Raw genomic sequence first — 60948 nt, forward strand, 5'->3', positions numbered from 1 at the left:
AGGAATGTAGTGCCCTCTACCCTTTTCCAATAGGAAAGTTAGAGAGAAAGAGGCAGGGGTGATGACAGATTCAGTTTTGGACATTTAGAGTTTAAGATACTTATGGGGCATCCAATTCAAGATATCCAATAGGCAGTTGGAGATGTGAGACTGGAGGGGGAGAGAGGTTTGGGCTAAATACATAGATTTGAGAATCATCAGCATTTTTGTTATTGTTGAGTCACTTTCTATTTATTTATTTATTTTTTTTAGGCAACTGGGGTTAAGTGACTTGCCCACTGTCACATAGCTACTAAGTGTCAAATGTTTGGTCCAAGGCCAGATTTGAACTCAGGTCCTCCTGATTTCAAGGCTGGTGCTCTATTCACTGCACCACCTAACTGCCCCTGTTGAGTCATTTTCAGTTGTGTCCGACTCTCCACAACCCCTTTTGGGGGTTCCTTGGCAAAGATACTGGAGTGGTTTACCATTTCAATGCTAATTGAGTCCACGGGAGTTGATGAGAAAGCCAAGTCAGGTGATATAAAGGGAGAAAAGAAGAGTACAGAGCCTTGTGAGGCCCTCAAGTTTGGCCGCCATGACCCGGATAAAAATCCAGCAAAGGAGACTGAGAAGGCATGATCAGATAGCTAGCTAGGAAAACCAAGAGAGAGCAGGCAGAGAGAGCCTGGAGAGAAGACAGTATCAGGCAGAAGAGGGGGATTGTCAAAGGCTGCAGACAGATCAACAGGGATGAAGATGAGACAAGGCTCCCCTTCACCCATACTATTTTAGTGGATAAGCAAAGTTAAATGACTAGGGCTGGGGGTGGGGGTGGGGTTCCAAAGTGTTTCCCAGAACGGCTGGTCTACTTCACAGCTCTACCAGCACAGTGCCTCTCTTCCTGCCCCTCTCATAATTGACATTTTCTATTTTTATCATCTTGGTTAATCTAATGTAGAACCCTGGAGATGGTTTAACTTGAGTTTCTTGATATTAGCGTATCGGGGGTTGAACCCTCTGCATATACGTGGAGATGGGCCCATAAGAATCATTTCATGGAACACGACCCTTTCTAGGGAAACAAATTCACCTCGAAAGGACTTGCTGCTTTTCAATGATGAAGAAAACTTTGAGTGATTCTTAAGTTTCTCCAAGACAGCAGAAGAGGGAGATAGGTTTGACTTCTAAGACAGAAAGAGTAGTTCACTTAAAGCCTTAAAAAGACCACTTAAGACCTTAAAAAATGAGCGACTCTGATTTTTGCCATCTTCCTGAGTTCAAATCTGGCCTCAGACACTTACTAGCTGCATGATCCTGGGCAAGTCACTCTACTCTGCTTGCCTCAGTTTCCTCAAATGAGCTGGAGAACAAAATGGCAAGTCACTCTAATATGTTTGCTGAGAAAACCCCAAACGAGGTCATGGAGAGTGGGACATGACTGGAAAAAAGAAAAAGACTCAAGAATGACAACAATCACAACAGTCCAAGTAACATTCCAATTACGTAACTCTGGGACTTCCTTTGAGGGGAGGGAAGTCTGATAGGCCCTCCCCAAACTGGGAACATGGCAACTGCTCCCAAGGCCATTTCTAACCTTGGAGGATCTCTTCTGAGTTGGAGAGTCCATCCATCCCAGATTCTCAGTAGGTGCAGAATGTACCCTCTCTGGTTGTGTCCGAATGGAGGTGTTCCTGTATTCACCCTCCTCAGCCTGTCTGGTTTTTAGATCTTTTCAAAGAGAATGGTTTTATCCCATTCCATCTCTCATGCCATCCTCCTAGGGCTTCTGCCTTCCAATCTGCCTGCTTTGCTCCCATGGCCCACAACTGAGAAGGTGTTCCCGGTCCTTCTATTTTTTTTGGGGGGGGGGAAATTGGGGTTAAGTGACTTGCCTAGGGTCACACAGCTAGTACGTCTTAAGTGTCTGGTCTGAGGTCAAATTTGAACTCGGGTCTTTCTGACTGCAGGGCCGGTGCTCTATCCACTGTGCCACCTAGCCGCTGCTCCTGGTCCTTCTTTACAGAGTTCCTATGGTCCTCCATCACTGCTGCACCTTGGCTAAGACCACTGATGATACTGAAGAAGAATGGAAAGTCAAGAATGTGTGCAGGTTGAGAGGTTTTGAACAAAGGAGTTTGCCTGGACTAGGGAGCTGTGCCAGGGGCTCCAGATGCTATGGACTGAGATGCCATGGGGGGATGGTAGTGCCCTCGGTGCTTTTCCCACAGGAAAGGCAGGCAGGCAGTGGTGCTAGCCTTGGATTGGTGGAGATGATCAGATTCCAATGGCAAGACAAAGAAAGTTCGTAAGCTCCTCCGGATTTTAGGAATTTTCTCAAGGAAACCTATCACTTTGCAAAAGCTGATGGAGGAAGGAGTCAGAGAGGTGAACTGCCTAGAAGTGCAGGTTCTGACCATCTCTCTACTACACTCCTTCTCTCCTCTGACCCTGCCTCACCCGGGTGCAGACCCCCCTCACCTCGCACCTGGCCTGTGCCAATAGCTGCTGGGGGGGGGTCTACCTGCCTCGAGTCTCTCCCCACTCCAGTCCTCCTCCACTCAGCTGTCAAGGTGACTTTCCTAAAGAACACATCATTCTCTTCTTCAGTAAACTCCAGGGGCTCCCAGTGACCCGTGGGATCAAATATAAACTCCTGTTTGTCTTTGAAAACCTTTCATAACGTGGCCCCTTCCTTCCTTTTCAGGTTCCTCACAACTGCCCCAGCCTCCTCCCTGCCTCTAACTCTGTGGTCCAGTGACGCCGGCCACCTGGCTATTCCTCAAATAAGACTCATCCCTCGACTGCGGGCCGGAACGCTCACCCTCCTCGTCTTGGTCTTCCCGGCTCTCTTCAAGATTGGGCCTTCCATGAGAGGCTCTCCTCTGGCCCCCTTAACGCTAGCGCTTTCCCTCTGAGACAACCCCAACTTTTCCTTTCTAAATCTTCTTAGTACATAGCTGCTTATACGTTACCTCCCCTATTGCGAGCTTCTCGAGAGTGGGGACTGTCTTTTACCTTTTTTTGTATCCCTAGGACTTAGCAGAATGCCTGGCACACAGTAGGCACTTAATAAATGCATATTGACTGAGAGCAAGGACTGTCTTTACCTTTCTTTGTATCCCCAGCACTTAGCAAAGTATCTGACATGTAGCAGGTGGCTAATCAATGCCTCTTGAGTGACTGACTGATGACATCATTGACACTGTTTTAGACAAAAGACATTGGAAGATCGTGGGTACAGAATGCTGAAAATGTTGTGTCACTTAGGAGAGACTGGCCCCAAGCTTTCAACCTAACAAGTCACCCAGTTTTTCAGTCTCTTTCAAGTTGGTGGGGCAGTCAGCCTCCTAGCAGGGTGTAAGCACTGACCCAGAGACTTGGCCGTATCTCCAGAACCTTCTATGACTGGGTGCTGATAATCCCAAATTTGTCAAGATCATCCTCCTCGGAATGTCTATGTGATGGAGGAGATTAGGAGGGAAACGTCCAAAATCGACCGGTGAAGGCCTTCAGAGCCTCAGTCACTGGCTTGCCCCCAGGCAGAAGCAAGCCAGCCCTCCATCTTGTACTTCTGGGATGAGTGCCTCATGGATCTGTTGCTGCGAAGGCCCTGGAGTCCAACCCTCGTCAATCCGGTCTTATTTTTAGAGGAAGAAATGGAGACCTCAGGAGGTGACCCGTTTTGCCCTGGGTAATTGGAGTCAGGATTAAACTTTAGGTCTTCGGACTCTATGGCTAATTTTTTTTGTTGTTTGTTTTATGGCACTAAACGTCCTAGATTGCCTCTCAGGCTCTAAAGGCTTTTTTGTTTTTTTCTTAACAGTTGGGTAGGGCTGGACTGGGTGTGGGGGGTTTGGCCCAAAGGCCTTTGAGGTCCTCCCCTCCTGCCCTAGGAGGCTGTGCTTCTCCGAGGCCCCTTCCCCTCCCCTTCTAGGAACCCCACACAGGCATCGAGGCTCCTGCCGAGGGCCCCACCCAGGCCTCTCTGTAACTGCTGGGAGGAAATGTAATCTTGCCAAATCTAGCCTCCTAGGGCGAAGGGTGAAGGCGGTTTTGTCAGGATGGGACTACCCCATCTTCCTGCCCGGGTAGCTGCTGACATCCAAACCGGATGCTTTCTACACACTGTGAAGGGCACCGGGGAGCCAGCACCCCCAAACTCCCCATACAGGCAGACCTCATTCTGTGTGACAACTAAGCCAGGCTCATGGTCTCAGCGCCCAAGGGTGGACAACAGCCCTGGGGGGCAGGCAGATGGAGTGCTGGGTGTAGAGACCCTCATTCACATCCTGCTTCTGACAGTTAGGAGCTGCATGACTCTGGGCACATTCAACCTCTATGAGGGTCAGGATCCTCACCTGTGAAATGGGTATAACACCACTTCACAGGGCTGTTGTAAGGCTAAAATGAGAGCACGTGTGTAAAGCATTTCACAAACCTTAAAGTGATATGGAAATATCAGTTATTATTATGGAAAACCAGGGTAGTTAAAGAAACACTTGGTTGGCAGATAAGATCAGCTTCTGACACTAGCTACATAGAAGTCAGCCATCCTTGTTATTATTGTTGTTGTTTTAGATAAAGTAGAAATCTCCTTCCATTACTGTCCCCATTTCACAGATGAGGATAAATGTCCTGAAACCTGTCATTCCATTCCATTCTATTCAATGAATTTCATTCAAGGCCCTGTGAGTGCTGGGTTCAAATCAATTCTGTTCATATTTATTAACTTCTAATAGATTTACCAGGTCTAAGAATTTCCAACATACTCAAGCAGATGCCAGGCACATAGCAGGAGCTTAATAAATGTTTACTGATCAATTGATTGGGGAAAGAAGTCTGATTTGTGGCTTGTGAGAGCTCTCTGAAGGCTCCATGATAACGTCATCAATTCAAATTGAGTAAGCATTTTAGAGATCATCAATTCTATACCATTCAGAATCTTTCTCTTCTAGGCAGCTAGGGGGTGCCACAGTGCACAGAGTCAGGAAGTCGAGTTCAAATCCAGCTCAGACACTTTCTAGCTGTATGACCCTGGGCGAGTCACTTAACCGCTGCGTGCCTCAGTTTCCTCAACTGTAAAATGGGGATAATAATAGCATTTACCTCCGAGGGTTGCTGTGAGAATCAAACGTGTTAACATATGTAAAGTGCTTTGTCAACCTTAAAGTGCTGTCTAAATGTTAGTTATTATAAGTATTTGTGCACATCTGATTCCATGACCATGTCATGTAAAAAAACAAACAAACCAAAAACCAGCCAACTTAGCAACTTTGAGTCCTTAGAAGCGCGCATAGTAGATGCTGAAGAAACGTTGGTCGAGTGGAATTGTGCCTAGCCCATTGCTAGGTTTAGTGGGGGGAGACAAAAGGTGAGGACCTTCTAGTACCTGACCTCAAGGTTGGGTTGGCTGGGTAAAGGCAATTACACACACATCAAGTAAGGAACAAGTCAGGAAAGAAGGTAATAAATTCCTTAAGTGTTTAAACAAATTAATTTGTATAAATCAAATCCTATTTGAAACATCCCCAGGGAGTTGCCTACACAAAGGGAAATTATCAGAACTCCTTTTGTCAAAGGAAGAATTTTTAATATCTGGTTTGTAAAGCATCTGCTCTGCTACCAAAATGTCTCTTACCTGCGTGACCTTGGACAAATCACTTAACTTCTCTGGGCCTCAGTTTCTTCATCTGTAAGAATGTGGAGGTTATGGAAAGACTTACACGAACTGATGCAAAGTGAGGTGGACAGAACCGGAAGAACGTTGTACACAGTAACAGCAATATTGTTAGGTGAAGAATTGTAAATCACTTAGCTCTTCTCAGCGATACAATGATCCAAGACAATCCCAAAGGACTAGATGAAGCATATTATCCACCTTCAGAGAAAGAACTGATATTGTTTGAATACAGACTGAAACATGCTATTTTTCACTTTCTTTCATTTTTTCTTTTGAGTCTTCTTATACAAAACAACTAACATGGCAATGTTTTACATAATTGCACATGTATAACCCATTACCTGATCGCTAACTGTCTCAGGGAGAGGGATAGAATTTGGAACTCAAAACTTAAAATAAAAATGTTAAAATAAAATTTTTAAAAAGATCGTGGAGGTTAGACTAGGCGGCCTTTACAGACCCTCCCAGATCTAGATCGGTGGTCCTAGAGGCCAAATTGCTTTGTCCATTCATAACCTCACTTTTGCATCAGTTTCCCCATCTATATAATGAGGACCATCCTGCCTTCCCTAACTCACCCCTAAGCAGCTGCTGGGAGCATTAAGTCTCAGGCTTGCAGGAAAGTGGATGAGAGAGAGCATCCTTAGAAGAGACAGTGCTGGGACCAAGTGTCCAGGGGCTCCCTTGGCTCCTGGCAGGTAAGCTTGAGGCATTAGGCCTCAAGATGTCAGAAAATGTGAAAACTTTGTCCAAAGACCTCATTGTCTACCTCAAAAGATCTGTGACCTCGCTGATGTGAGCATTCACTCCATTGGTGCACACAGCAACCCATCCTCACCCATGTTTGAGACTTGACGGTGTGCTATGAACCTTCCTCTAGCTCTTCTAACATTACACGGTACTGTTGTTATTCTAAGTTCTTTTATTCTGAACTTAACAAAGACTAAATACAATGGGTTTTCCATATATATTATGGAACAGAAAAAGAGGATTGTACATAAAACTTTGAACCTCTTTTCTTTTAAAAGATACAATGAATTCAAAATAAATTTTAAAAAAAATTCAAAATTGCCCTGTTTGTCTATGATTCCTCCTCACCTTTCTTTTTTTTTCTTTTTGGTGAGGCAATCAGGGTTAAGTGACTTGTCCAGGGTCACACAGCTAGTAAGTGCTATGTGTCTGAGGTCAGATTTGAACTCAGGTCCTCCTGACTCCAAGGCCAGAGCTCTATCTACTGCACCACCTAGCTGCCCTCCCTCACCTTTCTTCCATTCTCTTTTTTTTGCATTTAAAATGCTTTTCTTCTCTTTTACCTCCTTTTTTCTTTCTTTCCTTCTACCTCATCCCTTTCTTCCCTTTTTCCACCATGTGCCTTCCCCAGATTGAGAAAAACAATAACAACAAGTCCTTGTATCAAATATATAGATAGCCAAGAAAAACAAATCCCCACTGTATCACCTCTGTAAACATGTGTCTCCTTTTTCATCTCGAGTCCATCCCCTCTTGGTGGGGAGGTAGGTAGCACGCTTCATTGACAATCCATGCTCAGCACAGTGTCTGGTTTGTGGTCGGCATTTAATAAATGTTTGCTGAATTGATTTGAATCATGCTTGGTTTTTGCATTAATTAGGGTCTTTGACTCTTTCACAGTTGCTATTTTTTACAATGTTGTTCCTACATAAATTGTTCTGGTTCTACTCACTTAAATGTACATCAGTTCACACAGTTCCCCCAGGTTTCTCTGAAACTGTTCCTTTTACCATTTTGTATTTGCTGTTGTTCAGTTGTTTCAGTCATGTCTGGTTCTTCGTGCCCTCATTCTGGGTTTTCTTGGCGAGGACACTGGAGTGGTTTACCATTTCCTTCTCCAACTTATTTTACAGATGAGGAAACTGAGGCAAACAGGGTGAAGTGACTTGCCCAGGGTCACACAGCCTGAGGCCATATTTGAACTCAGGTCGTCCTGACCTCAGACCTGGTACTCCATCCACTTCGCCCCCGAGTTGCCCATCATCCTGTATAACACAGTACTATTCCATGACATCCATATCCAATCATTTGTTTATCCATTGCACAGAGAGTTGTGGGGCCCCTCCTTAGCTTCCAGTTCTTTGCTACAGATGTTTGTGTACCCACAAGCCCTTTTCCTCTTTCTGTGATCTTTCTGAGATCAAGCCCAGCAGTAGTATTGCTGGATCAAAGCGTATTCAGTTTAGTAACTTTTGGGGCATCATTCCAAATGGCTCTCCAGAATGGCTGGACCGAACAATGACTCCATCAAAAGTGTATTAATGGGTCTGTTTTGTTTCAGCTCTTCCAACAATTGTTATTTTCCTATTTTGTCATCCTTGCCAATCTAGTGGGTGGGAATGGAGCCTCAGAGTTGCTTTATTTTGCATTTTTTCTAATTATTAGTGATTTCAAATACTTTTTCACATGGCTGTTAGTAATTTGTGTTTCTTCCTTCAAAAATTCCCTGTTCATATCTTTTGACCATTAATCAATGGAGGCTGGTTCTTTGTTTTCACCACCTTTGAATCTGTCTCATATATCTTGGAAATAAGACTTTTTTTTTTTTTGGTGAGGCAATTGGGGCTAAGTGACTTGCCCAGAGTCACACAGCTAGTAAGTGTTAAGTGTCTGAGGTTTGTTTGAACTCAGGTCCTCCTGACCTTGAGGCCGGAGTTCTATCCACTGCACCACCTAGCTGCCCCAGGAAATGAGACTTTTATCAGAGAAACTTGGTACAAACATTTTTATGGATTTCTGTTTTTCATGACTACACTTATTTGTTACAAAGGAAGGTTTTTTTTGTTTTGCTTTTTGGTGAGGCAATCGGGGTTAAGTGACTTGCCCGAGGTCACACAGCTAGTAAGTGTCATGTGGCTGAGGCTGGATTTGAACTCAGGTCCTCCTGACTCCAAGACTGGAGCTCTATCCACTGCGCCACCTAGCTGCCCCAAGAACTTAGATTCTTTACAGATTGGGGTGATCCATGATTTGCAAGCATTCAATATCACTGTGAGAAAACTGGTGTTAAAAATAACAACAATAACAACTGGTTTTGTAGGTATGAGCCTGAAGGGGGGGACGCAATTTACCCAAGCTAGTGGCAGAGCTGATACTGAGTCTCAGAATTACAGAATGTCCCAGCTGGAAGGGGCCTCAGAAACAAACGACCTTGTTGAGATTGGAACAAGAATCTCCCATTGTCATCATCCCTGACAGGAGTTAGTCATCCATCCTTTGTTCAAATACCTCCAGTGAATGAGCCTACCATCTCTCAAGGCAGCCAGTCCTACTTTTGGAAAGTTTTTCCTTTTTTCTTTTCTTTTGCTTTTTTTGCTTTGGCAATCGGGGTTAAGTGACTTGCCCAGGGTCACACAGCTAGTGAGTGTCAAGTGTCTGACTCCACTGCATCACCTAGCTGCCCCAAAAGTTTTTCTTGCCATTCAAATGGACTCCTGTTTTTCACAGTTCTGTTCTCTTGGGTTAATCAGAACAAGCCCAATCTCTCTTTCCTAATGCAGCCCTTCAAATAGGTAGACAGTGCTACCCAAGGCTTCTCTTTTCCAGGCTCCTCTGCAACTGACCCTAGCAGAATGTTGACCAGCTTTGCTGTCCTGGTGGCCATCCCCTTTGCTCTTTTCAGCCTTTCAGTGTCCTTCCTAAAATATGCTGCTGAGAACACACCATGACACTCCCAAGGCCCTTTGACTGGGGCAGAGGATCCTGGACTATGTCCTCTCAGGTTCTGGACACGACACCTCTCTGATTGTAGTCTGAGATCCCAGGAGTTTTCTGAGTAGCCGTATCACACTATTGAGTCTGATGAAGCTTGCAGGCTAAACCTTTTTCAGACCTTTTAGTGTATGACCTCCAAGGAGAATGCCTTAACTCTGTCCAGTGCTCACTCCCCTTGGGCAGAATCAGGCCCAGGATGAGAGTTGTTTCTGTGTGTGAGGAAGGGGCAGGGGCAGGTGGGATGCTGATGACTGCAGTCTTTTCCATGGGAATCATTTTTTGTTTTTTTGAAGGTTTTGCATGGCTTTGAGTCATGGCATGCCATGATCTTTGAAGAATGAAAGTTGAGGACCACCCAAATAATCATCACAGGATCCTAGTTCTAAAGCAGGGAAGGGACCCCAGAGGCCATCAGCCCAACCCTTTCATTTTACAGATGAGGAAACTGAGACCCAGAAAAGTTGTGTTAGGAGGCCCAAGATCATACAACAATGCTGGGAAGTGAATTCTAGGATCTTCCTTTTTTATAGATGAGGAAACAGAGATTTAGAAAGCTTGGGTGACTTGCTCAGGGTTACCCATCCAGTAAGTGTCAGAGGCGGAATATGAACCCAGGTTCTCCTGACTCCAAGCCGAATGTTCTATCTTGGCTCTCTGTGCCTCAGTTTCTTCATCTGCAAAATGAGAGGCTTGGCCTAGATGGACTCCATGATCTCACGACCTACTTCTCTCTTTGCTCTTGCCCTTTCGGAGAGAGGGTCATGGTGGGCGTGAGCAGCCTGTGGCATTAAAAATGAAGAATGACACTAGAAGGCTGGTGATAAGGATGTCATCAGATAAATGTTCAGCCAGCAGAAAAGAGGTCACGAAGGTGGTGCGGCCCATGGCCAGCCTCCCTGCTCCATTGGCGTCTATGCAAGGTCAGGGAAAACAGAGGAAGGCCCTCAATATGTTGGATGCACCCCCTGGGGCAAACTGAGGGGCGCACCTCAACACGATTCTCTCCTGCACAGCCAGGCACAAGGGTGGGGGTGGGGAGTTTGCAATCTGCATCAGTGGAAGGAGGTCCCAGCTCCATCAGGCAGGGAAGTACAAATTGGGAGCTATCCCTAGAGCTGGAATGGACCTTAGAGGTCACTGAATGTCACTGTGCTATCTCTGCCTATGGCCAGGGCTTCCTGGGGAGGACCAAGGCCAGCCAGCAGCTCTAACTCCCCGTCTCTCCAGGCTCCAAACACTAATTCCTGAGCTCAGGGAGAACATTTAAATATTAATGTGTTTATTCATTTATTCATGAGCTGGCTGCTTCTTGTCCCATTCTCGCTGGCTGTGCCTTGCTTGCATGGCTCTGCTCCCTCCATCTCTACGCTCCTGAACACATTCCCTGTTCTAGGTTAACTCCCCAAGCTCCTGGAATTGGGGCCATGATTGGGGTGGGGGGGGTGGGCGGGGGTTTCAAGTACTGTATGTCGTTGATAATGATGACTGATAATACGCTGCGAAGGTCCCTAGTGGTGGGTCTGGGTTAATCAAGGTAAGCAGACTGGAGCATCCTAGGACCTCAGCAGCACTGATAGGAAGGGACCCCATTTTACAGATGAAGAAACTGAAGCCCAAACAGGTTAACTGTTAGGAGGCCCAAGGCACACAACTAAGAGACCGAGACTTGTTTCAAACCCACACCCTTTTAGCTACTCTCTCCTGTCCTCAGGAATCTTGCTGTTGAATATGGAGTAGAGTCTTGGAAAGATTTGGCTTCAGAATATTAGCCAATGACTAGCTGAATGACCCTAGGCAAGTCACTTATTTTCAGTTTCCTCATTTCTAAAATGGGAATAAGCCCATTAGAACTATCTAAGTCCCGGGTTGCTGTGACTTTGAAAAGTGCCACAGAGATGTGAGTTATTCTGCAAAGGAGCCGGCTGCTAGGGAAGAGTCCCGGGTTCTGGAGTCAGAAGACAAAATGAGGGGGGAGGGGTGGATTCTGAGGTCTCTAGCAGCGCTAAGCCTAACTGGGTGAGGTGCTAGGTCATCCCCTTCCCCTGCCTCAGTTTCTCACCTGTAAATGAGGGCAATCCTCCTCGCACAAAGATGATTGTAGGGATCAAATGAAGAGTGTATAAAGCAGTATTGAAATGCTTGTTAGCCCGCTTGAGTATTCCAAAGACAAAGGTTTGGGCAGCCTGAGAATGCCTTCCAGCCAGGCAGATCTGGACTCTCGTTGGCTGCAAAGCTCATCACCCTTTGTCCAAATTGCTGGGGAGCCCCTCGCCAGGCCAGTGGTCAGTCCAAATGAGAAGCTTTCCCACTTTGGTAGTGTGCCCCTCCCCCCCAACCTGCACAGCCTTCAAGGACCTCAGAATCCTAATCAAGGAGGGAAGAGAACTTCGAGGAGACCCAAGCCATTTTACACATGAGAAAACAGAGGTGAAGCAGCTTCCCAGCCCGTAGAATTAGAGGCGTTGGAAGGGGCTGGCTTGGCACTTAATAGGTGCTCCATTTTGTTTCTCCTTGGTTTTTAAACAGAATCAATGACATCGTGGGGGTGGTGTCTTGTCTTAATCGATGCTTGTTGATTGACCTTAGCAGCTGTTTACGGATGAGGAAACCGAGTCATGACCCCTGCATGAACAATGTCCAGCTCTGGCAGGACACGAACCCAGGTCGTACAGACTCCAAGGCACCCACTGTAGGCTCTTCACAAATGACTGCTGATTGATTGCTTAAGGTCACATGGGTTGCCAGAGACAGTGTCAGAATTTGAACCCCGCTCAGCTGACTCCAAAGTCAGCCTGTTTCCATGGCACCAAACTGCTCTTCCCCCTCTTTGTGGTCTGGACCTGTTTCAGTGCTTTCCTCCAGAGCTGGTCTCCCAGGCCCCGAGTCCAGGGACTCAAGGGCGGGCCCCTTCACAACCCCGCTGGGGTCAGGGCAGAGAGCGCTGGAGAGAGGAAGAGAAGAGATGGAGAGGAGGGGAGGGAAGGGGAGGTGGGAGAGGAGCAGGGGAGGGGTACAGTAGGGGAGAATGGGTTGAGGGAGGGGAGGAGTAAGGAGGGGAGGGGAGGAGTAAGGAGGGGAGATCTGGAAAGAGGAAGGTGGGTAATGGAGAGGGGGGAGGGACGATGGAGGAGAAGGTAGGGGAGGGGAGAGTAGAGGAGGGGAGGGTGAGAGGACTGGAGGGGAGGGGAAGGACAGGACAAGGCCAAGGAGGGTGGGAGAAGAGGAGGGGAGGGAGAAGGGAGGAGCAGGGGAGGGGGACAGTAGGGTGCGAGAGGATAGATTAGGGGAGGGGAGGGGAAGGTTGGTAAAGGGGAAGGTAGGGGAGGAGAGAAGAGGGGGAGGGGAGAGGGCAAGGGAGGGGAAGACAAGGCAGAGGAGGGTGGAAGAGGAGGAGCAAGAGGAGAGGGAGGGAGGGGCAGGGCCGGCTCTGTGCCCCCCTCCTCTCTCTCCGCAGAGGGGGACCCTCTCCCATGTCCACAGAGCGGGGAGGGGGGGGCGGGGCAGCCTCGGCTCGACTCGGGCTCCGTTCTGCCCCTCCCCCCCGCCCCGAGAACGTTACGGAGGCGCTTTTCCCCAGCCCCGCCCCCTCTGCTCTGCACTGCAGCTCACCGCATCGCCGGCCCCGCCCCCTTCAGGCCCCGCCCCTGGGCTAACCTGCCCCGCCCACCGGTTCGCCGGCTCCGCCCCCGCCCGGGCCCGCCGGGCCCTGCCGGCGGCAGGGTGAGAGGCGGGCGCGTGTCCGGGGGCGGGGCCGCGTCCGGGGGGCGGGCCCGGGAGGGGGCGTGTCCGGCGGTGACGTCAGTCCGCGCCCAGCACGAGCCGAGCGGAGGGAGCGGAGGGAGCGGAGGGCGTCTCGACCCCTGGCGCTGCTGCTCGGCGGCCGCCGCCGCCGCCGCCGCTGCAGGGGCCGCTCCTCCTGAGGCCCTGTCCCGGCCCCCGCTCGCGGGGCGCGCTCCTCGGCTCGCGGGGCGCGGGTCCGCGGGCGCGGCCATGGCCCTGCGGCGGAGCCCCGAGCCCCCCGGCGGGCCGGCGCGCTGGCTGCCCACGCACGTCCAGGTGACGGTGCTGCAGGCCCGCGGGCTGCGGGGCAAGGGCACGGGGGGCAGCAGCACGAGCGACGCGTACACCGTGATCCAGGTGGGGCGCGAGAAGTACAGCACGTCGGTGGTGGAGAAGAGCACGGGCTGCCCCGAGTGGCGCGAGGAGTGCGTCTTCGAGCTGGCCCCCGGCGCGCTGGACGGGCTGCTTCGGGCGCAGGACGCGGCCCCCGACGCCCCGGCCCCGGCGCCGGCCGAGCCCGCCTGCGAGCTCGTGCTCACCGCCATGCACCGCTCGCTCATCGGCATCGACAAGTTCCTGGGCCAGGCCATCGTGGCCCTGGACGAGGTCTTCCGCCAGGGCCGCGCCCAGCACACGCAGTGAGTGCCCTGCCCCGGGCCGGCGGGGGGCTAGGGAGGCTACCCAGCGTCGGGCGGGCCCTCCAGCCTGTGCGTGCGCTCGGCAGGTCTGTCCTCCCGAAGCGGCCGGCGCCGCCGACGCTGACAGCCAGCTGGGATGAGAGAACGTGGCGAGAGCGCTGCTGTGGTTGCGACCCTTCCATTAGTAGTGTTATTTTTCGTGTGTGTGTGTTTCTTCCCCAGCCTTTTCCGGACGTTAACTTGTGAATGCTTTTTGGCAGCCGGTTCGCTCCCGTTCATTTAGGACTTTAAGGTTTCCCCAAGTCATGGCCGTGGAGGCCAACACCTTCCTTTTACGGAGGAGAGAACTGAGGTTCAGACGGGTTAAATAACTCTCGCGTGTTCACACAGCCAGTGAATTAGTGTACAATAGCACCCACTTTGTAGGAGCAGAACTAGACAGGATTGGAACCCAGAACTTCAGGACTCCCAAGGCCCATATTCGGACCACTAGGCCTCCGGTGAGGAGCATCCCAAGAGCTATTAATCGGCCCAGGGGCGGGGACTGCTACCTCGGCCAGGAAGCCTGTCATCCTCCCAGCCAGTGAGTGAGAGCTCTCTTCCTGGGATGGATTGTAACTCCTGGAAGCCGAGAAAATGCTTTTCTGTTTGCCTCCTGTTCCCATTCCCCTGGCCCTTTCTTTGAGCAGGCACTGGATGGACTGACTGGCCCAGGGCTGGACTTGAACCAGGGTCTTCCGCCTCCCAGCCTGGTGCTTTAGTCCTTTGGTGTGTGTGTTTGGGGGGGGGGGTTGATGGTAGTTCTCCAGAGGTAGATTCGCCGGGCTGGAATGAACGGTGACCCACAGTGGTCAAATGACCTCATCCTAGTCTTTCTGTGGCAAGAGCTGGGGTGGGGGCAGTGACCAGGGAGAGGCCAAGGGCTCAGCAGGTTGATTGGGGACCAGGTAACAGCCAGGAACCGGGCTAAGGAGGGGGTGCTCTCTGGCCCCTGTGGAGGGAGAGCCCCTGGGCAGTCAGCTTGGGGAGTGGATGTCCTCACAGTGAGCAACCCCAAGGCTCTTCCCTCTGGCCTTGGAAAGAAGGTAGGCAGTGGTGGATTCAGACCAGCCCTCCTCTTTCCCCCAGCTGACATTGCAGACAGTGAGTCCGTTTCCTCTCCAGGGGCCCCTGGGGGAGAGGAGTGCCTGGTTTGGGAAGGAGGAAGGTGGCTGCAGGGCATCTGTGTGTGGTTAATGGGAAAAGGATTTGTTTTGTTTTTAACCCAGGTTTTAAGCAGATGGGTCTGGGGAGGGGGAGTGAGTCTGGGGGGGCAGCAGGTACTTGGGTCCCCTGTACTGTGCCTTCCCAGGAATCCACCCTTGAGGTATCGCCAGCCCCTCAACAGCTGAGCAGGGCCGGGATCCCTGCAGGTGTCAGTGGAGGGAGCCTCCTGGGAGAGCTTTCTGGGGAGGGCAGCAGGGGCTTGGGGTGGGGGTCCAGGGTAGGCAAAAGACCAAGGCAGAAGAAAGCCCCTGTGTCTAAGGAAAGGAATTTGCGCCGTGAGTCTCGGGCCCCATCCCTGGCAAGGCTGGCTTTTGACTTGGTCCTCCCCCTCCCTCTTCCCTCCTGACTTTTTGTTAGGAGGCTGGATGGGGGATCACGTGGTCTGTTTGCATCACCCAGCTGGGCTGCCGGGGTGTCTGGGCCAGCGTTCTGTTAGTCTCCCCCTATTCCTTCCTGGCTCTGGAGCAGCTCAGAGGTGATCTGGGCCAGGAGGGGCCCCCAGCTGGGGAGCTCCATCATTCTGAGACCTCCAGTCCCCCCATCCCCACCCCCAGTTCTCACTTTCTCCTGCTGGGCCAGCCAGACCAGACCCTTGGCCTCCCGTCTGACCAGGGCCTACATGTATTCCTCTGCCCTGATGCCCCATTCTTGGTTGAGGGAGTGGTGTGGGGTAGGGTGGGAATCAGGGGTCTCCTAGGGTCTCAAGCTCATCCTCCCTCTTCCTAAACCCATTTCAGACTAGGCCTCAGTCCTGTTTGCGGGGAGGGCAGTTTCCATGTGGAGTCTGACCCAGCCTCCCCATTGAGCCCCGACAGATGGAGAGGATCCTTTGGGAGGTCTACAGGATCTCTCTTTGATGAAAGATTTCTTAGGTGTAATAGCAGCTAATAATAGCTAGCATTTCCATCTTAAGGTTTGCAAAGCACCTCACTTATATTCTCATTTGCTCCTCACCACGATTGTGTGAGGTATGGTGCTATTATTGTCCCCATTTTTCTTATGGGGAAAGTGAGGCCCAGACAGGTGATAGGATTTGGCCGGGGTGAGACTGCATTTGAACTCTAGGTGGGGGTTCTATCCATTATCCTCTCCCCCCAGCTCCTGGGTCTAGTCTAGGGTTTGTTTACTGAGAGCTAGCAGCTGGATGGAGGCTGGAGGCTTAAGTGTTAATGTCTGAGCCACCTGGAGGTTGGAGCGGGGCTGGACCCTGTCTTTGGGCCAGCCTGGGGAGACTCAAACCTTTGGTAGACATTGACCACAGCTAACAGCTGGAGGCTCTGGCTTGCCCTGTGCCCTCTTCCTCCCAGATCACCTGGACCCCCCACCCCTTTCAGCTGGGGGCTCTGCTCTGTCTGGGCCCGGCGCCCCACATCCCCTTCCCGCCAGAGTGGATCACTGGACAGCTTGGCAGGCGCTCAGCCCCTGCCGGAGGGTTTGGGAAGGCCCAGGCCAGTGGGTTCTGGAACTCTTTGAAACCTACCACTCTTCACTTGTCCTTGGGGTAGGTGAGTGGAGGTCGCCCCTCCCCAGAGGAGAGACAGGGGCCTCCATCTGCTCCACTTTGTTGTTGTTCTGTTGTTTCAGTCATATCTGACTCTTTGTGACCCCATTTGGAGCAGTTTTATTTATTTGTTTATTTTTAGGCAGTTGGGGTTAAGTGACTTGCCCAGGGTCACACAGCTAATAAGTGTCAAGTGTTTGGTCTGAGGCCACTTTTGAACTCAGGTCCTCTTGACTTCAGGGCTGGTGCTCTATCCACTGCGCCACCTAGCTGCCCTAGTGGAGCAGTTTGCCATGCCCTTTTCCAGCTCATTTGACAGATGGGGAAACTGAGGCAAACAGGGTGAAGTGACTCGCCCAGGATCACACAGTTAGTACGTGTCTGAGGCCAGGTTTGCACTCATGCCCTCCTGATTCCAGGGCTGGCAATCTGTCTGCTCACTTCTTTGGGAAACCCTGGATTTGTCCCCTCCCAGACACTTAGGAACTGTGTGGCCCTGAGCCTCACTTTTGTTATCTGCAAAATGGGGGTGATAAGGACAGCACCTGCCTCACTGCCTCACTCCCCAGACCTGATTGATGTCTGTAAAAAAGCTTCGCAGACCTCAGAGGTCGAGGGAAAGAGGCCCATTTTGTCTCAGGCTTATCAAATGATATTTACTGGGGCAGCTAGGCGGCACAGTGGATCGAGCACTGGCCCTGAAGTCAGGAGGACCTGAGTTCAAATCTGGCCTCAGACCCAACACTTGACACTTACTAGCTGTGTGACCCTGAGCAAATCACTTAACCCCAACTGCCTTTAAAAAAATTATATTTATTTACATAGGAGTTAAAATAAATATCCAAGAAGTCTAGAAGTGATAACAAAGACTGTGAGATTGTCGGTAAAACTGAGTGAGGGTATGTCTGTGTCATAAAGTGGACTGAACTGTGCCAGACTCAGGGCTCACTTTTGTTTGGTTTATAATGAATGATGATGATAACCTCTTAGGCCTGTGTGATGGCTCCATTTCACGGAGGGGTAACACTGAAGCCCAGAGGGAAGCCAGTGCCTTGGAGCCATGAGGAGGCTGGTTGGTGGGAGTGTCCAGGAGCTCCAAGCCTGGGGAGGGGTTGCAGGTTGTGGCTTTTGGGGTGGGTGAGGCCCCCCCCACCATGGGGAGATGGGGCCCCTGGCCCCTGGTAGATGCCCAGGGGAAGGGGAGCCAGCTGGCCGTCTCATCCCCCTCCTTCCTCCCAAGTGCCTGCGCCAGTATCCTGCCTTGCTCAGCTGGGCTCAGGCCTGGAATGCAGCCTTCCCTCCCTCCTCCCTCCCTATGGCCACTGCCTGGCCCCCAGCCACATTCCAGCTTTCTCTTTGGAGGCTGGTGATGGGTGATGTGACAGTGACTTGGACATCCCCAGCCTCCCGGCTGGAGCCTGCCTGGGTGTGGTTGGGGTTGGCATGGCAGGCCTGGCAGCCAGGTGACCACAGGGGAAGTACAGACTTTTTAAAGTTGCATGATTTCATTCACTAGAACAGTGTTTTCAGTCCCACCCGTTATTTTTAATGAAAACAAAACCTCCTCTCTCACCAGTGGTGTTCTCCCCCCGCCCCAGGCCTCCTCCCTGAATTCTGACTCTTAAAGACTAGGAACCCGAAGGGTAACACCTCAGCTCCTTGAGGTCCTCTCTGCCCCCAGCTTCCTTCTCCCTCTTCCCAGACCAGGGGGAGGGGGTGCAGGAAAGGGGAGAGTGAGTCATTTGCATTTTCCTGGCCTCCTGCACTGGAGGAAGGGGGGAGGGAGGAGGTCAGAGGCAGAAGCGTTGGAGGGGAAAGGAAGTCAGGTTTTCCAGGTGGGAAGTCAAGGGGACTTGTGGGCATGTGTCTGATGGGGGGAGATAGCATGTGTCTGCCCCTTCCCCCTGGTCCCCTCAGAGTCCTGGGGGAGGTGACAAGGTAGGGTTTGGAGTCTGAGGACCTGGGTTCAGATTCTGCTTCCACCCTTTTCCTCTCTGAGCCTCTGTTTCCCTCTTTGTAAAATAAGGGGGTTAACCTGGAGGGTTGTATATAAAGTTCTTTCTGTCGTTAAATCCTAAAATCCTTCTAACTGGGGAGCCTCTAGTCTAATGACAGGGAACACCCGGCCAAGTCCCAGAAGACAAACTCTACTTAAGACTTTTTTCAGTGGGACTTATTCGGTGGGACGAGGGGACAGAAGTGGGGAGGGTGTGATGCCTGTCAGGGCCTCTTAATATTGTGGTACCCTCTAATGTTACCTGGCAGTGATTAAGGGGAGAGGGGAGATAGGGTGCTAGGCCCGGAGTCAGGAAGACCTGGCCTTAACTTCTGCCCCAGACACTAGCTTTGTGACCCTGGGCAAGTTCTTCCCTGAGGTAGGCCTCAGTTTTCTGATCTGTAAAATGGTTAGAATGATACCTGACTCTCAATTCTAACCACACCCTAGGTCTTAGCATGATGCCATGGGAACAGCTCAGGATCCCGAGGTCACTTCCTAAGCTTAATGTGGGGGGGAGGGGATTTTGGCTGGCCCTGGGGGTGGATGTCTGTCATCTCTGCCTGGCTTGATTCTGAGCGGCCTGGGCATCTGCACCACGGCAGGATGCTGGGACACAGAATATAGCTGCCAATCTGTTTTCTCCTGATGGGGTCCGAGGCAGCTTGGGTGCCAGCCCCTGGCAGTTGGGGTGCTTCTGGATAACTGGAGAGCAGAGGGGGGGTAGAGGAGAGAATTCTGAGCTTAGACAGGTCATCTCCCCATCCCCCTCTCTTCAGTCTTCAGGCCAAGAGAGGTGGGGGAGAGCTTCCCTTGTGACCTGTGGCTTCTACGTGTGGCCCATCCTTGAGGACGGTGCAAGGACCATCGGGGCCCTGAGAGGCTCCTCACCTAAGGCAGGAATGTTCGATTTGGCTGCCCTGGCTCGGTCCTCTTGCTTTTGCCTGTTGTCTTGGCTGTGGCCAGGGAACATTTTCTTTTGGGCCCAGGGATGGATGTGGCCATCTTCAGGACCCACGTGGTGTTTGCCATCCATTTGTAGGAAAATCAGCATGCCTTGTGTCTCAGAGAGAGGAATGGGCTTCCCTGAGGTCCCACTGGCCAGACATAGGGCTGTCAGCTCCAAGGCTGGGGTGCAAGAGAAGAGAGGGGTATTTTCATCATTATGACCGTCATGCTTCTAAATTTGGAGATGTCTGTGCAGAGCATTGGATGGGGCAGGAGGGGAGGGACCCAGACTCCCCCTGCCTGGATCCCCTGCATCCTCTTGGCAGGGTATGCATGCCTCAGTCTCGCCTCTGTGGCCCGTGACCTGCAGGCTTCTCCTTTTTCCTCTGGCCTGTGCTGACCGCACTTGCTGCCCTAGCACTTCATCTGCTTGGGTGATCGTGTCATCCACCCTCCAGATGTTTCCCCTGCCTTGGCCGGAAACAGAAACTGCAAGTGTGTGTGTTCGTGGGTGCGTGTGAGTGTGTGTGTGCATACATGTGTGCATATGTGTGTGTGTGTGTGTGTGTGTGTGTGTGTGTGTGGTGTGTGTGTGTGTGTGTGTAGAGGGGTTGCACGCTCTTCCCTTGGAGGCTGGCCCTTGCCAGGCTGTGACCTCAGCAGAGCTTTGGTGGTCCCTTGCTCTGGCCACCGTCCAGTAGAGAAGGAGCTTCTGAATTCATTGGAGACGTGTAGGGGACTTCCTGTGTTCTCCCTTCCTTGTGGAATTGGCTTTTCCCAGCTGGGAGGCTGCGCGGCCTCGAGGCGTGAGGGCCCTTGGGGCCCTGTCCCCAGCAGCAGAGCTGGATGGGGAGTCATGGGACCTGCCGCTGACTAGCCTGGTGACCCCCAGGGGCCCTTCCAGCTCCAGGACAGTAAGTGGGTCACACCTTCTAGGGGCCATTTCCCAAGCATTTATTAAGCACCTACTCTTTGCCACCTTCTGGGGGTCTCCTGAGCCAGGGGTTCCCCCTACCCCTTTTTTCTAAGAACAAGTGTTCAGGCCCCCCCGGGTGATAGCACTTGTACTGATTGAGAAATACCTAATAATGAGAAGTGGCTGAGAATTCCCTGGAACTTTGAAGTGAATCTGCCCTGGCCCCTCCACAGTAGCTCCTTCCCTTTGATAAGCAAAGTTGAGAGCGGGGCCAAACTGAAGCTCACAGAAGTCTGCCTTCCAGTCTGGTGTCATTACTGAAAGAATGTTTGCCTCTTCATTTTCCTGAGGCTTCGGGCAGGAGGGGTTGTTCAGAGGTCGGGAAGGGAAGTCCTGGGGGCAGATGTCTTAGGACTTGCCGTGCCCCTCTATTGACCCCCTGCCCAAGAGAGCTGGGTTTGGAGTCAGGGGAGCACTGCTCCCAATCACAAGGCTCAGGGCCCAGGCACCGGGCAAGCTCATGAAGCAGGGACTGATTTTGCTGTCTCTCTGTGTGCCTATGAGGCCCTTACACCTGTCTGAGTCAGGAAAGGCAGGGGCACCAACGTCATGGGGCCTGCCCCCTTCAGTAGAGCCTGCCCTGTGATGAAGCCCTGTGACTGGCACATAGTAGGTGCTTAGTAAATGTTTGTTGATTGACAGTGTCTTTGAGACTGAGCTTCAGTAGGCAGGAAGGATGGGGCCTGAGAGGTCAGTGGAGGTGATATGACCTCACTTTCCAAACCAGGGGAGCTTGGAGGTTTGAGGGCTGGAAATGAAGTCCTGTCCCTTCTTGGAAAGAATGAGTAAGTGTGTGGGGGGAGCAAAGCACAGAACGGGAACGGGACGAGTCGTCCTGCGGACTGACAGATGAGGTAGCTGCTGAGAATCAGGGGAGAGGAGGTCAGCAAAGAACAGGCTGGGGAGCTTCCTGGAAGAGGCCACACGCAGGCCATTGGGAGCTGGCATCCCATGTCTGCGTTGCCTGTCTTTGGGCCCCCGCTCTGTGCCTCAGCCTCTTCCTCTGTAAGATGGGGAGGCTGGACCAGAAGGCCTCCAGGGTCCTTCCAGCTTTCATTCTCTGACCTCCTGGTCTGGTTTTGTGCTGTGTTGGGGCCCTTGGTGAGATGGTGCCCAGCCCTGGGGAGGCCCAGGCAGCCCAGTCACTTCAGGGAGTCTGTCGTTTTGTGCTGTGGGTGTCGGCCTTGGGGTATAACCTGCTTCCCCAAGATTCCCTCTTCCCTCAGGAGAAGCTGGCACGCCAGCTCAGACAGCGAGCACACTCGATGCTAGAAGGCACCTTCCGGGCCAAGCCCCCGATTTGTGGAGGAAACTGAGGTCCTCAGGGGCAGTGACTGACCCAGGGTCACCCAGGGAGTTAGGGGCATAGCCAGGATTCAGACCCACATCCTCTGACTGCTGCCTCTTGGGAAGCATTTCCTGCAAAGGAGAAAGGTCTTTGGACCTTGAACCCATTCCTGAGTCCACCCTCTAGACAGGGCCCCTGCTCAGGTGATCCTTCCTTCCATGGGTCTGGGAGCTCAGCTGTGCAGGTAGCCCCTCCCCCCCCATCAGTACTGTGTGTGTGTTTGTGTTTGTGTGGTGAGGAAGGTTCTTCCTTTACTCATTTTTTTTAAACTTTAAATTTAAAAATAGTATTGATGTATTTTTGTTTTTTTATCATGTTCGTTTCCCAGTCTTCCCGTCCCCTCATTCCCACCCAGAGAGTAATCCTTTGTGGGGATGGGAGAGATAGAGAAAGGAATAAGCATTTATTAAGCACCTACTGTGTACCGAACACTGTGCTATTCCCTTTCCAAATATTATTCCATTTGATCTTCACAACAGCCCTGGGGAATAGGTGCTGTTATTATCCCCATTTTACAGGGGAGGAAACCGAGGCACACAGAGTTTAAATGACTTGCCCAGCTCACATGCTAGATCTGAACTCAAGTCTTCCTGACTCAGGCCCAGGGCTTTATCCACTGCCCACCTGAGTCGGACAGTGTATGTAGTGGTCCATGCCCATGGCCCCCACCCTGTGCAGAAGGAAGGTACAGTATGGTAGCTCTTTGGGGCCTAGCTTGGTCATTATAACCTTTGCCCTCTACTTTTATATTTTTGACAACCATAGAACATGACCACTCCTTCTCCCCCAATTATTTCCCCTGATGATGCCTGAAATTCTGGCCTCGTTTTCTAGGTCACTTCATCTTGCATGGGGGCTGTCCAGAGGCTGTGCTTTCTTCCCACGTGAACAGCCCGTCTCTTTTTCTGACTTTACATCCCTAGTGTAGCTCTCTGGCACATTGGAAAGGCACTGGCTTTGAGGTCGAGGACCTGGCTTCAGATCCTGCCTCTGCCACTTGTGTGCCTTTGGGCAAGTCATTTCTTTGGGGCCTCAGTTTCCTCATTGGGAGCAAGGTGAAGGGGTTGCTCAGATGGCCCCTGAGAGCGCCAGCTCTGGCTCAGGACACGCTTACGTTCACCTTGGCTCAGTCTGGTTGAGGATGCCTGCTTTGCACTTCTCAGCTGCTTCTGGGCCTTTGTGTCAGGGCGCATGTCTAAGGTGAAGGAATGAGCTGGCACAGTGAAGGTTTCCTCTGTGCTATCCCTGGGCTGAGCCCTGGGGCAGATACCCTGGCATCGGACCGCTGGGGCGGATGGCCAGGTCCAGGGGTCTGGAGCATCCTGGGAGGCGGCAGAAGGGCCCGTGCAAATCCTAAGGGCGGGTGTGGTTGACTCTCATCTCACGTAAGTAGGATCAGCAGTTGGGGAGCGGGGTTGGAGGAGGGGAGGGATGGTGATGGACTCCCAGTGTAGGGTAGCTTTATGCTCCATAATGTCCTCTGACATGTCTGTACGCTATAAGCTTTGCCAGGTTCTTCATAGTCAGGGTCTCAAGTAACCCACACCAAGGTGGAGAAACCACGTGCCTGGGTGAGTGTCCGAGCCAGGCTTTGAACCCAGGCCCCAGTCTGACTCGGGAGCCAGTGATCATTCCCCTGGACCATGCTGGCTGTCACCAGGCCTCGTGTGAGGCACTGGGGAACCACCACCTGCCCACAAGGAGCTTCCATTTCACTGGGTAGAAAAGGAAATTGGCAGTAGCAAGGTGGGAAGGACAGGCTCAGGGAAGGCCTTGACCAAGGGGTCCCTGATTCTGGAAGGGAGCTGGTGGGGGGGGGGTCCATCAGCCTGGGCTCAAAGCCTGGCTGTCATACTTAACTAGACATGTGGTTTCTGCACCTTGGTGTGGAGCCCCATCCGGGCCCAGATTCTCTCTGCTTCTGCTGATGCTGCAGAAATCCCCCCCAGGGCAGACCGCAGCTCCACTCCGTTGCACAAGACAGAGGATAAAGTCCTGGCCACCAAGGCCTCCCTCCGAGGACTCACAAGGCTGCTCCTAATGGGCGGAGCTCTCGTACCTGGACTTGGAGGGGGAGGAGGGGTTGTCTTCTTTAGCCACAGCAGAAGAGCTGGGAACATCAAGCCCAGGAGACTTCCTGGAGGAGGAGAGGTTTCAATAGCCACAGATTTGTAAGGCAGAAAGAATCTGGGCCTCCTGGCCTGGAGGCCTGTGCTTCCAGGCTGCTTTATTGTTCATACCTTCGTTAGGTGCCCAGCAGCCTTTGTTGACCACCTGCTCTGTGCCTGGCTGTGTTCTGGGGCCATGGGAGACGCCAGAGGGAGGAAGTGGTATCTGGCCCTCCCCCCCCCAAGAAGCTTGCCGTCTAGTTAGAGACTGTACAGCCTAGGGTGTGTGGGGCTTCCGGGGGGCAGTGGGATGATGGGGCTGACCACAGATGCCCCTTTCAAGGACTGGCCAGAGGATTGAGGCTGCCTCAGTGTCCTGATCTGTCAAAAGGGGTTGGATTAGATCAGGCATGCTTACGCTGTTGTCCACAGAGCCCCGGGAATGGTTTTCAGGAGTCTGGGAGCTTGAATGGAGGCGGAAAACGCATCTTAATTTTCACCAATCCTTGATTTCCTTTGTAATCCCATATACTTTATTTTTTGCATTTAAAAAAAAATGTTCTTTTGAGAAGGGGTCCCCAGGTTTCCCCAGACCTCCTGCTGAAGGGGTACGTGTGCGCATGCGTGCATGTGTGTGCGTGTACATGTGTGCAGGGCACGATTTAAGGTTATAAGAAAGTTCTCTATAGTCCTGCCCAACTCCAGGCTCTGGGCTGTGGTTTCAGTAGGGTAGCTAAGGCAGGAAATGGTAATGTATGGTAAAGATGGTCTCCTTGTGTCTCTGAGAGGGGTCTGAGCCCTGGATTGGGAGTCAGAAAGTCTGAGTTCAAATCCTAGCTGTGTGAGCCTGAGAAAGTCTGTTAGCCTTTGCCTGCCTCAGTTTCCTCCTCTGTAAAATGAGAATAATAATAGCACCTGCCTCCCTGGGGCTGTGAGGATGCAGTGAGAGCCTATTTGTGAAGTGCTTTCAGACCTTTCAGCACAGGCTTGTGCTCTCTCTCTGTGCCGACCTGGTGTTAGCGAGCGCTCGTTGGGTGCTGGCCATACAGGAAAGGCAGGGCCAGTCCGTGCCTGCACGGAGCTCATGTTCTAGTAGAGGAAAGGCCCATGTGAAGGGAGGTGATCTGAGAGGGGAGGCATTGGCAGCTGGGGAGCTTGGGAGAGGCTGCTTGCATGAGGTGCAATGAGTGGAGTCTGGAAGGTACCAGGACCAATAAGAGGCAGAGAAGAGGAGAGAATAAGTGAATGGACACACCTTTATTAAGCACTGACTGTATGCACAGCCCTGGAGCTTGAGGAGCGCCCAAGGTTTCCCCTGCGGGGCAGATGGAAAGGTCCCCCGGCGCTGAGGGAGCAGCAGCGTGTCAGGTGTTGGGCTTCTTCTTTGAAGTCGTGTCCACAGATAAAATCGTGTCGGTTTCTGATGCTGAGCTGTTTGAGAGGCCGAGGCCTTGGGGACCAGGAGCTGGTCCGGGCCGAGGCTGCACAAAGGTGGCTGCCCCGATGATGCCGAGGGCCCTGGGCCGTTCCCCGTCGGGGTCCGAGGGGAGCTGAGATGGCCATGGGGCCTGGGCTGGAGGCGGGCCAGGGGGTCTGGAAGCCCCTTCCCAGGGCTCTGGAGCCGTTAGTGACAGTTGGTCTGCAGTTGTTGCTGGGGGTGACGAGGGAGGTGAGGTCCAAGTCCCGAGCTTTCTCCCTTGATGATGCGTGGGGGCTCTGGTGGTTTGGGAGGTGCTACTCCTCCCAGCACTCTCAGTTTGGGAGGTGGAGGGGAGATGGGGTCAGCGTGGCCTCACCCCTGCTGCCTCCTGCCTCCCTTCTGCTGGCACCAGCTGCCTTCTGGGCGGCAGTTGGTTGACAGTTGGTGGGCGTGGCCGGCCCCTTCCACACAGGATGCTTCTCCAGTGGATGGTGGAGAGAGAGAGGAGAGAGCATCCTAGGCCCGAGGGACACCTCAGGGACACTGAGGCACGAAGAGGGAAGAGTGTTGTGTTCAAGGAACTGCCACTAGGTCCCTAAATAACTGGATTGTGGTGTGCATGGAGGGGCGAGTATGAAGACTGGGGAGGTAGGAAGGGGCCGGGCTGGGGTCCAGATTTAAATGTCCTGAGGGGAATAGGGAGACACCGAAGTTCATTGACTGTGGAGGTGACATAGTCGTCCCTGTGCTTTAAAAAGCCCTCTGGGAGCCAAGTCCAGCAGGCTGGATTGGCGTGAGGGTAGGGAGCCATGGAAGACAGTTGGAAGGGTCAGGACGAGACAGGAGGGCCTGGCCTGGGGTTGTGGCTGGTGAGTGGAGACGAGGACACTCGGGTGGACAGGAGCACCTGGGGGTGAGTGAGGGGTTGAGGGCGTGGGGTGTGGGGGGATGGCGGTGCCGCAGACGGTGGTGGGCAGCTTGGGAAGAGGAGGGGGTTGGCGGGGAAGGTGATGGCGTCAGTTTTGGGCGTGTTGAGATGTCTATGAGAAATCCAGCTCGATGTGTCTCAGGGGCAGTTGGTGAGATGAGTCTGGAACTCGGGGAGAGAGAGGTTAGGGCTGGATAGATAGATTCAGAAATCATTTATACAGAGATGCTGAGTGGGTCTGTGGGAGCGATAATGCAGAGGGAGAAGAGAGGAGGGCCCAGGGCAGCACCTGGTTAGTGAGTGTGACCTGGATGAAGATCTAACCCAGGAGACAGAGACGGAGCGGTCAGATAGGAAGGAGGAGACATGGGGGAGCCTGGTGTCCCAGCGAGGGAGGTCACCGTCCGCTGTGTCCTGCCTTGCTCAGACTGTCTGGAGAGTTGTGCCCAGAGCTGCACTTGGCATTTTGGAGGGACTGTGCTAGAGAGGAGGACCTAGGCCAAGGCATCCCGGAGGGTAAAAAGCCTCGCGTTCATTACTTTTGTTTTCTTAAGTTATCAACAGAACTTTTTTTAAAATTTTGTCTATTCATTTCTAAGACCTCTTCCCCACCACCCTCAAGCCCACAAGCATGACCAAACCAAAGGAGCCTTGCCTTTCGGTAATGAAAACCAGTTAAGTGACGTCAGTTGACACAGTGACTGGTGTGATCAAGCATGCAGGCTTCCTCACCGGCAGGCCCGCACCTCTCTGCCTTCCTCATCTCATCTCTGTGCCCCCGTCTGCCTTAGGGCTTTGCTCTTTGTCCTTTGCTGGTCCTGCTGCGGGGCCTCCTTTGCGCCTCCCAGCCCCAGTCTCCTCCTGGAGCCTGTCCAGCTCTTTTCACACGTTTGGTCTGGAGAAGAGACGCTCTAGAGGTGTGTGGTGACGCTCCCCAGGTCCTGGAGGGGCTGGGGCCTGTCAGGATGCTGTGCTGGGTCTGGAGGGCTGAGGGCCTACAAGCTGGTCTATAGCATGGTGTGTACTAGTGGGAAGACCACGGGGTTCCTTGGTTCACCAAGAAGGTCTTTCATAAATGTGGCAGACACACCACAGGCATTTATCAAGCACCTGCTGTGTGCCAGGCACTGTGCTTGGGGCTGAGGAAGGCTGTAATGAAGCCACTGCCTGCTCTCAGGGAGTCTGACATGGCTGCTGGGATGGAGAGAAGTGCCCGGTGCCAGCCTCCACATGCAGGGGTCATTGCGTCCAGCTCCCTCATCTTACCAAGGAAGAAACTGAGGGCCAGAGATGTTCAGTGCCCTGTGCAGAGGCAGGAGAGGAATCTGGGACCTTCACAAAAAGACGGCCCTGCTTCCCTGGAGTCGGGAAGACCTGAGTTCAGCTGTAGCCTCAGACGCTGTAGCTGGGGGACCCTGGCAAGTCACTTAACTCTGTTTGCCTCAATTTCCTCATCTGTGAAATGGGGGTGATAGTATTAGCACCTCCCTCCCAGGGTTGTCCTGAGGATCAGATGAGATGCTTGTAAAGCACTTGGCACCGTGCCTGGCACAGAGGAAGCACTGTATCAGTGTTACCTCTTGTTACTGTATACAGTGGGCCAGGCCTCCACCTCGGTGCCGGCTGCCTGACCTTGAAACACGTGTGAACGGTGTGTGCCCATTACACTCAGGCACCGCCCAGAGATGGGGTCAGTGAAGTGACCCAGGCAGGCGGCTGGTGTGAGCAGAGCCCTGGATGGAGGCAGAGGAAGCATCAGCCTTGGGTTTGGGGGCCATCAGATCACTTCCCTGGGCTTTGTGTCCTTGTAAGCAGAGGGGGTTGGACCGTGTGGGCTCTGAGGTCTGGCTCTGCCTCGGGGCCTCAGTGGTCTCACCTGTAAAATGAGTTCAGAGCTTGCTCAGACCTCCCGGCTGTTCCACTGAGGCCCACCGACTCCCAGCCAACCCGAAGTCCCAGCTAAAACCCACCTTCACCGAGAAGCCTTCCCCAGCCCTCTTACTCCAGGGCCTTCCCCCTGGTAATTAGCTCTAGTTTATCCCACACCTGGCTTATCTCCCAAATTAGGCTGTGCGCTCCCTGAGGCCAGGCACAGAGCCCGGCACACAGTAGGTGCTTAAGAAACATTTGGCGACTGGCTGACTGGGGGGCCTCTGCTCCCCATCCGTGACCTGTATGAAATTCTTGGTTTGCAGAGCACTTTTATTATCTCCCAGCAGCCAGTGAATTAGCTAGACTCGTTAGGATTAATGAGGTTCCCTTTCTAGACAGCGAAACTGGTTTGACTAGATGGCTGCGAAAGGCCCCTTGGGCTTGGCGAGGCTTAGTGAGTGGGGCCCACCTGGTGCTCATCCTCCTCCTACCACTCAGCAAATCATGGCATGTCTGAGCCTCGGTTTTCTTACCTGTAAAATGGGGATAATAATAGGTGTCTTGCCTACCATACAGTGTGGTTGTGAGGTTCCAGTGAGATAATGGGTGGCAGAAAGCTGTGATGCCTGAGCCAAGAACGGAACCCACACTGCCCCCTCCTCTAAGAAGGCTCGACTTGGTGTCTGGGGAGGTGTGGGGGATCGGTCACTGTGGGCTGCTCAGCTGTTCCCTGAGTCTGGGGAGATGGCATGGTCTCCTTGGCCGCCTCTAGGCTGACTGGGGGGTGTCTAACATCCATGTGGGGAGTCAGCAACCAGGGGTCGGTCGATATGGTCTTAGCTCCACTCTGGGCCTCTGAGGCCCGCTGAGTCCAACCCCTCGTTTTACAGGTGAGGAAACTGAGTCCCAGAGATCAGTTAAGGCATGGGTATTTGAAGTCTGCTGCCCCAGGATTCTGGGATGATTGATACAGAACAGGAGGGGGATTGTGAATGCATCCCGTCTGAGCCCCTGGTTTCACCGCTGAGTAAGCTGAGGCCGGGAGGTGAAGTTGCCTGCTCACAGTCCGTCCAGCTAGTGAGGAGCACAGTTGGGATTTGCACTCGGGTCCCCTGATGAAATCCAGCACCCTGTCCATCCAGTGCTGGCATGGCCTCTCAGAGGTTGCCTCACGGGGGCAGGGGGTAGTGGTCAAGGTGCATTTAAACACTGGGCTCCAGCGAGCTAGCTGTATGACCTTTGAGGGCTCAGTGCCTCAGTTTCCTCATTTACAAAAATGGAAGTTAGGATGTCTCCCCCCTCAACTCTCAGCAGAGCGTGTCGAATCATTTCAGCACATGGATTGACTCCCTGGTTTGGATTTCCTGAAGGGAAGCCACCATCTCTGTGTCCTCTTAGGCTCAGCTCTGACCTCCTGAACCCTGAGGCCAGGTCAGGCCTAGGAAGCGGCTGCTTCGGATTCTGTCAGCCAGGGCTGGGCCCAGGCAGGTGGGGAGGGGCTGGAGGCAGACACAGACCCTCAGGCCACAGAAGCCCACACTTGGGGGACCCGAGGACTGAGCATATTGACTGGCCTTCGTTTGTGATCCAGACTCGTCGGTTGTTCAAGTTATGGTTTTTTCATCTAAAAACAAGTGCTTTTGAAATAGTGTATTAGAGTTGGGGGTCTGCAAGACGCGAGTTCAAATGTTGCCTCAGACCTGAGCTTGCGTGGCCCTGGACAAGTCATCTCACTGCTCCGTGCCTCAGTTTCCTGATATGTAAAATGGGGGCAATAGGAGCCCTGCCTTAGGCTTGTCCTGGGAAGTTGAGGGTGGTAGTTTAGGGAGAGAGTTTTGCCAAGAAGCGGTGGTGCTCCTGTTGTTATTTTGGTATTGCCCTCTTTTCCAGACGCTGCCTTCCCTCTGCCCGAGGCTAGCCACTCTTTTTTTTTTTCCTCAGAAAATAAGAGAAGAAAAAAAAGCCAGTTCAGCACAAGTAACCACCTCGCCCAGCCATGAGGCGCAGGGGATAGAGCGCATCTGGGAGACCCCAGCTCCAATCTGGCCTCAGACACTTGTTAACTGTGTGACCTTGGGCATGTCACTTCACCCTTACTTGCCTCCGTTCCTTGTTTGTAAAATGGGGACATACTGGAAAAGGAATGGCAAACCGTTCCAGCGTCCTTGCCAAGAAAGCTGTGGGGTCGCATCAACAAAAAGGACAGGTCCTGCCCTCAAGGAGCTTACATTCTGGAGGGGGGAGTCAACATGTAAAAGGGACTCAGAGTTAGGAGAACCTGAGTTCAAATCCAGTCTCAGGCACTCACCTAGTTTTGTGACATACTGGACCTCTGTTTGCCTCAGTTTCCTCAACTGTAAAATGGGCATAATAACATTGCTTATCGTCCAGGGTTGTTGTAGGGATCAACTGAGGTAATATTTGTAAAATAATTTGCAGATCTTAAAGCTCTACATAACTGCTCCTTGTTATTATTAATTACCACTATTGAAGCAGGAACTCTAGAGGGGGTGCCCATGATGGGGCAAGATGGAGAGGTGGTCTAGGGGTAGCATGGACTGGCCCAGACTGGAAGGGAGTATGATGGCAGCTTCCTCAGCTGGAGGTGAGAGGGGACCCAGGACTCGAGGGAGAAGACTGGCCTGGGGTGTCCTGGGTTTGTCTGGGCTCCGAAAGCCACCCCAGTGTACGTCGGGCAACGCTTTCCCGCAGCACCCACCTCCACCGGCCCCATGGCCCGGTTGGCACCAAGGATCGCCCGGAGCGCTGCGCAGGGCTTGAGCATGGGCGGTGACTGTGAGCATGGAAGAGCCAGAGTTGAAGGCACCATCAGAGGAGGGAGCCAGCCTAAAGCTCCTGGGCAGGGTCTGCTCTGCCCTTTGGCCCCTGAGAAGCTGGCCCAGGTACCTGCCAGCCAGAGCTCCTATGGCCAGTGACTGCTATGGGTCATCTTGTTTGAGCTCCACGACAGCCCCTGTGTGACCCACCAAGGTGCCCTTGGCGGGACCAGGGAAGGTCAGAGGAGAGGTGGCTTGAGGCCTGGGAGCAGGATTGAGGGAGATGGGAGGGCTTCGCTCTGGAGGAGACCTCAGCTCACCCCCTCCCCACCCCAGGTAGGAAGGGGCATTGAAGCTGTTTGGGGGCCACGCTCTGCTGCCCACACGTGATGTCTCAGGGCCCTGGCCAGTCATGCCCTGACCCCCTGGATTTCAGGTTGCTTTCTGGAAAACTTTTACCTGGAGTGTGGATCGTTAACTTTGATTTGCTCTCCTTTGGTGGGAAGAGAGTTTTTTCAGCCTGGGGGGTTGGGGCAGGATGGGGAGTGGGAAAGGCCTTTGTGCTGTTGGAGTGGTGGAGGAAGGGCCCAACCCCCCAGCTCGGTGAGTCTGGGCTTTCTGGACCCTGGGCATCGGGATTGTGAGATTCCCCAGAGCAGACTTGGAGGTGGCCAAGAGGCCGGGTGCTGCTGGAAGGGAGATGAGCTCGGCTTGCTCTGGCTAATTTCACTTCGCTTTCTCTGGGCCTCACTTTGCTCACAGGGGCTGGCACTCAAGGCTGGGCCTGAGGCCAGCCTGTGCTGACCTCCTTCCCCCTCTTACTCTCCTGTCATCTCTTAGGCTGAACTGTGAGCTCCCTGAGGACAGCCTGGGAGAGCAGAGCAGTCCATCTGGGATGACCCTGGGGGTGGGCTCCTTGTCCAGATGAAGAAACCAAGGTCCTGATTTGAGCCCCAGGGATCCCACAGAACAGGGGGACCTTGGGTCCCAACCTCTCATTTTACAGATGAGGAAACTGAGGCCCACAGAGGGGGGAAGTGACTTGCCCAAGGTCATAGGCAGTGGCCCAAGGATCTCCTCACTTTAGAGTCATTTCTCTTCACAGGCTGCAGCCAAGCAAGAAGCATTTATTCAGTGTTTATTGTGTCTAAGTGCTAGAGACAGGAGAAGCCATCAGAGGAGGTGGCGTGCTTACATTGGTGTACTTAAGTAACAAACACTGGAGGGGAGGAGGCGGCCGCCTGGGGTGGGGGGGTTGTGGCCCTGTCTCCTCTTCCTCTCTGCCCCCCCCCGGGGGACTGAGATGTACACACCTGCTCTGGACCCCCTGGCCCTCCCCTGCCCCCCCAGGGCCACACTGCCTGATTACATAAAGGTATCCCCCTGGGCTGTCTGCTGCTGCCCTAGCAAGGACAAACTAGACACCTTGAAGGGAGGGGGGAGTGACCTTCCCTCCAGGCCCTGGTGACTCCTTCCACATTCTTTTGATTCTGCTTTGCTGGGTGGGGAGGAGGTAGAGCAGTCCTGAGCCTTTTCCTGTTGCTGAGAATTCTGGGAGCTTTTCCTAAGCCTCCAGGACATCCCTGGACAAAGAGTCTGGCCCAGTGACCTGGTCTTTCTGTGCCTCAGTTTCCTCAGATCCCCATCCATTTTTGCCCAGAAAATGCTTCCACCAAACAGTTACAGCTCCTGGGGGATTTATTTCCCATTGACTTAACGTGTGTGTGTGTGTGTGTGTGTGTGTGTGTGTGTGTGTTGTTCGCCCCAGCTCCCACCTCTGCAGTGATGCGGTGTAAGCTCTGTGAGGGGCAGGAAGTCAAAGGCCTTGGATTCAAGTGCTGCCTTAGGCATGCACTGGCTTTTGGACCTTAACCTCTCTGTGTCCCCCGCACAGAGTCAGAGCTGGAGAGTGGTCCAGACCCTGCCAGGAGAGGCATGTTGGTGGCGTGAAGGAAGTCAGGAAGCCCTGAGTTTGAATCCTGCCCTGGTTTAGAGAGTATCTGTTATGTGCCTAGCACAGTGCTAAGCTGCGTTTCACAACCTGAGAGTCGGCAGGTGCTGTGATTTCTCTCCACTTTTACAGTTGAGAAACTGAGGGAGGCAGCGTGATTTGGCTGGGGTCAGAAAGTGTCTGAGGGGAGATTTGAACTCGGGGCTTCCTGACTCCAGGCCCAGAGCCCACCTGCCTACAATGAGGGGTTTGATAACTCGTGTGGCCCCATCCAGCGCTAAATTGATGATTTTTTTTTTACACATGGGGAAACTGAGGCCCTTAAGCATCAGAGATGAACCAGGCACTCAGAGCCAGTCTACTCGCTGGGAATTCTTTGTGCTCCTCCAACAGCAGAATGCCCTGCTGCCCATGCCTTGCACGTAGGCAAGTGTTCTAATGAGTGGATGTCATGCCCATTCCAGCAAGCCGCCCTTTGGCACTGGGGGAGAAGCCAGGCATGTGCCAACCTGAGTCTGAGAAGTCCCAAGGGTTAAGCTCCACTGGAGTCAGCAGCATAGGTGTAGGATGGCAGCCGAGGAAGCTGGGGCAGTCTGGAGGTCGGTCATGGGGGGGCTGGTGACCGGAATCGGGAGGGACCATGCCAACTGCGCTTGGCCAGCATCACAGCTGGAGGACTTAGGTCAGGCCTGGCCGGAAGAGGGTGAGGCGGAAGTGAAGGGCCCTGAGGAGGTGTGTGAAGATGGCAGCCTGAGAGAGTCCTTGCTGCCCCGAGGGTGGGGCGGGCATGTGTAAGTTGGTACACAGAAGATTAAATTAAAATCTGCCTGGTGAGGGGAAGCACTAAGTGCCCTGCCCCCTCCCACCAGGTGTCCCCCATGGGGTGGAGGGAAGAGCCTGAGCTCCATGGTGGGGATGGCGGGGGAGGATAAGGCTGTCTTCAGGGGCATCAGACTTGTTCCAGCTGACCCCCAGATCCCGTCCTGAAGCGGCCTGGGCCTGAGCTGGAGGCCAGGGCCGTCGGAGCTAGCTTGTGGTTGCACAGCCAGGAAGGTGGGCCTGGGGAGCATTGTAGTAGTGCCTTGGCCCCCTCAGGTGGCCAGTCACCTGCCCTTTCAGCCTTGCTCCTAACGCTAACCCGCACCCCCTCTCCTGGGTCCAGCCTCCTCATGGCCTCCCATCCTCCGGCCTCTTCCCCTCTTGTCCATCCTGCACATCGCTGCCAAGGTGATTTTTCCTCAAGCACAGATGTGACCATGTCACTCCCCTACTCAGACAACTCAGTGGCCCTCTCTAGACCGGAATCCATGATTTCCCTGGGGATTCTTGACTTTTTGCTCCTCCAGGTGAATCTCCTCATTATTTTCCTAGCTTTGTAAAGTGATCCTGGGCTGGTTTGGTTGGCATGGCACTGCATGCATAAGTTGATTGACAGAACAGTCATTTTTGTTTTTTTGGCTTGACTCCCATGAGTAATTAATGCCTCTCTAGTAGCTGAGCTCTGTATTTATTTAGGTGAAGAGTGCTTTTTGGTCTTGGCCTTGCAGTTCCTGGGGCTGTCCTGGTAATTATTTTATATGGTCTGTCATTATTTTAAGTGGAATTTCTCTTTGTCTTTGGGATTTGTTGGCAATGCACAGAAATGCTGATGATTTACGTGAGTTTATTTCATGTCATTGGATCAAATTTAAACTCTTCTGTGGAGTTTTTAATAGCCCTTCACAAGCCGGCCCTGCCTCGTCTTTCCAGGATTATTAGACGTTACCCTCCCTCCTGGACTCCGTGGTCCAAACAAGCTGGTGTTCTCTCTGTTCTTCCACCCAACCATCCACCTGCTGCCTTTGAGCCGTTTACTTACTATGCTGTGGTCTGGATGTCACTTCTTTACCTCTGTCTCGTGAGGCCCCTCTTCCTAAAAGAGGAATTGAAGGCACTGACTTCCTCATTTGCATTCCCTCTCTGATGGTGCAGCCCTCCTTCCCCAAACTGTCTCGAATTTATCTACATCTACGGCAATCTGTCAGTAAACCGGTGCCGAGTTCTGGCTCTGGTCCTGAACAGCTCATGTACGTATATGTCATCCCCCTCATTAGACTGGAAACTCCGTGAGGGCAAGGCCTGCCTTCTGCTTGTCTTTGAATCCCAAGCGCTGAATGCAGTGTCTGGCACATAGTAAATTGTTTGCCTGTTGACTTATATTGAAAACCCAATCTTTGCTTGGAACTGTTAGGACGTGCAGTGGGGAGAAGGGGCAGCCAGACGGCTCAGTGGACAAAGTGCTGGGCCCGGAGTCAGGAAAACCCGAGTTCAAATCAGCCTCAGACACTTCCTAGCTGGGTGCCTCTGGGCAAGCCACTTAACCTCTGCTTGCCTAATCCACTGCAGAAGGAAATGGCAACCACTCAACCGCCCTTGCCAAGAAAGCGCCTTGGTCAGTATTGGCGTATTTTGGTCCCTGGGTCACATGACTGAGCAGCAGCACCGGGGACCAGTCACGGTCCTGTCCTCAGGGCCCCTGCGCCCTGTGAGGCAGGCAGGCCTTGGGTCTTGGGAAGGGCGCTGAGTTGGGGCCCTGGGCACCTTGACTTAGCAGGAACCCAGCTGGTCTCACAGAGGCCGAGGAGGGGATGCGGGTGCTGAAGGGCCCCACCTCCCACTCTAAGCCTTGTGCTGCTGCGCTGCCCGGGGGACGTGGTTAGCACAGTGCCTGGGGCCTCGTGGGGGCTTCATGAATACTTGTCAGTGGACTTCGAGGAGCCTTGGGTGGGATGAGGAAGGAGGGAATCCAGGGGGACCCTGCCACCATCCTCACCTCAGAGCTGAGGGCACGATTCCCTGAGGAAGTGGCCCTGGAGGAGGGAGCTCTGTGCGCTGCAGGGTGGCGGGGAGGGTCTCCACTCACGCTGCTTGGAGAGACTGTCTCTCATACCTCTCTGTGTATCTGAATCTCTGATTTCTCTCTCCCTTCTCTGTCTCTGTCTCCCCACCGTCCCTGTCTCTTTGTCAGGCTGTCTCTCCCTTCTGTCTTTGCCTCTGTCTCTCTGATTTCTCTGTCTCCCCGTTCTGTCTCTGTCTTTCTGTCTGATGTCTCTCTCCATCCTCCTCCTTCGGGGGGGGGGGTTTTCTCTTGTCTGTTCATTCCATGCTGTTGAGGTTTGGGGTGCTGCTGACCACACCAGGGGGTGAGTCTTACGAGTGGGCCGTGTGTCTTGACCTCAGCCTCCCCAGCGGGAGCTGTTCTTGCCCTTTCTTATGAGGGCCCGGTCCTAGCTGGGGGACGTGGGCTTCGCGTCCCAGTCTGTCAGGGTGGGGGATGCGAGCCGGTGGCCTGAGACCCTGCTGGACGGAGGGAGGGGGCTCCGGGTTGGCCTCTGTCCAGCGCCCCCTCGGCATGGGGCACCCTGACGAGGGCTCTGTCTGTCCCGCCTCCTCCCCGTGCAGGTGGTACAAACTGCACTCCAAGGCGGGCAAGAAGGAGAAGGAGCGCGGCGAGATCCAGGTCACCATCCAGTTCACGCGCAACACCCTGAGCGCCAGCATGTTCGACCTGTCGGTGAAGGACAAGCCGCGCTCGCCCTTCGGCAAGATCAAGGACAAGATGAAGGGCAAGAAGAAGTACGAGCTGGAGTCGGCCTCGGCCATCGTCCCCGGCAGCGCCCTGGAAGACCCGGACCTGCTCGGTGGCTCCAGCAAGAAGGCCAAGGCCAAGGCCTTCTTCCTCCGCAACAAACTGCGCAAGTCCTCGCTGACGCAGTCCAACACCTCGCTGGGCTCCGACAGCACGCTCTCCTCCGCCAGCGGGAGCCTGGCCTGGCTGGGCTCCGAGTACCTGACGCGCTCCCCGAGCCGCCACAGCCGGCTGTCCACCGAAGGCGGTGAGTGGGGCGTGGCTTGGTGAGGTGAGGCGTGGTGAGGCATGGTGTGGCCAGACGGGGCGTGGCCTGGCGAGGCCTTGGTACAGCCTCCCTCCCACCATGGGCCGTGGGGAGGGGATGGGGAGTTGTGTAGGGCACCCTCATAGGGGACGTCCCTTGGGGGTCGATGCCCATGGTCTGACAATGGGGGTCAGTGATAGGGGGGAAGGCATGGAACACACACACAGCTCCTGCCCTCAGGGCGCCACCAGTCGGATATGGTGGTAGGGGGCTGCTCTTGGAAAATTGGCCAGGGCAGAAGGAAGCAGAGGCCAGGAAGTGGTCCTTCCTCCTCTTCTCCTTCCACTTGTCCACCAGCACCATGTCTCTCTCTTCCCCTTCCAGGCAAGGATTTGGCTCCGTCCCCCAAACTGCTGACCCACAAGCGGGCCTACAGTGATGAAGTGAGCCAGGTGCAGGCAGGGCTGCCCCACACTGGCCATGACTCCGGCTCTGGGTCTTCCCTCTGCATCAACGGCAGTCACATCTACAACGATGAGCCGCCTGTCCCGCTGGCCCACCGCGCCTCCATCTCGGGCCCCTTCCCTTCGGCCAGTGCCCTCCATGGCCTCTCCCCGCGGCGGGCCGAGGAGGGCACGGGGCCCTCGGACACGGCCCCCAGGGGCAGCTCTGAGCCGGTGGCTGCAGCAGGTGTGGGCCGAGAGGAGTCTGGAGCACGGGCTGGCGAGGAGGAGGGTCCCCGGCAGGCAGAGGGGAAGCCCGTCCAGGTGGCCACACCCATAGTGTTCCCATCTACGTCAGCAGAGAGAGAAGACGGGAGGAAGGAGGAGCGCAAGACCCGCGTGGGTCTCTTCCACCATCACCACCACGGGGCCGGCCGCAGGGGCTCCCTCGGGGAGAAGATGGGCCTGGCCCTGGGTGCCTCCCTGCACCCTTCCTCCAGTGGGGAAGAGAAAGGCAGGAGCGGTTGGTTTGGTTCCCGAGAGGGAAAGGAGCACCCCCAGAAGCCCAGGTGAGACCTTGGGGGTGTCGGCCATGCTGGCAGCAGTGGGGGGCAGGCCCCAGGGGTGAGGCTGCGTTCTGGGGGGGCCCTGGAGGGTCAGGACAGGTCCCGTGTGATGCCCAGCAGGGGCCACCTCTCTCTGCAGAAGTCCTGGCTCCTTGTCCCTGGACAGGCCGGCTTGTGCAGGAGGCATGGTGTGGGAGAGCACTGGTCCTGGGTTCAAATCCCAGCTCTTCTGCTTACCGTCTGAGTGACCTTGGGCTGATCACTGCCTTCTCCTCCTGATGATGGGGACTCGATCTCTAAGGTCCTGTCAGGCCCCCCCCTTAGCCCATACCCCAGAAGCCAGGGAGAGAAGGCAGGAGCCTAGGGGAGTTCTTGATCTCTGGGGGCTCCAGAATGTGATGTTGATTTGCCCCCATGCCCACATTCTCCCTGGGAGTCTGGGCACTCATCCCCTCCCAACACTGACAGCTTTAGGCGATCCAGACAGTGTAGAGCAGCATGCCCTGCCCACCTCTGTGTCCCCTCACCTTTCAGGAGGGGCCAGATAGGAGCCCTACAGGCCCCCACCCATCCCCGCATGGCAGAGGGTTGGGGGCCTGGTCCCATTTACTCACCGGCCCTGCCTGGGATCCCACTCCAGGATCTGGAGGTAGGGGTAGAGCTGGGGGGAGGGCTCCCTGTGAAGGAAGCAGCTGATAATATTGTTTGCCTGGCCGGTTTTCCCAAGGGCCTCCTGGGAGGCTGCCCTACAATTTTCCTTGTCTCTGCTCTGGGCCTGGTCCCACTGAAGCCTCTCCAACCCCTCAGCAGAGGAAGTGTCTGCTGCCTATCAGGACAGGTCCCTGTTAGGGCTCCAGGGCCCCCTTACTACCTGCCCCAAGGGCTGGGCCTGAACCTGGGTGCCTGGAAGTCTGCAAATGGCCCGAAGTGGGGACATTGGCTTCCTGCTCCCTGGCTGCTTGGCCCGTGTCCCTGCCGTCAGTGTCTCTACTGCTGCCTACTGTGTGTGTGTGTGGGGGGGGGTGTGCGCATGTGCGTGCATGCGTGCGTGCGTGTGTGTGTGTGTGTGCGCGAGAAACAGAGGAGGAGCGGGGTGGGGAACATAGGTGCAAGGAAGGTGCTTGACCTCCCGCGTGGGAAGGAATGGGGAGGATGTGTGGGAGACCAGGATAGACGCTGAGCTGCTGCGTGCGCCATTCTGCACCTGCTCTGTGCGCCTTTCTATGCCCGCTCTGCACAGGAAGCTGGCCTCTCGGGCGCCTCTTTGGGTGTCTAAGCTGTGGCCCCCGTGGGGCCGCAGGCTTAGGCTAGGGTGAGGAGGTGGGTCGGTGGGCAGGTTAGGGGAAAGGAGTGGGGAGAAGTATCTGGGAGCTGAGAGTGCTTTTGTGGAAGTTGGGTGGAGATGAGATTTGAGCTTGGTGCTGCCCTGACCCTGAGGAGCTGAGGAGAGATGGGAGGGCTTGAGAGATGCCTAGACTTAGCGAGGTCAGGCACTGGATAGAGCACTCGACCTGGAGCCAGGAAGACCTGAGTGTGAATCCTGCCTCGGATCCCCACCAGCAGGGTTTTCTCTCTTGTAAGATGAAGCGGGGGGGTTGGACTCAGCGACCTCTAAGGTACTTCTCGCTTTAGATCTGTGAGCCTATGAGAAGAGAGGCAGCAGGGGTGGAAGGGGAGACCCCTTGTTCTGAGGGTTACCGTGGAGCTGGAGCAGCGATAGGGCCATGGGGCATGTCATGTCACAAAGGTTAGACCCTGGGACCTGGAATTCCCTTCCTCGGACAGGGTCTGAGCTGCTCCAGGCTAGTCTGACCCAGAGGCAGAGGCAGGGGGAGAGGGCTGATGGGTGGGTGGTGCCCAGAGGGGCCCCTGCACCTTGGAGCGCCTGCTAGCAGAGCAGGCTGGGCATCTCCCTTATCTTCCACCCCCCAGTTAAGCCCAGTTCTGCCCCAGGCTGGATTGCCTCAATCCATCAGAGAAGGCAGGGCCTGGGTTTGAATTCTGCTGCCCCTATCTCAGCTTGTCCAGGCCTCAGCTTCCTTGGGGGACAGCCTGTTGCTGACTCTGCCCTGAAGCCTTCCCTGACTTCTCCCTTCCTTGCTGGTATTTTCCCCCACTCTCTGATTTTATTGCACTAGTGGAACCCGTGAGGGTGACCTCCCCCTCCCCCCAGTGCTGAGCTCCCTGGGAGTGCTGAGAGAGGCCTGTGTGTTTCCCCCACTGCCTGGAGCACGGGCCCAGCTGCCGGTGTGGGGATCGAGGGCTCCAGCCCCCCAAGATCTATGAGTTTCTCTGCCCTTGTTGGTGTCAGTGGGCCCTCCTTGAGGACGGGGTGCTGCCTTCATCTTCCTTGGGGTGCCCTGTACTTAGCAGGTGCCTGGTAAATGTTGGTGCCCGTTCAGAGCCCCAGCCTCTTCCACACCCTCTCTCTGACCCCAGGGAAGAAACAGCTTCTAATTGTAAAACACAGGGAAGGACTTCATGGTGACTCTCTTCCTCCAGGGCCCTTGTTTAGCACACCTTTTATCCTCTGGAGGACTCTGTCCCCCTGGCCCCGGGGCAGTGCCCTACCAGGACTGGCGGGAGGTCACACGCACCCAGTGCTCCTATCCCTTCCACTGCCTGCCACAAGCTCATGATGCAGGTCGCACAAGGGTTCTGATCCCCATCGTAAAGATGAGGAAACTGAGGCTCATTCCTGGCCTAGGGTCACATGGCTTCTGGTGTGGAGCCCAGGTGTCCTTCCCGTGCCAGGCTCCGGGAGGGAATGTGTTGGGGGATCGGGGCTGGACCCCGAAGGAAGGGGGAGTGACTGCCATGAGCAGGGACTGGAGGTAGGAGGGAGTGCAGTGGGAGTGCGAGTGAGTGCAGGCTGTGCAGAGGGAAGCCGCAGATGAGTCTGGGGGGAGCATTAATGCCAGGCCGAGCCTTTGGAATCCTGGGCTAATGGGGAGCCCCTGAAGATCTGGGGTCAGGGAGTTGATGGGATTTTAGGCAGATTTGTTTGGCAGCTCTGTATGAAGGCACGAGAGAGGGGCAGTGAGGGCCTAGAGATGGGTTTAGGGGTTCTGGGTACAAAATGGCCAGGGCCCAGAGGAGATCCAGCTGCAGCTGGTTGTAATGGCCTAGGGCCCAAGTCCAGCCCTCTGGTCACTGTCCCATCTGGCTGCCTTGGGGGCACCCAGGGACCCTTGGCAGAGCTGGCCTTGAATGCCGGGCATCTTCCCCTGCACCAGACTGGTGACAGGAAAATGTTGAGTTGGGGAGCCTGGGAGCGTGCAGCTTCTGCCCTTGGAGGCAGGGGAATGGCCAGGAAGGCGCCTTGGAGCCTGGAGTTGCTGCCTTCAGGGAGCCCTCCCCGGGGGCCAGCTCCTGACATCATAGCTACAGCTTTGTGCACATCTCCTGGTAGGGCAGGGCGGAGCTGGCCCAGTCCAGGCCATGCTGTGGCCCTTCTTACTTCTCCTTCCCTCCTCACCGGTCCATGACCCTGCCCTGCCCTCGCTCCCTACCCCTATCCATTAACTGGTGACTCATTCATGGGCTGGGAGAGTGGCCCCACAGGTGAGGAGGGAGTGATGTGAGGTCAAGTCAGGGAAGAGAGTGTGGCTGCAGCCCCCCAAGCCCCTTTGCCCTGCTGCTGACCAAGCTGGGGGCAGCACCTGTGTGTGGGTGGGGGCTGACTGGGGAGGTGGAGGTCCCAGCCTTCTCCCAGCCCCCACTGAGGTTGGGGGGGGGGGGCTAGGAACCTTTCAGAACCTCCTCTGGCTTTGCTCTTGTGGTATGGGGTCAGGGCTGGCTCGAGCTCCATTAGGGTTGGGCCAAATGACCTCTAAGGACTCCCCCAGCTTGAAAATCCTGATACCTCGCCTTCTCCCTCCCCCCTCCCCTCCCCCAGTAGGTAGAGAGCTCAGTGCTTTGTGCTTGGCTGGGAAAGGGGGGGCTAGACTTTGTTGTTGGGGAGCTCCTGGATGTGTACCCCCCCCAACCACACCAAGAAAGGAGGGCCCTTTTTGTCATGTGAACTAGTACCTGTGAAGTGCTCGGCATTCTGGGTGGGCCTGGTTTTACTCAGCTGAGAGTAAGCAGCAAGGGCCAGAAACCTCCCCCTCCTAGGGGGGGGCTGAATCCCTGACCTTTCCCCAGCTTCTCCCCCCAGCACCAACACAGAGGGAACAGTGGAGAGGACGCATGGATCTGGCCCATCCACGTGTTGCCAGGAGATTTCCAGAGCACTTCCCTGACAGCTCTGGGGACATCTAAGCCGTGGTGAGGGGGACTCTGGGCCTCTCCCCCTCAGCCTTCCCTGTTCTCTTAAAAAGGCCTGATCAAAATAATCATCGCTTAGATGTCAGACTCCGCTGGAGCTGGCCATTTGGGCTTCCCTGACTTCTGGGCTCTGGCAGGGACCCTGGAGACCATGCAGGCGGCCCCTTATTTTACAGCTCAGAAAACTGAGGCCCAGTGGTGCGGTGGCTTGCCCCCAGACACACAGCTAGTCAGTGTCGGAGGTGGAATTAGAACCCAGGCCGTCCTGATGCCGGCCCTCCCATCTGTCCAGTGGAGGGGGAGGGGAGGGTTGGTTACATCATCCTCGAGCCAGGCTCAGGCAGGCTAGGAAACCTCTGGACCATTCCCAGAAAGATGGTCATTTTAAAAAACAAGTTGATGGACTTGTTAAGTGCCTGCACAGGGTGCAGAGGAGGCCAGTGCTTTGCCCAGGGCACCCAGCCAGTGAAGGAGCAGGGCCCACACCATTATTTTTTCTACTCTAGAGCCTAGAACTTTGGGGTAACCCTAGGTTGACTTGGTGGCCTAGCTTTGGGAAACTCACTTAACCTTCAGTTTCTTCATCCATAAAATGAGGCTAGGTAGTACAAGGTGGTTGTAAGAAAACTGGGCCTCAGCTTCCTCCTCTCTAAAGTGAGGGGCTTGGACTAGAAGTCTGGATTCCTCCATCTTTGACCTCTGACTCTGACCTCTAGCCCAGGTGTTGTTCATTTTGTGTCCCAACACCAGGGACATTGGGGGTGAAGTCTCTTGCCCCCTCTCTGAACAGTGTTTTTAAATGCATAAAAATATGTCTAGTGTTACAAAGGAAAACAGTTACATTGAAATCAGCTGTAGGGATCTAGGCAGTTAGCTCGTGGAAGGTGCCCTAAGTGTATGTTGTGGCATGGCCGGGCTTGCCGATGTCCTGTCAGGAGGTTTGGACGCGGGGTCAGGAAGGCCCGGGGTCAGTTACGAGAGAGCGCCAGGCCTGTGATGTCACTGTGTGGGAGCTCCTGCCAGTGCAGACTGAGATGGCCCTCGGGAGACTTGGCACTGAGAGATGAAGGAGTTGGTCCGGCAGGGATGGCCGTTAGGTATTGGAAGCCTCTCTTAAGGCCAGGCCTCCATCCCCTAATCGGTTCTGCTTCTCAGATGATGAGCCGGAGCTCTCTCTGAGATGTGGTGCTGGAGGGCCTGCCCCTGCCCCACCCTGGCTCAGAACCCATTGGGGTTAAAACCCCTCAGTGCTTGGTGCTCTGGCAAACTCGCACAGCCGTACAAAGCCAGAGTCACAGCTCTGTGCTGTGTTGTATATCTAGTTGCTCAAACGTTTCCCAGTTGCATTTTAATCTGTTTGGGCAGTGTGACCAAAGGGTTCTAAGCTGCTGAGCAGGCGCTGCATGGGCACAGGGGCTTTCTTCCCTAGGTAGGAGCTCCCTCAGCCATGAAAGTCACAGATTCAGACAGAAGAGGTCGCCCCATAGTGGAAGGGCCAGGTGGGAAAGTGGATGCCTTTTGGTGATGTCTGAGCTCAGTTCTGTAGAACTGGGTCCTTTACAAGAAGCCCTGGGGTCACAGCCTGAGGGAGTCATGCTGGGTGACCCCCAAGGCCTCTTCCAGTCCTGTGATAGCGCTGTGCTTCTGGGCTCTCCTTGGCCTGGGGGGGAGGGGAGCGTCCAGCGCTGCCTCCTCTGTCCCCTCAAGCACTCCTGGCCCAGTCCTGAACAGAGGGGCTGCTTTGGGGACCAGGACCACAGCTGCTTCATCTTCCTTCAGGGGCATCAGTGGGCATTTGTGGCAATGCCCCTTGTTGGTGTGGGGGGGTACCCTTTCTGGCTTCCATCCCCAGGTCCCCAGCTGTAGCTCCTTGTACACTTACTAGTCACTTAATCAATGCTGATTTGTGGACATCAGAGATCCCACTGCTTCACCACAGAATTGGGTCTTGAGTGAACTGTCTTCCCTCCCCAGCCTCAATGGGGCTTCTCTTCTGGCCCCACCTGTCGGTCTTGGGTCCTGGGTCCTGGGTCCTGGAGGGGTCTGGGGCATGTTTGGGTCCACACTCTCCTCCTCACAGCCCTGACCTTGTAGTGTACCTAAGTGTGTGCGTGTGTTTGCATGTGTGTGCATGTGTGTGCATGCTAAGTATGCATGCATGTGTGCGCATGTGAGTGTGTGCATACCTGTGTGCACGCTCATTGGTGTGGGCGGGTCTGCAGCAGGACCAGACATTAACCAGGAGGCCCGTGGTTTTGTCTCCTTCCGCAGCCTGGACGTGTCTCCTCAGGTAGAACCTGGCCCAGATGCGCCTGCGCCACCTCCTCCGGGCAGCCTTCCCTGCTCCCCCCCTGCTCCTGTTCCCGCTGCTGCCGCCGCTAGCATGCTAAGCACTAACCTCTTTGCACCCGCTGCCGCCGCTACTGCCTCTGCCTCCCCCCCTGCCCTCTCCCCAGATGTCTGGGACCTACCAACCCGTTCCTCCCCTCCCTGCAGAGCAACCCCTTCTATGAGGAGCTCCTGGCGGACAAAGCGTTAAAGTGTGCTTCACCTGCTCGCTCTCTCCCCAGCGGCTCGCTGGTAGCGGCCCCCACCGCGCCCTCCCTGCCAGAGTGGGACGACACCTTCAACGCCTTTGCCGCCAGCAGGCTGCCCCCCGGTGCTGGGCGTGGACTCTCGGCCCCAGCCGCAGAGATGGGGGCCTTGGGAGTGCTCCGGGCCCACGATGATGATGTGCGGATGCTCGAGTCTCAGGAAGTTCCCAGGGGAGGGGGAGCAGGCTCCGCGTTGGCGTCAGAGGCTGCTGCACCCTCGAATCTTGATGGCTGGAGTGTGGCTCCTGTGGCCTGGGAATCCCCTGTGTTTCGAGGACCCAGCCCCTCCTTATCAGCCAAATGGCACTCCCTGAGCCAGGAGCCAGAAGAGGAGGAGACCCCCTCCCAGCGTCAGGAAGCAGACCAACACCCAGAAGCCCCCGAGGCTGCATGTCCCAGTCCCCAAAGAAGAGTGAGCACTGAGCAGGAGAGGTCGCCTAACCCCGGAGCATCCACGGAGCCTGAAGAAGAGCCCAGGAGTGTGAAAGGCCACTTTTTCCAAGAGTTGAATGTAATTACTGATCTCTGGTCATCAGAGATGGTGAACATCCCTCCTGTGTCCAAGAGCCCCCCTCCCATCCCGAAGAGAAGCTGGGAGCAAGAAGAGAACCTTTGGGGGTCTCTGGATGAACCCCCTGGCCTTCAGGAGCCAGGATCCCCAGAGCCACCTCCAAACTCTGCAGGAGACGTGGACAGAGAAGTCTTCTCACTATGCCCTGACAAAGGGGAGGGGTCGCCTGCACCAGAGTCTGGCACTCCCCCACCCAAGCCACCACGCCTTTTCACACCTGTGAATTCCCAGAATGAAGAGAAAGAAATGAACCCAGGGGCGCTAAGCAGAGAAGGGACAGAACTGTGTGTCGAAGACATCTGCCCAGGCCTTCCGGCTCCCGACCACCAGGATGAGATGGAGGGGGGTGCCTTGGGTGTGGAAGAGCTCGAAATCTGCCCCTCTGTGGACCACCCAGACCAATGTGCTTCAGAAGTGGGCTCTGTCAGCTGCTGGGACCCAGTTCCCCTGGTCCCTGGGCCCAGCTCTCCACCTGCTGTCCCAGACGTCCCTTCCCCAACACTCCCCCTCACAGAACACAGCTGGCCAGAGCCAGCATTTTTGGGCAGTTCAGGAAGCAGAGTCTCAATTCCCTGGCGTGTTGGGGACCCTCCAAGACAAACCTGAGCCCCCTGCTCCCCTGGCGACTGCTGGTTTGGAGAAAGATCCTTTCTGGGCTTCTGATGATGATGATGATGACACCTTGAGCTCCTCCTTACCTCGTGGAAGCCCAGCCTCCACCATCCTCCCAGCCTTGCTGTCTGCCGGGGATGAAGCTTCTCCAGAATCTCCCAGGCTAGAACTTGTGGCCCCTCAGGATCCCCCCCCTGCTCCTCCCCTCCCTCCCCCTCTCCCTTCTCCATGCCCAGCCACTAATGTGAGCAGGAAGCCTGGCCAAGAATCCCTCTCTCTGCATGGAAGCCGGCCCTTATCCTTCTCTACCCCGGCCCCGATGGACTTCCCTGCAACCCGAGGCCCCTTCGAGTTCCCCTCGCCCATCGAGGGCTCCTCGAGCCCGCAGTGGGGCAGTGAGACCCCTTCCACCCTGCTTGCGCTTCTGCCCTTGGAGACACGACCAGCTGAGGAGCCTTCGAGCCAGCCTGGCGCCAGGTGAGGGGAAGGGGGGTGGGGCTCTTCCTAGGCAGATCCCCTGCGTTCCCTGGGCCTGTCTAAAAGGAGGGTGCTGGGCTAGACAGAGATCATCTGAACCCTGAGGGCAGGACAGAGCCCAGCCCGGAACAGTTCTGGGGGCCAGCTCCTGAGTGAGGTTGGTCTGACTAGAGCAAAGGAGCCTGGGATGGAGGTAGGATGGGCTGAAATCTAGAGGGGGTAGCCCACGTGAAGAGTCTGGTTCCTGTAGTCACTGGCAGTAGAGGCCAGGCCTCGGGGAAGGGGAAGGATATGGCTCATCCAGCCTGGGGAAGTGCTGCCTCCATGGGAGGAAATGGGGGTCCTCTAGTGGGGAAGAAATGGGGATCCTCTAGTGGGGAGGAAACGGGGGTCCTCTGATGGGGAGAAAACGGGGTCCTCTGATAGGAAGAAGCAAGAGTCTTCTAGTGGGGAGGAAATGGGTATCCTCTGACAAGGGAGGAAATGGGGTCCTCTAGTAGGGAGGAAATGGGGGTCCTCTAGCGGGGAGGAAATGGGGGTCCTCTGATAGGAAGGAAATGAGAGTCCTCTGACAGGGAAGAAAACGGGGGTCCTCTAGTAGGGAGGGACCAGACAGCATTTATATGGGATCACCACAGTGGCTTTGTCAAGATGGGGGAGCTGGTGGCCTTCAGCAGATTGGCAGGACAGATACCATGGGGCAGGGTCCAAGGCATGTCTGTGGTCGCAAAAGCTCAAGGAGCAATACCGCAAAAGCCCAATAGATGGCGATGCTGTTCCACCCTATTTTTTTTTCTTGGAGTGGTAGCTCTGTCTTTCTGTGAATCCTTGTATGACCTCTCTCCTCCCTGAGTGTCCTCACCTGTACAAATGGGTGGAAGAAAAAGAATTTATTAAGCTCATACATGTGCCAGGCACTGTGCAAGCAAGCCAGACAGCCCCTGCCTTCAGGGAGCTTACATTGTTCTGGGGGAAGACAAAAAACTCAATCTGGGGAAAGAAAAGGAGTGGGGGAGGAGGTAGAAGTCCAGGACACCAGGGTGGAGCTCGGGTTCTGGTGGGAGGGGAAGAGGTTGGGCTGCATGGTATGGGAATGGACTGGGTCTTGGCCCCGGGCAACTTCTGAAGCCGCTTTCCAGCTTGTAGGGTTATGATTCTCTGAGCCTCCAAGTGGGGGTGTCAGAAATGGAAAGGATCCCCATTATCTGCGGGACCTCGTGAGGGGAGGAGGGTGGGTGTTCATCCACCCACTTTACTGATGCAGAAGCTGAGGGTGTGGGACCTTTCGGGGTGAGAGGGGAAATTCAGGGGCAGGTCTCTCCTTCCTTCCAGCCCAGGACAGTGCTCTTCTGCTCTTCTGCCAGGGCCTTCCTCACTCTCATGGCCTGGCTGGTCCAGATGTGGAGATGGTCCCAGTAACAGCCATCTTCATCTGGGGGAAGGCGGTCTGTTTGGCTGAGTTGGTTGTTAGGGCTCCTTTCGGTTGGATGTCTGACTATATCCCTCATCAATGATAGAGGAAACATGGGGTGAAGGGAGGGGAGCAAGCTTTACTGTCAGGAAGGTCTGGCTTCAGGTTCTGCCTCGGACACATAAGGAGTAGCCTGGGGGCCTCGAGCCCACTTCTCAGGACCCCAGGCCTTCTCTCCTTACTAGGTGAGTTTCTGATCTGCATTGGGAGAGATTGGTACATGGGCATTCCCCCACCCCAATGAAGTCAGAGATCCGGACCAAAACCAAAAACATTCTGATGGCTAATTCTTTCCAGAACCCTGCCTCTGAGATCACTCCTAATTTATCCTGTTTGCAGCTTGTTTGTACACACATGTTTGCATGCTGTCTCCCCAGGTAGACTGTGAGCTACCTGGGGGCAGAGACTTTTTTTTTTCCTTTTGTTGTATCCCTAGTGCTTAGCCCAGTGCCTGGCACATTGCAGGTGCCTCAGAAATGTTGGCTGACTGACGGACGTGCACCACTTTGTTTGGTCCATCTGCTAACCCTGTGGGAGAGGAGATGGGATCTCCATTGCAGTCAGCCAGTCAGGCGTTTATTATGTCTCAGGCCCTGTACAGAGTGTTGGTGATGCGAGGAAAGTCAAAGACAGTCACTGCCTTCAGGGAGCTCACAGTCCAGTGAGGAGACAACATGCAAAGAGCTGTGTGTAAACAAGGTAGAGACAGTATACGTCTCAGAGGGATGGCATTAGCTGTGGGGAACCAGGAGAGGTTTCCAGGCATAGGGACCTGCCGTTGAAGAGGCAAGAGTTGGTAGATGGAGTGTGTGTGATGAAGTAAAATGGAAAGGTAGGAGGAGTCCAGGCCATGGAGCCACAGGGCTTCTGTTTGTTCCTGGATTTTAGAGGGAGCCCCTGGAGGCTTGTGAGTTAGGGGCAGACGCAGTTCTGGTGGACAAATTGGAGTGGTGAGAGACTGGCGCAAGTTGACTGGCCCGAAGGTGACTACAGTGGGGCGTCTGCTGGGGCCTACCCTGAGAGGCCACAAAGAGTGGCACCAGACCCAGCCAATCTCATGCCAGGCTTAGCCCATGAGATGTCGTTAGAGGCCCCTCTGCCCGACTTCTTCCATTACCAACTGGGCTTCCTTAGGTGAAAATTAAAGTAGTCAGTCCTTTCTGTCTTCCAGATGTTGTGTGGAGCTTGGGTCAGTTGGTCAACAAGCAAAGGGAAAATGGCAGCCCTTAAGGGGCTTATTGAGGGAAAACGGCCTCAAGGGAGGAGGAAGCCACTATGACTGTGGCCACATCTGGACCAGCCGTGGCCACTAGAGCCACAGCAGGGGGCAAACGTCAACCAGTAAATCAGGCCGAGAGGCAGAGGCAGGCAGATTGGAACAGTCTGGAGAGTTGAGCGCTGTGCCCAGATAGGAGGAAGTCAGCATGGCTGGTGTGGGTCCTTCCTCAAATGGAGGAACTTGCCAGTCAGAGGAGGCCACCAATGGGGGCTCATCTAACCTGAGAAGGCAGGAAGAAAAGTCCAGAGAGTTGGGTTAGAAGAGCCAAGAGCCTTTTCTCTCTCCCTCTTCCTGCGCCCGAGTTATGGGCTCTTCCTTCTCAACCACAGAGAAGTGAAAATGGAAGAACAGGCAAAATCCCCCATTCTGACGTCTTTGAAAATGAAGATGAAGTGCAGCACGGAGTGGATGGAGCCCCGGACCCCGAGTCCAAATCTTGCCTCAAGCCCTTGGCTACGTGACCGAGGACAGGTCATCTGATCTCTCAAAACCTTTGTCTCCTTAGCTGTGAAACAGAGTCAGTAATGGTAGCTGTGATGGTCCTAGAGGTAGAGCTGGGAGGGGCTTTGGACACTGTCCTACCTGATCCCATCACTCTGAAGGCGGAGGATGGAGGCCACCTGGACACGGCAGCGGAGCTGGAATCCAAAGGAAGGGGGGCCTTGGCCAAGTCCCGTCAGCTCTGGAAAGTGAAAGACGGGATGACGTGATATCTACGATTCCTTTCAGCTTTCAGCCGCTCTCTTCCAGGTTTGTGAATAGTATATAATGGAAAGTCACGGGAAACCAGAGGACTCCAAGCTTGCTCTTCCACTGTCCAGTTCAGTTTTTCAGTCGTGTCTGACTTGTCGTGACTCCCTTTGGGGTTTTCCTGGCAGAGATACTGAATAGTTTGCCATTTCCTTCTCCAGCTCATCTTACAAATGAGGAAACTGAGGCAAGCAGGGTGAAGTGCCCAGGGTCTCACACACACAGTCAACGTGGCAGGTCATTCTGACTTCAGGCCCAGTGGTCTGTGCACTTTGGCGCCATCTGGCTGCCCTATTTCTTCTGCAGTGTGATATAAATCAGTGAGTCAGTCAAGAAGCCTTTACTGAGTGTCTGCTAGGGGTGCAAAGAAAGGCTTTTAATAAGGAGCTCAGCCCCGGACAGAAAGGAGGACAATTAAGAGGCTTGGGGAAGATGGGAGAACCTTGGGCTGGAGCGGAGTGTATGTGGAGATGGGCAGGGGCTCCTGAGGGGTTGATCCTGGCGGTGATGGGAGCCCCAGGAGAGGAGTGAGTGGGACAGTGCCATTAGCACACAGGTGAGGCAAACCTCCTGTGGGACTGTAGGGCCTGTCTAGTCATAGAATTTAGGCAGCCAAATGGTTTCTAACGCCCTCATTTCACTGAGGAAGAAAATGATACCTACAGAAGGGAAAAGACTTGTCCAGGGTCACACGGATAGTAAGTGGCAGTCAGAATTCGAACTCGAGGCTTCCATTCTCTCAAACCTCTCTTGCTTCATCTTTCCCCAGCTGCCTCTGCTTCTGCCATCATGACTGCAGTTTAGGCGACTGCCACTGGGTGGCGCCTCCATACCATTTGGATCTAAGCTTGTTTTTTGAGTTGGTTGTCCTCACTGTAGAGGGGCAGGGAGCCCATCACTCACCAGGGGGCCCCAGTCCAGCCTCAGACACTTCCTAGCTGGGTGAACCTGAATGAATCTCTCCATGCCTCCCACTCTCGGTTTCCTCATCTGTAAAATGGGGATAAGAATAACAGCCCCCATTTTCCAGGGCCGGTGTGGGGATCAAACGAGCTCCTATTTGTAAAGCGCTTTGCAAACCTTAAAGCGTCATATAAATGCTAGGTATTATTATTGTTTTCCTGACGTCAAGCCGAAGAAGTGTCTCCGTGTGCGAATTCTACTCTTTGCTTCTAACTCTGTCCTCAGAGGCCAGTCAGAATTCAGTAATTACTCTCCTGCCGCAGGGCCCTTGGGACCCCCCCAGATCTTCTCTTGTCCCGGTCATTGTTCAAGTTCCTTTCCTGACCCTCATAGGACTTCATTTCGAGGTCCTGCCACATCCCGGGGTGCTTTCCCCTGTGTGCTCTGCAGTTTATTAGTGTCCCTTCTAAAACAGGGTGCCCCAGAGAGAACTCAGGAGTCCTCTGGAAGTGGCCCAAGTTCCGCCTGGGTTTGTCCTAATGTTTCCAGCTGCCAAATCCCACTGTTGCCTCAGATTGGGTGTTTAACCTATAAAACCCAGTCTTTTTCAGACAAGCCGCTGTTCGGTCCTCGGGAGGTTGTTTGTGAGACTGCTTTTCTCTCCATTAGATTCAGCCCAGTGTTGTGCTCGGTGTGGGTGAGCTTTTTGGATTGGGGCAGATTTAGTCTTGATGTCATCTGCAGATTAAATAAGCTTGCCCTCTGCAGGCCTTTGTTGTCTGATAAAATTCTTCAGCAGCCCAGGACCAAGCCCAGAGCCCCTGGAGGCTCAGGTGGAGGTTTCCTTCCAAGCTGCTATTGGACCATTAACCACTGATGGCTTCTTAGACCCGGTCCTTCAGCCCGTCCCGATTCCACTCTATTGGCCACGTCCTAGCATGTTTTCCCTGAGACTGAAAGCCTGTGGTAGATGGCTGGCATCGAGTAGTTTTAAAGAGTTACTTACATTTGCCTTGTGTCGAGTCTCCTGGCGAGTCCCAGAGCCAGCTTTTATAGCTGAGTTCACACTATTTAAAAACAAGAGCCTCAAATCTAGGGAGGCCTATTGGCAGCATTCCCTGGTCCTCCGGTCTGGGAAGGACGGGGCCAGGAGCTGCGATTTCATTCGCCCTCCTGGGTGAGGAGCAGCCTCCCTCCCCTTGTGCGGGTCAGAGGCCTACAGAGGTGCCTGGAGCACTGAGATGGGGCTCAGTGGACTCAGCGGGACTCAGCTCAGGTCTTCCTGGGCCCAAGGCCAGCTCTCTACCCATTAGGATACTGTGCCTCAGTTCAGTTGTTGTTCCGTCATTTCAGTTGTGTCCGGCTCTCCGTGACCTCTTTTGGAGTTTTGTTGGCAAAGATCTTGGAGTGGTTTGGCTGTTTTTCCTTCTCCAGCTCATTTTACAGATGAGGAAACTGAGACAAACAGGGTGGAGTGATTTGCCCAGGGTTCTGTATACACAGGGATGTGCCAGAGCCAGCTCACAAATTGTTAAATTTTCAGTGGGAGCATTTACAGTCAGAAATTGGAAATCTGCAGATGCTACAGATCAGAGTTTATTGTTTTGTTGATTGTTTAGACTTAATGACAGAGAAAATGTTAATAATTCAGATTAGCCTTAAAGGTGTCTCCTGCCATGCCCCAGAGAGCCTACCTCTGGGAATTATGCAGCCACAGTTTAGCAGAGGTAACTCTTAACCTAAGTCTTCCTAACTTTAGGTGGGCTCTCTCCACTGGGTCATGCTGCCTTGAAAATCTACAGAAGAGCATATAGATTCAGAACACTGTCACTGTCTTCGGCCATGTTTTTGGACAAGTAATACTGTCACCAATTTTCTCAGTGAAATTAAAATGGAATCATTTCCTCATGTGCTTATGAGTGCCTGAAGAACATGTGTGTGTGTGTGTGTGTGTGTGTTTTTCAGCCTCAGCCACAGCTCAGAGGGAGGCCCTTGTTTTCACTATATCTTAGGCAGGCAGGGTGGTCTAGTGGGAAGAGCCCTGGCCCGTGGAGTCTGGACACACCCAGTTGGCCTCTTGGCTCTCACACGTGTCAGCCGAGGCCATGGTCAAGTTTTCCACGCCTCCATTTCCTCATCTCTACAATGGGACCTCCCCTGCCAGTGTTCTTCTAGCTGTTGGTGACTGAGATCACCGTGCATTTCTTCCTCCTCTGTTTTCTGTGGACTCATCCGTGGCTATCCTGTTCCCCCCATGTAAGAGAATGTAGGCGCCTGGAGGGCAGGGACTATTGGGTCTCTGCATGGACTGGAGCAGGTGCCAGTCATTTCACCTGATTCATACCCACCCTGCGGGCTCACCAGGGCAAGTGTCATGTTCCCATCCTGCAGAAGAGTGGGAGAAGGGTATGGCTTGAGGCTGCACTGGGAGTGACTGTAGCAACCAGGCCTGCAGACTCTCATGAAAAGTTCTGAGTCCTGGCATTGGTTGCCTGTGTCCCTGGGCCTGTCACCACCCAGCTCCTGGCCTCAGCCTGCTCTGGTGCTTTCTCCTCCCTGGGCTTTCAGCCCACCAAGGACCCTTGTTTGGTAGTTGTTGTTGGCTCATGTCTGACTCTGTGACCCCATTTGGGGTTTTCTTGGCAGAGATACTGGAATCTCTCTCAAACAGGGTTAAGTGACTTGCCCAGGGTCACACAGCTGGTAAGTGTAGGGGGCCAGATTTGAACTCAGAAAGAGGAGTCTTCCTGACTCCAGGCCTGGTGCTCTTTGCACCGTGGCACCCCCTAATGCCCTCATTTTCCCATGTGTAAAATCAGTGAGTTGCCCTAGGCAGCCATGGAGGTCCTAGCTCAGAGCTATGAAGTCCTTGCCTCTGTGGGCCTCATTTTCCTCATCCGCACTATCAGGGAGCTGGACTGGACAGCCCCTGAAACCTCCTCGTAGGTCTAGATTTCCAGTGCAGGAGGTGCTTTTTGAAGATCTGTATCCTTGCAGAAGGCCCTGTCATCACACGTCCCTCCTACCGAGGTGAATTGCTTATTGCCTGCACTGGAGCATTTGTGTCTGGGTATCTTCCGGAGGCCCTGCAGACACCCCCAAGTCTTCTCTCGTCCGGGTCATCGTTGCCAGTCCCTCTCCCGATCCTCGTACTACTTCATTCCGAGGTCCCTTCAAGTGCTGGGGTGCTTTCCGCTGTGTGCTCTGCAGTTCCTCAGCGTCCCTGGGGCTGAGGCCTCGCGTCTAGTTTTATTCTTGGTTTTTCCCTTGGAGTTCCTTCTCTGCTTCTGCTTCTGCTGTTGCACATCTCCGTGGTGTTGTGCAGCACACCACCAGACACAAGCAGTCTGGCTCAGTCTGGGCCTTGTAACGGCACGCTTAAGTCATTGATCTGACTTCCCTCTTTTTTTGATGGCCTACTTCAGCTTCACATCACAAATTTTGGGATAAGGGGTTGCTTTGGAGCATTTAGAGGTTAAGTGTTCTGCCTAGAGTCACCTGGCCTGTTTGTGTTGGATAGGGGCTTTCTCTCTCTCTCTCTCTCTCTCTCTCTCTCTCTCTCTCTCTCTCTCTCTCTCTCTCTCTTTTTGGTGAGGCAATTGGGGTTAAGTGACTTGCCCAGGGTCACACAGCTAGGAAGTGTCAAGTGTCTGAGGCTGCATTTGAACTCGGGTTCTCCTGACTCCAAGGCCATAGCTCTATCCACTGTGCCACCTAGCTGCCCCAGGCTTTCTGACTCTTAGGTCTTGCTCTCTATCCAACATCCGATGCCTGTCTGGAATAGATTTGTTAGTCAGGCAACTAGCAATTATTAATTGCCTACTATTTTTGGCACGGTGGATAGAGCATTTGGCCTGGAGTCAGGACGACTCATCTTCCTGAGTTCTGATCTGGCCTCAGACACTTACTAGCTGTGTGACCCTGGGCAAGGTTACTTAACCCTGTCTGCCTCAGTTTCCTCATCTGTAAAATGAGCTGGAAAAGGAAATGGCAAACCACTCCTGAATCTTTGCCAAGAAAACCCCAAAATGGGGTACTGAAGAGTCAGACACAGCTAAAATACCTACTAAACAGCATTTGCTAGGCACTGTGCTAAGTACTTAGGATACAAAGAAAGGCTTAAAGTCCCCACCCTCAAGGAATTTGCAGTCTTGTAGGGGAGGTAACAAGCAAACAGCCCTGTAAGACAGGATATGTACAGGATGAAGTGGGGATTATCAGAGGGAAGACCCTAGCATTAAGAAGGGTTAGGAAAGGCTTCCTGGTGGAATTTTAGCTGGGACTTGGAGGGACAGCCAGTGAAAATGCTCAGCTAGGAGATGGGAGTTTCTTTGGAGTGGGATGGTGTAGGCAGGGGATAAGAATCCTGCAAAAGTGCGTGACAGTGGGGCAGGTGATGAAGGGCTTTGGTGCTGGAGGCCACAGGGAGCCGCATGACTGGATCTCGTGGCTGAGTGACTTGAGGCAGGCCGACTCAGTGATGAGGCCTTGGACCAGGGTGAGGCAGCGGGCAAAAGGGAATGTAGCAAAAGGGAATGTAACAGGTCCTTGTTACAAAGTAAAGCGACTTTAGAGTAAACCTTGCAACTCTTTATATCTTTAATTTTTTTTTTATTATGCATTGTATCTCTTTGCTGCAATAACTTTTAAAAATAATGATTTGGCCTTGAGTTCACAAGAGTTTAATCCATATTCCTTAATTTTTCATCATCAAACCAGTCGGGCCCACTGGGAGCAAAAAACAAAAAATCCTCCCCAGAACCAATTTTTTTTTTCCGGGGGAAGTGGGGTGGATGTCTTACAGTTTAATGAACGTACCTAGATTTTAGAGGCTCACTTGGGCTTATATTGGACTATTGTTTTGGTATAAAGCTTGGAATGAAAAAGTGAGGCTCATCAGCAAAAATGACCTTTCGCAGTCTTTAGTATTTGCGTCTTCATGTGATCCAGGCTGTGACAAGGGTTTTTTCTTCACAGCAATGGTTAGCGACTTGTTCTCCAAACCGACTTTCTCACTGTTCTTTTGGTTTTAAAAGCCTGCGTCATGGACCGTGATAGAATTAGAAACATGTCTTGCAGCTCTCAGGTCCTTGTTTGCTGGTTTTCTGAGGATTAGTTCATTTGAAAACAATAGTTTGTTTTTTTCATTTTGAACCACATTTTCTTTTTTTTTTAACTTGATGATTTTATTATGTATTTAAAAGCAATAGCAAGTTATGCATAATAGATTAGCAGTTTCAAGGCAATCATCTTTTTATTATACTACATTATGGAAATGCTTGTTTTATTGCATAAATTAAAAATGAAAAAAAGAGACCTGAATCCGGTATTAAGGTTGTTGTTCAATCATTCCATTCATGTCCAACTCTTTGTGACCCATTTAGGGTCTTCTTGGCAAAAATATACTGGAGTGGTTTGCCATTTAAATGACTGTGATTTTTTTTTTTTATGTGAGGCAATTGGGGTTAAATGACTGGCTCAGAGTCACGCAGCTAGGGAGTGTTATGTGTCTGAGGTCGCATCTGAACTCAGGTCCTCCTGACTCCAGGGCCAGTGCTCTATCCACTGCACCACCTAGCTGCCCTGGACCATGTTTTCTTTTGGGTCTAGGTGCACCCAGTCCTACCTTGTGGAGGGCTTTGATGATCCTTGAAATGCTTGCTTTTCCCACACCAACAGCCAGTGCAATATCTCTAATAGTCATTAAAGTATGCTCTTTAAAATTTACAACTTTTGCATTTATCCCTAGAATGACGTCTGTTCTTAAGAACCACACAGTTAAAAATGAAGTAGTGAAACATGTGCGTGGTACAAAATCCAAAACTTAACTCACAGAGCACTGATTAAAGGTGGGGGAGATCAGCTCAATCTGGCTGCACGTGGTCAAGGTCAGTTCTGAGTCTGCCCGGGCTCAGTAGAAGCACACGCCTGTGACCACTGCTGTCACATGATGAGAGCCCATCAGAACTGTCCCTTATTCCAGGGAGTCTGCACACACTTGTAGGTTCTTAGTAAAGGGTTGTTGGATTTAACTTCGTTGTTGTTTTAGACACAGAGTTAAGTGCCCCTGAGGTCCCTTCTGAGATGCTGATTGAGTGATCTCAGGACAGGTTTAAAAGATGACTGCCTCCTGCTACAGGGTGTCATTGCTTTTGTTGTGATTTCCCTTCCGAAGACCACGTTGGAGGAAGGGGAGTGTCCTGAGCAGGGCCCCCGGGGGTCTGAAGGGCCTTCTGAGGATGGTTAGGGGGCCTTGGGTGTGTCTAGTGTGGAGCAGAGAAGGCTTGGGGGCTGGAAACGGCTGCCTAAGGAATCTGAAGCCCTGTCCTGTGGGGAGTGTTTGGCCTCAGAAGGGGAATCGGGAGCCAAGGGGCCGCTTTAGGCTAAGAAGGGGCCATCTGGGGCGGCCTTCAGGCTAGGTGCTGGTTCAGGTATGGAGGGGATCAGAGAGCCTCTGAAATTCATCCCACTGAGGCTCCTGTCTGACAACTCTCCCCTTGTCTCCCCAGCCCCCACCCTGTGAAGCCCCTCAGCTCGGCACCCCCAGAGGGGTCTGTAGACAGGAAGCCACCTCGATCTAGCCTGAGCTCAGCCCTGACCAGTGGGTTGGAGAAACTCAAGACAGTCACTTCGGGCAGCATTCCGCCTGTAGCCCCCCAGGCTGACCAGACAGCGGAATCCAAAGTGAAGCTGAAGGTGAGCAGGCTGGGCTGGAAGGGAATCTCCTGGGGTAGTTGGGCCCCAGTCCCACCCTGACTGTGACTGGCTGGGAGTCCCTGGGTCAGTAGTGATATCTCAGGCGTGGAGCCTGGAGCCCTCTCCTGCTTTGGTCCCCCCATCCTCATTCTCAGAGCCCAGCCTGGAGGCCCTCGAGTCTGATGACAGCTGTGGTGCTTGTGGCGCGTGTACAGTGCACAAGTGCTGGCCCGCCCCGTTTGTGCTCTCCCCCTGCTGCAGCCCCATGCTGCCCCCGTGGTGGGTCCCCTCAGAACAGAAGCCCTCTGACGCCAGGGACCATTCATTGTCTGACTACTCAGTGCCTTCGGGGAGGAGGGCGGGGGAAGGGCCCAGGGTTCCTCCTTCAGCCCTCGGCTCTGCTCGCCATCAGGACCCCTTGCAGCCAGACCAGTCGGCCAAGTACTACCACCTGACCCACGATGAGCTGATCACCCTGCTCCTGCAGCGGGAGCGGGAGCTGAGCCGCCGGGATGAGCACGTGCATGAGCTGGAGAGCTACATTGACCAGCTGCTGGTGCGCATCATGGAGACATCCCCAACGCTGCTGCAGATCCCACCAGGGCCCCGGGCCCCCAAGTAACCCCCCTCCCTTGTTCCCTCCCCGAGGGCTCGTATGTGTGTGCCCGCACACGTGTGCACACACACACGCACAGACACACACACACACACACACACACACACCCTGTGGGCTGGCAGTCTTCCCAGCCAAGAGTTGATGGTGGAATTGTAGGGCATTGTAGGAGAGTAGTCTGGGCCCTTCCTGGCAGGGGAGGAGCCAGGGCCCCAAAGGGAAGCTATTTCTGCTCCCGTCAGGGCTCCCCCTGCTGCCAGGGACAGATCTGGGATGGGAGGAGGCCAGCTCCGCTTGGGGCCTGCTGGAGCTCAGGGGCCAGGGTGGGCTGTAGAGTCTTCCAAGGACAACACAGGGCAGGTAAGGGGGGCTGCTACCTGGGCGGTAGTGATGCTCCCTATCCCTGTCTGAGCCCAGGTGTTCCTCCCCGCCCCCCCCCCCAGCTGGAACTAGCTTCTCCCAGTCCCCCACCCTACTGTTACTGCCAGTGTTACCTCTTCGGAAGCAAGCTGCCAAAATGTGAGCCTGACAACCAGCCGGCTCATCTGTCACCACTCTGCTGTGCTGCCCCGTCCCCACCACTGTGTGTGTGTGTGTGTGTGTGTGTGTGTGTGTGTGTGTGTGTGTGTGTGTGTGTGGCCCTGCGGTTCAGTTTGGGGGAGGCCAAGATGGAGCTGGGGACGAGGGGTGTGCTCTGGGTCTTCGGTTCATTTTATTCAGGGGAGGGATTTGGGTTCTGTTGTTTCTCCAAAAGAATAATCTGCCCCCAACCCCCAAGTCTTTATGTGATCCCAGGCTTCCTGTCTCTGGGGTTCTTCTGGGATCTGTTTGGGTTTTAATGTTTAAAAGCTTCTCTGTTCTCTGCTTACCCGTTCAGATGCCAAAACTCTGCAGCCCAGCGGGGTTTGTACTTAGAAAAAAATCATTAAAATGTAAAATGTGCCTTGTGGGGAGGGGCCCAGGAAGGGGTCTGGACCAAGGTCCACCTGCCCCGCCTCCCTTTCCATGATGGGCTTTTTCCACCCGGCACCCCATTCCTCCCTGCCGAAGAGAAGGGGCAGAGGCTCCTGGCCACCCCTGCCCTGGCCATCTGCCTGCATGGCTCTGGGTACCTCTGGCTCACCTCCCCAACCTTGAGCCGAGTGTGAGAAAATGGATGGCTGGCCAGCTCCATGAATGAGTTCTCAAGCCCAGGAAACCAGAACTGGGGCGGGGGTAGTAAGGTTTGATACCATCCCCCTTTTCCCACTTCACTCAATGAATTATTAAGTAGCTCAGTGCCCTTGCGGCTCCTTCGGAGCTGGGTGCCCCCTCTTCTCTCCCCTCCCCAGTTCCTGCCGGCCTGCCGCTGCCTCCCTCCCCCTTTCCAGGCCATATTGTCTCATAGGAGGTACTGGGATGCTGCACTTGGGGGAGGAAGTTCTCAGCCACTTCCCTCCCCCCATTCCCCGCCAGCCAAGCTGCTATTTTCGCCCTCTCCACCCAGCTGCCTTAGTTAACTGGGCTGTTGCACTTTAAAAAGTAAGCATTCATTCTGGGTGTCCCATGTTTCCCAGCTGGCCCACCTTGGCCTGGCAGCCCCTGGGGCCTGACCTCAGCCATCTGCCCTCTTTCCACCTTGGATCTGACCCTCTGGACAGGTGCATCAGGGCAGCTGTGATGGGTGCGAGCCTGGGACCCCTTCTGGGATGGCAGGCTGAGGTGGGCAAGGAAGGCCGCTGGTGATGGGTCTTGACTTGGCCTCTGGAGGGCTGTGTCATTGGAGAGAGGAGAAACCTGAGAGTGTGTGTGTGTGTGTGTATGTGTGTGTGTGTGTGTGTGTGTGTGTGTGTGTGTGTGTGTATACAGATGTGTATGGAATTTTGGTGGGCTGTCTTGATGTAGGTAGGAGTTACTGGAGATTGAAAGCAATGCCCTCCCCTGTCCTCAGTAGCCTGTCTTGAAAACCGCCTTTGAGTCCTTCACAGCCCTGATCCTCTCCCTTCCCCAGGGTCTGCAGACATCCGGGAGCGGGAGGGGGAGGGAACATCCCTTTTGGGGCACAGCCAAGGAGAGAAGGACCCAGCCTTGCTGGGCTTTGGGAGGGGGCTGGAGTCTACAGCCAAGCCACAAGTGTTTGAAGCCCAAGTTGTTCCGTGTTGTCTTTTTGCCCCTGGCCCAAGCTGGAGGCCCAGCAGAGGGTGGACATCCTTTTGCTTCACTGTTTGTCTTCCTTGCTGCAGTTCATGTTTCTAAAGAGCTTGTTCTTTGTGTTTTAAGCACTTTACAAAGAATAAAAATTGGATTCATCTACCATGGGAGGCTCTGTCTAGTTACTGGGTCGAGGGTGGGGTGGCTCCAACAGGCTATGGGGGCTGCCCGACCAGGAAGGGGTGGCGGCTTGAGGGCTCACACCAACTTTCCTCGCACCAACCATGCAAGGGTGGTTAGCCCCATTTTACACACGAGGAGACTGAGGCACTTGGAGGGGTGGGCGGGGATAAGAAGTTTGCTTAGGATCACCCACCTAGGGAGTAGGGGGGGCAGGAACCCAGAGCGTCAGACCACACTGCCCCCATTGGTCGGGTTCATCCTGTGCCCTGTCATTGGCAGGCGCGGTAGGATTCCTCTTTTGGATTTGTCCCTCGTTTGGGACTCCTAGCCTCGAGCCAGATTTTAAGGAAACTTGAATGAGGCCCCCATCAACCAATCCACCTGTCTTTGTTTTTTGTTATCAATAGATTACTGATAAATAATAGCTAACGTGTCTGTAGCACTGTGTGCCAGGCACCGTGCTGAGCCCTTTAAAATGACCTCTCTAATCCTGACGACACCCCTGTCAGGGAGGTACTCTTAGGATCCCTATTTTACAGGTGAGGAAACTGAGGCAACCCAGACTCACCCGGCTAGCAAGTGTCTGAGACTGGTTTGTCCT

The 60948-nt window shown here is 54.0% G+C and overlaps 1 protein-coding gene across 1 annotated transcript; it reads left to right on the forward strand.

The window, feature by feature from the left end:
• Window positions 1-13217: 13217 nt before the first annotated feature.
• RAB11FIP5 (RAB11 family interacting protein 5) lies at window positions 13218-60329 on the forward strand. Its single transcript, XM_021001089.2, has 5 exons — window positions 13218-13824; window positions 36357-36790; window positions 37175-37802; window positions 57235-57421; window positions 57834-60329. Exons 1-5 carry the CDS (start codon window positions 13397-13399, stop codon window positions 58041-58043), a joined length of 1887 nt encoding a protein of 628 aa, XP_020856748.1. The 5' UTR covers window positions 13218-13396; the 3' UTR covers window positions 58044-60329.
• The last annotated feature ends 619 nt before the right edge of the window (window positions 60330-60948 follow it).

This window comes from Phascolarctos cinereus, unplaced genomic scaffold (genome assembly GCF_003287225.1).
Source record: "Phascolarctos cinereus isolate Bilbo 61053 unplaced genomic scaffold, phaCin_HiC Scaffold_2;HRSCAF=192, whole genome shotgun sequence".
Classification (NCBI taxonomy): Eukaryota; Metazoa; Chordata; class Mammalia; order Diprotodontia; family Phascolarctidae; genus Phascolarctos; species Phascolarctos cinereus.

Excerpts from the sequence above, each read along its gene's own strand:
- RAB11FIP5 (XM_021001089.2), top strand. The coding sequence starts at position 13,397 with ATGGCCCTGCGGCGGAGCCCCGAGCCCCCCGGCGGGCCGGCGCGCTGG. Across the intron at positions 36,791-37,174 it reads CCGGCTGTCCACCGAAGGCG|GCAAGGATTTGGCTCCGTCC; the intron begins GTGAGTGGGGCG and ends TTCCCCTTCCAG. Across the intron at positions 37,803-57,234 it reads GAGCACCCCCAGAAGCCCAG|CCCCCACCCTGTGAAGCCCC; the intron begins GTGAGACCTTGG and ends TTGTCTCCCCAG.